This window comes from Vicia villosa, unplaced genomic scaffold (genome assembly GCF_029867415.1).
Source record: "Vicia villosa cultivar HV-30 ecotype Madison, WI unplaced genomic scaffold, Vvil1.0 ctg.000044F_1_1, whole genome shotgun sequence".
Lineage (NCBI taxonomy): Eukaryota > Viridiplantae > Streptophyta > Magnoliopsida > Fabales > Fabaceae > Vicia > Vicia villosa.
Window position 1 is genome coordinate 874,973 of NW_026704976.1, and position 72,089 is coordinate 947,061.

The window sequence follows — 72,089 nt, forward strand, 5'->3', positions numbered from 1 at the left end:
AGCCATGGTCCTTCCATTAGGGAAACATACCGATATTCTTCACTTGTGAATGTAACAAGAAAGTATTCTTGACCTAGATCCACAATGTGCAATATACCACTTCTCGCCCGCAATTATTGGAGTCTATTTTTTGGAGCTTTGTAACTGATTCTTTTACCAAGCATTTTAACGATGCTCCATTTTCCATGGCTTCACTATCCTCTTTTCTTCCTTCTCTAATAAGATGATATTAGGGCATTCATAATCTACTACTTTGACTTCCTCTATTCTCAGGCCACCGAACTCTTCAGTATCTTCAGCAGTTTCTTCATCGAGGTCTTCCCCTCCTACTGAGTCCATCTCCTTACTCATAGAAGATCTCCTCTAACTGCATTCTTGTACAACACATTGTTCTCTGTTTCATTATTGGATCCAACTTCTTTCATTCTCTTCGTACTCCTATCCTTCAGATCATCATCTTCCACTTGATTTGCACGGTTTCCATTCTTGACTTCCGCCAACCCTAGCACAACACTCATGATATCAAGTCTAAGGCCCACGGAACACATAACTTCTTATCTTTGTCTTTACTCTAATATTAGATACAAAGTTACAAGAAACAAAAATTTTAATTGCAATAATTGAAAAGTACATGTTGTAATTTATAAAGATTAATTACAAAAGTATGTTCTAAAATGACAAAATAGTGAAAGTGAGTAAATGCTAATAAATGCATGAGATATAGTCCCACATAGAATGATTTACTCACATTGAAAGCTTTTATAAAGAGTTAATGTCATTAACTCAACAAAAGAACAAAAGAGAATAAAGTGCCACATGGACAAGTGTGTTGGTCTCAAGCATGATGCCACTTGTCTCATCCATACAACCCATCGCCGGTGACACCGGCTCCGGCTTCGGGACCGGATCCGAGGGCGTGGGCATAGAGGCGCTACCTTGTAAAATAATACTAATGTGGCCTATAAGTATCTCATTCTGGATTCAGAAATTTCCAACAACAAAACACATATCCTCTAGAATAAATTGCATACACTCTTTGCTGCATTCGAGTTTTCTTTTGTTTTGTCCAAACTTGAGAAAGATGAATTATCTTGGATATTTACGCATCAAAACTCTAAGATATTTGAGAATAATTAAAATACTATAAAAAAAATGTTTCGTTCACGATTTAAGTCTGAATCTATTCACTTTCGAAGCGCTATCTAACCGTATATACTACTAGTATAATTTTTTATTAATATTAAAATATGGAATAAAGAGAATACTGGTGATTTTATCCCTTAGTTCGTATGTGGGCATAATAAATGCCAAGAAGCCTATAGAAAAACATGCTAAGCAGAAAGGACTATTATGATGAGCATTTAATACAACAAAGCAATAATTGAGTTTGGTGTTCGCTGAAATATATGATGAAATATACACAGACATTTATTGTGCACGATGTAGATAAGATTATTGGCTTGAATTATGATAAGGGGTTATCATTTGGTCATATACTAAAGTCCATAATTTTAAGAAGGGTCATGCTAACATGTGCCCTAAGAGCACATGTTAAGGATACTATAATCAGAAAGAGTTAAATGTAATTAAATGTAATAAATTCATATTTAAAGTTTCGATAGATTAAATGCACGCGTTTTAAGAAAATATTTCTATAAATATCTCATTAACTTGTGCCCATGGGGCACATGTTAGCTTTTCCCTTTTAAGAATTGTTTATCTTTAAATAAAAGTAAAATCTATTATGTTTTTTTAGAATTTATTTTTATTTTGTAATATAAAATCCTCTAGAAATTCTTACATATTTATTATATTATTAGTTTTTTATAATAGAAAATATGTCACTAATCCTACATATAAAGATAGAAATTAAATTGAAATACACCGACGGTGTAAATTATTTTTACATCGACAAATAAATTATAATTGTCAGATCTTAAAAGTACATAACAATTCCTAAACTAAACAGAGCTTAAATTTAGTTTCTGTAATAAACAAATCTTGTGGCATTTGTTTAAAAATTTTTATTTAATTTAAATAAATTAAATGATATTCAACTATAATAATCTTTTTTTTTAAATCATACAATATTTTATTTGATATTTTTTACTATTTAGAAATTGTAATAAATTAGAATTTTATGAAATTTTGTTTTTTTTATAAAATTAATGTTTTATAATAAAGCAAAATATTTATTTTGGTCCTGATGTTAATCTTTGGGTTTATTTTGGTCTCACATCTTCAAAAGGTACTATTTTAGTACTTTTAACATATTAGCGGCTGATTTAGTGATTGATTTTTGAGTTTTTTCATCGTTAACTAGACGAAAATGACCAACAAGATACGTTTTGAGAGTTAAAAGACCAATATAAAATTTTTTAAAGTTAAGGGACTAAAATGAACCTTAAAGTTAACTCACGGGACCAAAAAGATATTTTGCCTTTATAATAAATATAGTAGAAAATACATTCAAATTAATATTTATCTTCAACATTTAAGAGAGAAAATAATTAAAAAATAAAAATATATAAAAATTTCAATGATTTTTTATAATGAAAACTTTTATGTTTTTTTTTAAATTGTTAATTTATAAATATCAAACAACTTGATTACATTAATATATAAATATAAATAAGAAAGGCAAATGAACATGTTCATTCTTTTTTAATTTGTTTAGTAAAAACTCACAATAAAATGGAATATGACGAGATGAGAATAATTGAGTGCAAGTCAAAAATTTAATACGTCTCCAAAAAAATAAGGGTGTAACAGTGCAAACCTGCAAACATCTTATTAATACTTAAAATTTCAAATTTTATATTAATATTAGAAAAAACCCGAAGAAAATTGGACGGTATATTAGAAGTTGCATATTTAAAGTTTTGCTCAGCTTGAAAAAACCTACAAGAACAAACAAAAATACCAGAGGATCGAACCACGGTCCTTTATAACAAGTTAGGCACCAATCATCACTGAATCAATTAACAATTGGTTGTCTTATATTTATGTATTAACATAAACATGTTGATATTTATAAAATTTAACAATTTACAAAAAAAAAAAAAAATTTGGTTGCATTTCTTATATTATATTGCAAAAAAAAGTAACTGATATTTATTTTTAAATAAAAATAATATAAATGCATTCTAATTAAACTTCATATACAACCGGTAAGAAAATTTGTAATGATAAAAAATCAAAACTTATATAAATATATTTTTGTTTTTAGGTGTTATTTGATCTAAATATTTATAGGGTTTATATCATAAAATAAGCACCCAAACGATGGGAAGGTGTCGAATTATCAATGGTTGATTCCCAAATTTTGTCTTATTAAAGGGCCTTACCAAACTTTGCCAAATATAAAAAGGTTTTAAGTCAAACATTTATTTAATCTTGTGCTGAGATTTCCTTATTGGATTTGTTTCCCTTTAATATATTCTTCTTCTTCTTGGCCACCATTTATAAACCTAGCTATCTCTAATCTTATTTTACTATATATAGACTTGCTACCTTCCTCTTGCTTCTATCACCTTCTACCCATATTTAGATATGATTGAATAGACAATTGTTGTTAAATTTATAATTATAAATCAATTTAATTTAATGGCCCAGTTGTCATTAAATTTAATTTATAGTGCATCAACAAATTTTATAACTTTATTAATTTTAAATCTTATTTATTCATCAAATAATGAGCACACTACAACACGTGTGGGCTTTAAAAGCGCTTTTTTTGGGCTTTAAAAGCGCTGTGAAAGCCAGCGCTGGCGTAGGTAACAAAAGCGCTTTTGAAAGCGCTCTGGTAGACTCCCCCTATAAGAGCGCTTTTCTGAAAAAAGCGCTCTGGTAGACCCCCCTATAAGAGCGCTTTCCTGGAAAAAGCGCTCTCGTAGGGTGGCCTATGAGAGCGCTTTTTCTGGAAAAGCGCTTTTGTAGGTGTCTATTATTTTTATAATTTTTTTATTATTTCTAAACCTGCACTTTTGGCAGCAATATTTCAGAACCTGTAATTTACTATTTTTTGGCAGTATTTTTTCATGAACCTATAATTTATCATTTCTAATCGATATATACCATTATAATCGATATCGATTATATACAAAAAAAGTATTATATTATATACCATTAATGTAAATCAAAATACATATATACATATTTCTAAACTAAAACAACTAAACCAATTCACATATTTCTAAACCAAAACAACTAAATGGGAAACAACTTCCGAGTTCTTATGCAACCAATGTACGCTTCCTGTATTATCTGGAGCTATGTTGTATTGATGCTTTAGTGGAGAACCAGTAGTCACCTGAGCTATGTTGTATTGTGTCACAGAATATGAATCAAGTAACTGTACCCCGAAGGATCCTGCCACAGAAGATTTCGGGCTACAATTACTTGATTCATATTCTGTGGAACATAATCGGCAGGGGCACATTGTGTTCTATCCTTTACCAGTCCATCCACTGTTTGAAGCTCAACCTACAATAGAAAAACGTGATTATTACTAACTACATATAGAAAATCTTGAATCATGTAAAAGTTGATGAAACAGATATAGCAGAAAAGAAAATTAAACCTGCAAATGCTGCTCTGTAGCTCTGGTTGTGCCTCTTAGCACACCCAGTTCATGTTTCAGCACGTGAATTGCTTCACTTACATGGAGCCCTTGTAGGTCTATCATTCTCGCATGCCCTCTACCATTAACTTGCATCTTTGGACCAACTGGATTCCTGAAAAATCATAGAGTTGTACAGTGCTGGAGAAGATTATAACTCCTACATCAACATCACACAAAATTCCAAGCTGCTTCGCCTTCTTCAACAAACTGTTTCTCCGCTTCGAAAACGTAACTTGCCTACTCATAGAATTATCAATCATCCTTATCACGATATTTCCTCTCCCCATTCAAATAAACCCTAACGAACCAGAAAAACACAGATCAAACGAATCAGAACTTCAATTTCATCACCAAAACCAAAAAGCACGAAAATCAAAAGTATAAACATGAAAAACGTAGATCCTGAAAAACTGTAATGAATATTGCAGTTTCATTGTTGCGGTTCAATATAGATATGAGAGAAGACGAATATGGAGGAAAATTGGATCAAGTTTCGGAGAGAGAAAGAAAATCTAGAGAGAGTGAGAGAGAGAAGCGCTTACTGGTTAAACCCTAACCTGAACAGAGAAGAGACGGTTGAAGGCTGGAGATGGAGTGAGGAAGGCGGCGGCGGAGTCGGTTGAAGGCTGGAGAGGGAGTGAGGACGGCGGCAGTGAGGGAGTCACGACGGAGAGGAGACGGTTGCTGGAGGGAGGGAGTTTGAAGACGGAGCAACGAAAGGAAGAAGAAGGTTCGCGTGTTTTGGATCTGAAACAAAACGCGTGTGTTTGTAAAATATAATTTTTTAAATGGGCTACCAGAGCGCTTTTCAAAAGCGCTTTAATAACACCCCCTACCAGAGCGCTTTTATCCCAAAAACGCTTTCGTAGCACCCACCCTATAAGAGCGCTTTTAAAAGCGCTCTCATACCCCCCTACCAGAGCGCTTTTTAAAAGCGCTCTCATACCCCCCCTACCAGAGCGCTTTTTGAAAGCGCTCTCATACCCCCCCTACCAGAGCGCTTTTTTTGCATCATTTTCCCTTGTTTATTAATTTTGTTTTTAGCGAACCATACGAGAGCGCTTTTGCTAAAAGCGCTTTAGTAGCTGCGCTGCTACAACTTATATTTGGCGTAGTGGTACCAAATCATCTATGAATTTTTTAAAGAATTAATTAAAATTGTGCAATTTTTTAAAATAAAAACTATGTATTAAAAAGTCGAGTGCAACTCTTAAAATAAAAACTATGTATTAAAAAGTCGAGTGCAACTGTTTATCAACTAAAATGTATTCGAATTAATGTAGTATAATGTTTTTTAAAGTTTTTAAAAATATTACAAACAGTTTAAGATATAAACACAATTCGTCAAAGTCTTCTTCTCCAAAAAGCAACTCTTAAACAACCTCTTAAGATTCAAATAATTAAATATGGTAAAATAAAACAATATTAATGTCTTTGATTTCTATTTTTTTCCAGATATATCAGCATTTGCAGATTTTAAGGTGCTTGGATCCCTTTTCTTCAACCTAGCTACCAAGCTTTCTTTTTTCCATCAAAATCCAAATATTTTGTGTTACCGTGTAGCTTCCCTTCTTTGTGGTGCGATGAGTTTCTTCCTCCGCACCACTCTTTTGCTCTGTTAGAGGTTTTTCTCCATTCTTCCTCCGACACTGCCGCACAAATTTGAGGTGTTTCTCCCATGGACTGTTGTTCGTTGTTTTCATTTGGGTGGTTCTCTGGTGGACTGTTTGGTCTACTCTTGAAGAATTTATAAAACTTTTATTGGTGATGGTGTGACTTGCCTCTGATCTCTTATTCTTTTCAAATTTGTTGAGATCTGTAGTTTTCAATGTGTTTGGTTGACGCCATCACAACTACGGTTGAAATAGGTTTCATGGCATTGTCACCACCACGCGGTGCCTATGATTTCTAAATTATGCTTCGCTTCGATTTAAGTTTGTTTAACTAGAAAGAGTTTTTATACTTGTTATTTCTTGCAGAGAGTTGTTGTTGGTTTATAAATTTGTTCGTGTTGGCAGTAGTTCATTCATCATTACTTAAGATTATGAAGACTCACACAATACTTTTTGTTTCTGGTTTCGTCTATGTATGCAAGTTCACTTATTAGTACATGTGTTGTGTGTGCTTTTAATTCTTTCTTTTAGACCATTATTATTGTAGTTGTAATTTTTTTGGTATGCTTACTACTTTTTTATATGGTTTGACCGAGTCAGATTTTTTTGCTCTCTCAGTATTTTGTAATCTCTTTTATTTTTAATTAATCTACTTGTGCATCAAATTCTAATTAAATGATTTTCTAATTCCGTTTTATAAATTTGAAATGCATTAAAAACATCATCTTTAAACTTTAAAATATGTGTGAATCTAGAGCAATCATCAATGAAGGTAATGAAATAGCTATTTTCCCCTCAGGTTAACATGCCATTAATTTCATCACAACTACGGTTGAGACATGTTTCATGGCATTGTCACCACCACGCGGTGCCTATGATTTCTAAATTATGCTTCGCTTCGATTTAAGTTTGTTTAACTAGAAAGAGTTTTTATACTTGTTATTTCTTGCAGAGAGTTGTTGTTGGTTTATAAATTTGTTCGTGTTGGCAGTCAGTTCATTCATCATTACTTAAGACTGTAAAGACTCACACAACACTTTTTTTGTTTCTGGTTTCGTCCATGTACGCAAGTTCACTTATTAGTACATGTGTTGTGTGTGATTTTAATTCTTTCTTGTAGACCACTATTATTGTAATTGTAATTTTTTTGGTATGCTTACTACTTTTTGATATGGTTTGACCGAGTCAGATTTTTTTGCTCTCTCAGTATTTTGTAATCTCTTTTATTTTTAATTAATCTACTTGTGCATCAAATTCTACTTAATTGATTTTCTAATTCCGTTTTATAAATTCGAAATGCATTAAAAACATCATCTTTAAGCTTTAAAATATGTGTGAATCTAGAGCAATCATCAATGAAGGTAATGAAATAGCTATTTTTCGCTCAAGTTAACATGCCATTAATTTCACACAAATTTGAATGCACACGATTAAGAAAGTTGGTCTTTCTTTCTACATTATGGAAATGTTTCTTAATCATCTTTGATTTAACACATATTTCACATTTTCAAAATTATTTACTTCGTATGAAATTAAACCATGTTTAATTAATCTTTTCATAGTGCTAATACAAATATGGGCTAATCTACTATTCCATAAATAAACAGATTCAATTATATAAGAAAAAATAAAAACTTTATTGATAATATTGTTTGTAATACAAAGCTTAACCATTCCTTCAACAAAATAACATTTTCCCATAAATACACCATTAAGAGTCAATATTAATTTGCCCTATTCATACACAGATTTAATGCCCGGTTTTTCCAAAAGATCCCTACTAACAATATTCCTATTCATGTCGGGAACATGAAGTACATTAATAAGAGTAATTTTCTTCCCATAAGTGAAGTTGAGTTCCATGGTGCCCATTCTAACTACCCTCGAATGTCCTTCATTTCTTATTTGAACCTCTGGTCCAACGGCGACTTTTAAATAGATTTTGAATGTTGTTTTGTCATAGGAAACATGGACAGTAGCACGAGTATCATACCCCCATTCTTGTACCTTGCTTTTGATCGTCATAATTTTGCTCACATTAGAAATTATGTAATCATCTGCTTGAAATCTTGAGCTTGCAATCTTGAGCATAATGACCGTGTTTGCCAAACACATAACAACCACCTTTGGGGCCCTTTGATCCTCTAGAATTATTGAACTTATTTTGTTCCTCCTTAGAGATAGTTCTTCTTATTATCTTGTTTCTTCTTGCCTTTTGCGCTCATTGCATTTGCTTTAGAATATCCAACAACCTCATATTTGTCTCTATCTTTTAATTCCTCCTCAATTTGAAGATATTTTTGGATTTGCTTTAGCGAGAAGTCCTCGAAATTGTGAAGCAATTTCTTCTTATAGCTTTTCCATAAAGATGGAAATTTTGCAATAATTGCACCAACTTAAAAAGCTTCAGGAATACCAACCTTCACAACCTTTAATTTATTTACAAGGACATGTAACTCGTACTCTTGCGCAAGAATGGGAGTTAAATCCAACATTTTAAAATCAAAATATTTAGAAATCAGAAATTTTTCAATAACTTCCTCTTAAGCGCAGGATTTAGACTCGAGTATTTTCCAAATTTCCGTTATCGATTGGTTGTTTATGTATAGATCATAGTGGCGATCACATAGTATGTTCAGAACGTTTCCACGACATATCATTTCATCCTTCTTTCGTTTCTTACATTCTTTCTTAAGTTCCTTGGTATCATCTTCCTACAGTTCTGAAATTGGTGCTAAATCAGGATCTATGACATAAAAGATCTTCAATGCAGTCAGGAGAAAGATCATCTTATCTTTCCTGTTGGTGAAGTTTGTTCCATTGAAATGATATAACTTTACAAGGTCATGGTTCATCATTTTGATGCTTGAAACTAAAGTCTCGATAGCATTATTTGAGATACTATTAGCCTGTTAGATAAAAATTGTAAGTTAAATGGATCCAGGCTAGAATCGTGCATGTAATCACTTTTCCAATAGTATTTCAAACACTTTGTATATGTCTTAGAGTCTACGCACTGAATACCTAAGATAATTCAGCCTATAATCAAGTTTGCACAAGACAAATGAAAACTCCAAAGTAGGGAAGATGGAAATATAGAATTTATACTAAAGAGGAGAGTTATATATGATATGTTTTTCTGAAAATGAAATGCCTTGTTTATAGGCTAAATGGTGTTGTTTCACAAGGATGCGACTCTTGATGAAACACACCCTTTTAACAAATCCGCCTATAAGCCGTCGCTAGCGCCTCTCCGCCCATGTCCCTAGTCTCGGTTCCAAGTTGACAAGTTGCATAACACTTAAGATTAACACACTTATCCATGTGACACTTTCTCTTCTTTAACTCATTGAATTAATAAAGACAACTCAATATAAAGAACATTAAAATGGGTTAAATTTTCTATAGTCTCATGCATTGAGTGTTCATTTATTCACTTCTATTTTTTTTTAATAAGAAAAATGGAATTAAGAGAATTAGGGGTGTTCATTGGTTTGGAAAAATCCAAACCAAACCGGAATCGAAATTAAACTTTAGTGTTTGGTTCGGGTATTTTTTAGTTCGGACAAAAATCGAACCAAACCAACGAAATCTGATGTTAATTGGTTCGGGCATCGGATTTTCAAAATTCTACCCGCGGGCCCGTCTACTTGAACCAACCTGGAGTGGTTCCTTACTCTAACTAATTTGTATAATTTATATAATCATCCTAGAAACTAGTATAAAATATTCAGCTTCAAGAAGAAAAAATGAATGTCCATTTCTGACATTCACAATCTATATTGAAAAACGAAAAAATAAGGAATTTTATATTATTATTGAAAATTAGTTGATGTAAATTAGATATTTTAAAAAAATATTTGTTCAAATTTTATTGGCCAAATATCCTTTTTGGTCCCTTAAGTTTACCTCGGGGTACATTCTGGTCCCTTATCTTTAAAAAGTTTCAAAGTGGTCCTTTAATTGTTCAAAAAGGTCCATGTTAGTCCTTTCCGTCCAATTTTTACTAACGGCGTCAACTTTTGCTTGTGTGGCATCTGATGTGGCGTATGATAATTATACTATTAATTAAAACTCAATAAAACCTCAAAAAATTTGTTTTAGACCTGGATTCGAACCTAATACATTGTGGTCACCATAGATATTATCTTACCACTGAGGCAATTTTCTTTTGTGATCAAATTTACTAACAAAATTTATTAATTTTTTTTTTTTGGGTTTCTTCAAAGTTCTTCATCCTGTTCCTCAATCTTGCTTTCAAGATCAACTCAGTTTCGTGTTTCTTGTATTTTAAGATTTTCCAATTAGTGAGTATTGCACCATTTTCTGTTATTGCACCATTCTGGTAATCGTTTGCTACATTTTCATAGTAAAGTCTTGATTGAAATAAATTTACACAGACTGTTATTAGCATCTTCACCATTAGTTTTATAACATAAGCTTCCTCAATAGATTTAGATTCTCTCAATAAACATTCATTACAATAATCCAAATTGACATTATAATAAGGCAAATCTAAATTATAACCAAGAGTAGAAGACGCACAAGAATTAAGGAACCAAAATAATAAGGCAAAATCATGGTGAACATGACGGAATGGAGGCAGTGGCTTTAAATTTAGGGTTCGTGATTTTTAATTGAAGAAACCCAGTAAATTTGAAGAAATCCAAGAACGAGACTGTTTCCTTAAATCTTTGTCTTCTTCAACTGAATCATCTTCATCATCATTCCCCAATTAACGAAACCTTCAAAATAATGGAGAAACCGAAACCCAGAAACTAAAACCGACATTAAATCTGAAATCGAAAAACGAAACTGAAATCAAAATTGAAAAACTATAATAAAAAATCGAAATTATTTTGGATCTGAAATCGAAATCAAAAAACTAAAATAAAAAATAGTACACGTATTATTTTGGATCTGGAAACCCTTAACCCTTTGCATCCATATTCATCCTCCATGAAGCTTTCATCTTTCTACTTCAAACCAATGTGAACGAATTATCCATTTTCATCTTTCTGCATATCCATAATACTTTTTACCCAATTAAAGAAAACTTTGATGCAGGTTTCTGCAGATTTATGGATTGAATAAAAAAAGAGAAGAAAAAATAGATCTAGAAATAAAAGCATTAATGAATACCATAAAGAAGGTTTCTTATTTGAGAATCAGAATTAAATTTAATCCAACTCAATAAAATATTTGAGAATCTGAAATTAAAGCATTAATGAATACCTTAAAGAAGGTGAAGATGGTGATGGGTCTTTCAGAAAGAAGAAGACGATAAATAAAAAGATTTTTTCAGATTTCCTAACTTTTATTATTTTGTATTCTTTTTTAATTAAATTTTTTTGAAAAACGAATTTATATTAAATGAGTAATGAAAAATATAAATGTGCCACGTCAATGCCAATGTGCTAACTAAGTGACACGTATATGCCATCTGGACCATAATTTTGACTTTGACTAACGGATGTGACGGAAAGGACTACGTGGACCTTTTTGAATAATTAAAGGACCATTTTGGAACTTTTTAAAGATAAGGGACCAGAATGGACCCCGAGGTAAATTTAATGGACAAAAAAGAGTATTTAACCAATTTTATTTTAGTGTATACGATGAATCCAACTCAAATTAACCGTTGATTCTCAGTTTGGTTTGGTTTGAGCTTTATCGCAAAAATGTGCAAATTCAATCCAAACCAGTTCATATATTTTTGATCAGTTTGAACATTAGATTCCCTCTAAACCTAACCAAATACTGATCCGCAAACATCCCTAAAGAGAATACACATGGTAGTTAACCTATTTACAACGGAATACTATCAAATGAGAGACAGAGAAACGGATTGGAATTCCAAGAATTTAGGGAACAACCGTTAAATTCTTTGGAATTAACAACCAGTCAATTTCCAAATTATTGAAACAAACCAATAGTTATGTATTTTTTTTTTTTTTTGTTAATCACCAATAGTTATGTATTAATATCTTGATTAATCACAAAATCGACTACGTTAATAAGGAACAATTACAACTAATTGTTGAAGATTTGTTTAAATTTTATAGCTTTCTTCCTTTTCGGATAGTATGAGAAACATTGTAATTAAACAATTAATTAATCATATGTTTAGTCACTCAAACCCAACTTTCTCCTTAATCAACAAAAATAAAACCATGATACGTGGATTTTGCATCGTGTTTGATACCTAGAGACAACGTGATATCATGTAACGTAGATTCACTTGTCCCCTAATTACAAGTCATAGACTAGTGATTAATTTTAATCCACTTTTTTAAGCTTATAATCATTAATCAACCATATGAAATTATCCACGTGTAGTCAACATGCATTGTGTGTACACAAATTTGGTATACTGTTTTGTCATTTGCTAATGTTTGTGATGAGCTGTTCAATAGCTACAACAAACTTTGAAAAAAATAAATTATCCTTACTTAATTATTTTTATATAAGCACATTTTTTTAACTTTGTTTGTCATTATTTCAAAGATACGAGATCTCATGCTTGTGCTAATAGAAAATTAGAGCTACTATTTAGGGTAATCAAACATGATTTTAAATTAATTATGTCATCTTTTGTTACTTCTATGGGTAAGTACTACATTCCAGTCTACAATAATTGATTATTTTGATTTGGGGTACTATTGTATAAATTGATTATAGTAAGATTATAAGATTAATAAAATTATCTGAGTTGAGACGTGTTTGGGAATATTTATAAAGAATTCATTGAACTGGAGAACTTTCATGCATGAATTAGGGTTTTTATAAAAACTTATCCTATTGTTGTTGGTCACAATCTAATGAACTATTAAAAATTCATAATTTTGACTCAAGTGAGTTTTCTATACATCATACAATTCAGTCAGAAAATTATCTAATTGATCTATAACAAAAATTCAAGAAAATCTAACAAAGAACAAAATCAATTAAGTTTTGAAACCGTTTCGGTTTTTTCAAGATTAAATTGAACAAAATTAAGTCAAATTAGTTGTATCAATCGTTAGTTAGTTTAGTGGTGATTGACGCTGAACTTGGTAGCGAGGATCACCGTTGTGAAGGACATATTGGAAAATTCCAATAATTATGCTACTTAACCAAAACAGAATTATTAATTTGGTATATCAGTTTTACATTTTAAATTAAATGGAACTATTAGTTAATGATTTTTTTTAAAAAAAATTTATTACAATGAACTGGATTGTTTAACTTCCCTTTGATTTTATTTTCTTAAAAAAAAATGATTATATTTTTCATCAACTATTTTATATAAAGAGTGTTTAAATTCAAACTCATTAAAAATCAAAATCACAAATTAATAAAAAAATTTAAAAATATTATACAAAATTAAATATTATTGAAGGTCCTATTGTTCAGATTGATTTTTGAATTAATTTTTAAAAATCAAACCTATAATTTGATTTAATTCAAATGCCTACCGTTTTATTCAGTTTTATTCGATTATTGAATTATTTGAAAAATACTAATTTGGTTCATTAGTTATTTGAAAAGTCCAAAGAGCTAATATGTGTCATGATTTACTAGTTATTTATTGGTTAACAAATAAAGAGTAAATATTATACAATGTGCATAACAAATCATGAATATATTAAAGTATTGATATTTGAATTCTTCACTTTATTCTCTACTCATTTTAAAGGAGTCAAAATCCTTTAAAACTACTAGAAAAATAGTTGAAAAGAATTATATAGCATATGTTGTCTTAAATGTAACAGATTTATACAAATAAGCTATCAAACAGTACAATAATTTTTCCAAATAATGTATGAATGAATGATTTCCAACAACATCAAACTACTGCAGCCTGATCAGAGATAAGCTGTACAATCTGATCATGTAATTTGCCGTTGGTAGCAAGGATGCCGCCTTGGGGGAATATGCTCCGCCTGCTAGTTTCATCTGCTGCAAGATCCATTTCTGTGCCTTCCCAGTCACTTACCTGATCAAATTTACACATTATCCATGAAACAATTTTAAAATTAGAAAACTTGCTAGGGTTAGATTTCATCGACCTGTTCTCATGTATGACCGTCATCAGTAATATACAATTCTAACAAAACTATTGAAGTAAAAGGTTCGAATGCAGACAATACACAATAATACAATGGCATGTTATCGTGTAGAAAAATGCGTACCTTTCCACCTGCCTCGTGAACACAGAGCATGCCAACGGCATGGTCCCAAGCCTGCAAAAGAATCAAATTAAAAGAAGGGAAAAAAAGTATATTCATCCAATAAGAAAGTAAAAAATTGATAGCTACTACCATGATAGTCTTCTCTTTTTTACGTTGAATGAAAACGGATGCTCTACCAGACGCCACCATGAAATGCTTGATTAAACTACATTGATCACCAACGATGTTCGTGTCAAGAAAGAAGGAAATGCAAGGAAGAAAGATGAAAAATCTATATAGTAGAAAACCTATACACGTAATAATTCTTTCGTACCTTCCACAACATACCACCAGGAGAAGAACTTGGTTGCTCCCTACATCATTTGCATTGCTTGTTGCATCAAGGGTAGCAGACAATGGCAGAAAATCCCATGTTTGACTATCTATAAGACAAAAGCGTGATTTAGGTAACAAGTTAAACCCGTCAACAAAACATCTGGTCCATACAACAGATGATTCGGGCTTGATATTCAACGTTTTGGTCCACGTTCCATGGCCTTTATGAGCAATCATCATAATTCCTGATCGAGGAAGAGCTTCGCTATCCTCCTCCACCTCAGCAGGGGCTTTTCCAGATACCCCCTCTTGCCAGTTAGGGCAGCCCATAATACCAATTTGAGTCTCTCCTTCAACCACAAGAGCCAAACCCACCTGTAGTTTTTGGAAATCTCTAGGAGAATATTAGTGTTTAGTGTCAGAATACAATCGAATGTAGTTGTAATTGTAATTGTGTCTAACAAATGTAGAATGTTTAGCTTGTGTTTATTATAAACATTTCTCAAGAGGAAAAGGCATCATAAACCCAAGCACTAATGCATTATGACAGGCAAAGGTTACTCTATAAACTGCAATGGAAAGATCTTCTAGATGGAAGCTTTAGGAAATGTCAATGTTGTATACAAATATATGAAATAAATCTAAAAAATGTCAATAGAAACTCGAAGCAGTCTTCATTATAACTTACCACATATAATGCTGAGTTATCTTTCAGAAATCCACGAGTTCCATCAATTGGATCGAGCAACTGTATTTAATCAATAGACTTAATAGAAGTTTTGTAGGGAATAAAACAAACAGAAGTCAATGCATGAGTTCTTGACATAAACCTACAAATAGTAGAAATATATAGTTTTCACAAAAAACAGGAGACTTAACAGAAAGTAAATTCTAGCTAATAATAAAAGTTACTAAAGAGAAACTGTAATAGAGTCTATTACGCATAAGAAACCCAACACACATTATCTAGCATATCATGGTATAGGCTTATGTTTTGATATGTTTTGATGCATCCATGAACATGCAAACTAGCTTAATTATGGTATGATCGTGGCATACATGTCCAGACCTGCATAGGTGATTAGAATGCACATAGATATTTGAAAGACACTCCATATAAAGTCTAAGATGCATGATCATATTGAGAGTAATTTGGATCATAAAGTGTGTAAACCAAAACCCGCCTAAAGTGCTGTCAAAGATTCCTGAACTAATTCATGCATTAAGGAGTCAATTCCTACTAAAGAATGGATCCATGCCTTCAAAGAATCAATCCATAGAAGTGTCTTGACTTCAGCGCTAATGCCTTGATAGAAATGTGGGATTTTAATTTGAGCCATCATCCATTTTTTTTGGATACCATAAAAATAACATTTCTAGCCAAAATAAGATTTACAAATTCATAACTCAGAAAATCAATCAATCTCGTCTCTCATTCTCTATAGTTCATCTTTGGGAGAGATTCTTGAGCTATCTTCTTGTAGTATCTAATCGGTTTTATTCTTGATCTTTTGATCATGATTTTAGGGTCTAACCCATCTTGTGGTAGTATTATGAGTGGGACATATCCTAAGACACCTTGCTTGTGATAGATTAGAGTGGGTTTCCCTAATTATGTTGAAGGAAGTCGTTCAATATTGGGTATCCGTGAAGCGCAACCTTTGATCCCATAATTATGTCATCGGTGAGTATAGTAGAAATCTCAGCCACAACTTGGGGACTAAACGTAGGCCCCAATGGAAAAGGGAAAAGATTTGGAACAATTACATAAGGCCCCATTCACCCCCCTCTAGGGTTCATACCGACTTTGAGACTACAAGGACCAACAAGAGTGACTATGACTGAGAACTACTAAACATTCTGAATTAGTCGTGAAGACTACAAAATTGAAGTTTAGACAATGGCTTTGTCAGGACATCTGCAATGTGATCTTAGGCTTGTATGTGAGGCACAAGTGAAAGTTCGGCACCATTTATTAAACAGTGATATTCAGCACCATGTGTTTCGTCTATGAGTATAAAATTGAGCTGTCAGTCAAAGGACAGAGTTATTATACTGAGACTGATGGGATTCAGAAGTGTTAGCAGACAGCAATCGAGGAATCAGTATGAGAAGCATTCTGACTTACTGATATATGCTGCAGATATTGTTGAAATGCAGATGTGTGAACCCAGCATTAGTGGTGAGTGGTGACACACAGCTGAGAAGACTGTAGGCCTAAGGTTCTAGATTTCTGTTGCCGAAGAGATGGGACTGATGAAATTGAGGCTGCTGCTCATAATCTGGATTTGTATCAATGATGGCATAAAGAGGAAGCATGGCCAAATTTGTAACAAATTTGGCATTGAACTACACCACAACATCCTCTAGCCCCAGACCTGCCAATTCTGCCACTTTTTCATATAAAAAAAAGTCCAAAAGAACCACCAAAATAAGATTGAAACTGAGATTAACAGGATAGAGCGTGTAGTTGCACAGAATCAAATGAGTGAGTAACATGAATTTGAGGAGAGGAATCCTATGTGATTCTATTGAACTTGGAACCAAAAGCGAGGTTACAAGATGCATTTTTCCTTAAAGAAACTTGAATGTACTTAATACAGGCTTTTTTACCAAGAGCAGTTCCTCGGTATTCTCTTATGTCATAGAGGTAAACCTTGTATCTTATAAAAGTCGCCAATGCCTAACACTCTTGATGCGGTCCTTCTAGAATCACATCCATCTGTTCTTGAAGAGAAACCAGTCCACCTATGAAGATTAGAATATTGACAAGTCCTGTGATTCTGATTAAAACTCTGATGTGATTGACTTCTTTTCTTGGTATTGCGCATGTCTATTTGAAGCTGACTTGCTATGGCTTTAGTACAATCAGTGGGGACTGTAACCAGGACAGTCGAAGTTGATTCTGACCTTTTCAGGCTGTATAAGCCACTGTTCCCCTTCCAGTATCACAGCCAACTTGTGAGAAACCCAGGAGGAGTGTTGAATTGACCATAAATATGTAAAGACAGTGTCTTTGCAGATCTAGAAACGGAAGTCATTGGAGCGGAAACTGATGTCTTCGAAGAAAAACAAGAATGTGGTTGTATGTGCAACTCCAAGGCATAAATTGCGCCGGTGGGCACGAATCAAGTGGAAAAAATCCACACCGGTGCTGGCAAAGAAGGTAAAGGCCATGTTGGCAGAGGCTAACATCAGAAGCCATGATTATGGTCCAAAGCGAGCTCTGACTACCATGATAAAGGGAGAGGTTTGAGAGAGAAATCGGGAATCTCTTAGTCTTATTTTTATTCCTTATGTTTGTGACTTGTGAGTTTACATTAGTATTTGTACACCCAAGCTTTTCTTGTTTGCTACACCAAGACTTAACAGGACAGTAACTTCAAATTATCTGCGCTAATTACTAAATAAAAACCATGTTAGAGTCCAACAACTTGCAGAATATTCTAGATATTCCAGAAAGCCTGCACGTACAGACACATGCAATGTAATGCTCTACCGATCTCCAAGAATGAAATATGAACAAAATTTTCATGCAACACGGAAAATGGAGCTACGATTCAAATTTCTAAAAAGCTATACTGCATCACTTTATAGCATTTAATTAAACTGCTTAATATGCCCACCCAATATGTGGCTGGCTTCGGTCCAAATACAAAAGCATCCTTGCCCCCTCTATCAATTGCGTTGAGTACATCGTCTTGCGTCAATGTTTTAGAAGTGGAGCTAACTTCAGCACTTACTGCCTCAAACACGGTACCTGCTAAATTTCTTGATCGGACGAACGCAGAGTCCTCCTCAGCCACCAATGGGATAGAAGGGAACAACTTACTTAACTCTGTTTTGAATAAGATAAGATATAAATCAAACCTTTCAATCCCATGAAAAGAACAACAGCTTCTGATAAATCATATTCAAGGCTATAAGCTAACCGTAATAATAGGTCAATTAACATAACCATAAACCAATAACATAAGGAAACTAAGCTGCACACCATACTAGTATTTGTGCTTTTAGATGAATCACATAGGCAAAAAGTTAATATCTAATCAATCTCCAATGGCATTTCCAAAATTCCACTTAGTGTACGTTTGATTTAGCTTTTGGAAGAGCCAAAAGCAATTTTAGAGGTGTAGAATTTATTTTGGAATGGTTTTGAGGTGTTTGGTTCTTCTAAAGTATAATTGATTCTGTCTCCAGAATTAATTCCACTTGAAGCTAGAATTTATAGCTTCTGAGCTTAAACGTGATTTTTACAATGAAATCTATTGTCCACTCAATTTTACATAAAGTTATTCAAATAACATCACTTCACAGTCAACTCACTTTTAACCAGAATCAATTTTACATAATCATTTCACTCAAAATCATTTTTTTTCCACCGCAGAACCATACATGCCCTTAGTTTTTGTTGCAAATTTTGCTCATCACATTTTGTTATACTCCTAGATAGAGCTACTCAGGCAGAACCACTATTCAAATTCACTGTAACACATTAATTTCATCCATAAACATATAAGACAAATCAGAATTCAGAACCTGGTCCAGCTATTTTACATTTGAGATGGAATTAATACCTAAACTTATGAGAGCCTGAACTCCAAAATCAGCCACAGTCACTGGAGTCTGATCAATTTTCTCAACAATCTTCCCCTCAGTAGAGAATAAAGACGATTTCACCTACACATTGAGTACAATACAACATTATTCTTCGAACTCGAAGAAACAAAAAAAAATGTACAAAAAAAAAAATAAATAAAACAAAAATTGGGGAAAGAAGATTCATTACCTGAACACATAAACGGCAAGCACTGTGAACAACTTCAATGGCAGCTTCAAGTTCTTTATGATACTTCGCATTTTCCTTCGGAAATGGAAGGTTTGCCCTAAAGGAATGAATAATGAATGAAAATTGGAATGAGTAGTGAGAGGAAATGGAAGAGTTTGATTTCGAGAAGAACGAGTGAAGGGAAGAGACCTTATGCTGAAGCGTCGGGTGGTGAGGCTGCGGCATCGAGTTCCTCCGCCGTGGGAAAAACGGACGGCGGAGACGTGAGAAGAGCGCAGGATATCAATGGAAAATGCCATCAGCGACTTACGTGCGTTGAAGAAGATAGAAAGAGCTTATAGTTTATCCTTCATATTTTATTCTTTTTATCGATTATAGTTTATTTTTCATATTTTATTCTTTTTATAGATTATAGTTTATTTTTCATTTTTTATTATTTTTATATCTTTATTTAAATATAAAATAATTTTTATTTATTGTGTGGGCCAGTCCATACAGAACAAAGTTCTGGCTTTAAACGGGGGCCCCGCTAGTGGACGGTGGGATTGGTCCCTCTTGGATTAGTCGGTCGCAAGGCCGGATACCAAGATTTCCAAAAAAAAAAAAAAATTATTTATTGTGATTGCATGCTTTCGGAGTCGTGATTGTTATAGGTGTTGAAAGAATGAAAGACATGGAAGTTTGTAATAGAAGAATGGACTAAAGTTAGTTTTAGATCATAAATAACTTTCCTTTTATAGTAAGTTAAATTCAAATTTTAGTTAGAAAATCTTCTATTTTAGTAAAGTTGTTATTTTCATAGAGGTTTATATTTTGTTCTTGGTCATTTAATTTATATTAAAATTGATTCCTAGAATAAATAAAATATTTGATTTCAGTCCTTACATCACTAATATTAAAGCAAATATTTTATATATTATGATCTGTACTAGAATTAGAATTTTGATTAGTCTGTGAAGATGAACTCCTAACAGGGCCGACCCAATGAATTAGGAGGCTCTGTTCTAACTTTAAAAATAGTCTAAATTTAAAGCTAAAATTGACGCACTAAAAATAAAATTATATATTATTGTTTGAACTTTAAACTAATAATATCATTTCATAGATTTTAAATTTTTTTAGTTACTTTAAAAAGTCTTTCACCAAACACTTATAAAATCAAATTAGATTTTTATATTTTATTGTCTTCAAAATATCATTTTAAACTCTTATAAATATCAATTCATTAAATATTTTTATCAAAAAATTCAGTCTCATTGTAAAATTGTGTTTCTATATCAAATTATTATATTAATAAAAAAATGAATTGAGAAAATTAAGAATTATAATTTTACGAATAAAATTGAACTGAATAAAAATATAACTTAATACATTGACTCAAGAGTATAAAAAACAAAACATTAAATTAATTATTCTAATATAATATCCACACTGTATTTTCAATATATAATACTGTATATTTTGAAATATGTACATGTAGCAAATTTTGTTAAAGGCATAAAGATAAATTCTAAAAGCATCGTGGGTAAGGTTTCCATGACTTTATGGCGGCAAAGTCACGGTGACTTTGTCTCTTTCTCTCTCCTGTTTTACCTTTTTTCTATTTGTTTGTTATTTATTATTTATTTCTTTTCCTGCCAAAACACCACAGCTTACACTAAAGTTACGGTAACTTTGGCGGAATAAAGTTACCTAATTCAATTCCATGTGAACACCACCGCATGCCATTCTCTCTGTGTGTGCCTATGGCTCTATTAAGTAGCTTATATAAAATATTATTTTACTTCTACAAATGGTAAATAAAATTGCACAAACTCTCTCATATATATTTTTTTAAATATTTTTTATTTGATAATAATAATAATAAAATTGGGGCCCCTGGAATTTTGGGGCCCAGTTCCATAGCACAGGTTGCACCGGTAAAAGACCGGGCCTGACTCCTAATACGGTGATATCGATCTCCGACATTGCAGCACGAGGGTGCATCTACAAAATTTAACACTCCAACATCCAAATCAGCTATAGAGTTTAAAATGAGTGAAGTGTATGTTTGAAAATAGTGTGTATCTTGTCTCATACATCTGTCAGATAAAAGATAGTGTGTATGATGGATAATTTTATTGGGCTTTAAGGTTTATCACTTGGATCTTATCAGTATTGGGCATTTGGTCGGTGCAGAACAATTTCCCCAAAGGCGTGTCGGGTGTTTTATCAGTCGGGGAGCCTTTCAAAGTAGAGGCCAATATCTCATCCTCAAGGCGGTCATAAGGAGAAGTGGGAATATCATGATGCAGTTGCAAAAGTAGTGGGAAATAAGTGCATCAAATGAACTTCTCATCATTGAGATATTTCGCCGATTTTTAAGACATGTGGCCTTAGGCTCATATATTAAGGCATGATGTTCATCTTTAGGGCATTCGAGTGTACTTAAGGTTGCTTGTATTTCCACAATAAAATCCCGCCATTAGTTTTGACTTTGCATCTTCTTTTTATCTAACCTAATGTCCATTTTTTCTATATAAAGGTTTCCTTGTTCTTTTTATTATATTTTTGCTATTTCTTCAAGCTGAAAGCCTTCTTAACCCATGTGAGAGAAAAATTTCCTTTCCCTTCAAAAATGTTTGCTTGATGCGTTTACTTTCTCTTCGAAATATGATATTCTTCAGTGTGCATTTAACCTCCACTTTCTTCATTTTCTCTCATTCTTTCCAAGTACCCTTCTCACCTTAAACTCATTTTTCTATTTTTAGTTTGTACGTTCGCCATGACTCATGTAAACGGTCACCCTGTAAGCATGTCTAGTGATTCTGGAGTCAATGGTTGCTCTCCCCTCGTAAGGGAAGAAACCCCTACTAGCTCAGACGTCATCCTCTCGATTATGATCTGTATGGCTCTTGTTATAGTAAATGTTTTTTATAATTGTGGATCGAAAGAGGTTTTTAGCGATTCTCTTGACAGGGGAGCTTATTTTGATGAATCTTCTTTCGACGAGCTTTATCTCTAAAGAAGGTGTCAGAGGGTTTTCTGAAGGTGACCGTATGGTTGGCTTTACATCTGTTTCCCCAATGGTCGTTGGGAATTCCCCCTTCTTGCTCCAACTCCATTGGAGATGGAGATGGTTGCTTTGAATAAGGAAAATTTCGCTCATTTACTAGAACTTATAGGTCCGCCTTTGGTTGAGACCTAAATGATGCAAAGATGAAGGATCATCTTAGACTTGGGACCCAATCTGCTATTATCAATTAGCTCTAGTCTTCAAATATTATCGAGTCGTCAATGTGCCTTGAAGGCTTACCTATCTTTTGGAGCCGAATGATGCAAGCAGATATAGCTGGGTAGATTTTGTAATATTGGGAACTTCTTCCTCCAATTGGTTGGTTCTTCCTACGGAACCGGGAAAAGGATTTGTAGCAACTTCAGGGATTGTTTTATCCATTTCTACGAGTTTTTGTTCACTCAGATAAAGTTATGGTTGACCGATATTCTATTCGAAGATGTGGTGTTGAGGTTCTTAAATGTCGTTCCTTCGTAGCTCCATCCAAGTGTCTTTGGGGGTTAACTAAAGGTGTTTCAGTTATGGGTTAGGTTTGGTTTATAAGAACGGAGTTCTTGAATTCCTTGAATACGCTGATCAAAATCTTCTCGATAATAATGGTATCTTTTATTATCCTTGTATTAATTGTGTGAATACAGATAAAGGTCCAAAGAATGAAATATCCCATCACCTATGTTGTGATGGTATATGTCAAAATTATACAATATAGACGAGGCATGGTGATGTGGATAAAGAGGAACGTCGGGCGCCACAAAGTCAAAATATGGATGAAGATGAATATATGGATGATCAACTAGAGGACATGTTTTGTGATATTGGATAATATTCTTTTAAGAATGCTCATATTTATGATACTTTATGAAGTGATAAAGACACACCTTTATATAAGGGATGCACAAGTTTTATACGATTTTCTACGGTGTTAATGTTGTTTAATCTTAAGACAAAAAATGGATGGTCAGATAAAAATGATACCAGAAGATAAAAATTTGTCGGATCATTTTTATGAGGCCAAGAAGATATTGTGTCCCATGGGTTTGGAGTATATCAAAACACATGAATGCCCTAATGATTGTATATTATACATAAAAGAGTATGAAGACTTGTATCAATGTCCGAAATATGGTGTGTCGCGTTACTAGCTGAAGGCCAAAAATTGCGATGACAATGATTATGACAATGTTAGTAGAAAGCATCCTCCTACTAAAGTGTTACTATACTTGCCAATAATTTCATGATTTAAGAGAATTTTTACTAATTCGAATTATGCAAAGAACATTAGATGGTATGCTAATGCTCAATGTAGCTGATTCGTTGCAATGGAAGAAAACTGATTCGTTGTTTCCATATTTTGGAATTGAGCCAAGAAAGCTTAGGCTTGGGCTTTTCACTGATGGAATGAAACTCTTTGGTAATCTGAGCACTAATCATTCTTCTTGACCTGTTCTTCTCACTATTTACAACCTATCTTCTTGGTTATGTATGAAATGCAAGCATATGTTGTTAAGTATGATGATTTCTGGACCACGACAACTTGGAAACGAAGTAGATGTTTATCTAAGTCCATTAATTGAAAAATTACGACTTTTGTGGGATGAAGGCATTGAAGTTGATGATGCATATTCTAGCGAAAAGTTTAAGATGTGTGCAATGTTATTTTGCACAATCAATGACTTTCCTGCTTATGGTAATTTGGCTGGATATATTGTCAAAGTTCATAAAGCATGTCCTATATGTGAATATAATACTTGTTATCACCAACTTGAGTTTGGAAAAAATACTATTTACTTTGGGCATCCAAAATTTCTAAAACTCGGTCATCCCTATCGTAAATTGTATAAGGATTTTAATGGAGAGCAAAAGTTTAATATGGCTCTTAAACCTTTAACCAGGGATAAAGTTTATCAACGAAAGGAACACATTAATGTTGTCTTTAGAAAGAAATAAAAATAAAAATGGTCAATTGAGAAAAATATTTGAAAAAAGAGGTTTGTGTTCTTTGATCTTCCATATTGGTCAAGTCTTGATGTTAGACATTGTCTTGGTGTGATGTACATGGAGAAAAAAATGTGTGTGATAGTTTGATTGGAACACTTCTAAACATGCTAAGCAAGACTAAAGATAGTAAGACTTTCCATTTCTATATGGAGGCGATGGGTATACGAAAACAGTTGGCTCTAATAGAGAGAGGAAAAATAAGTTATCTGCCTCATACATGTCACACTCTATCTAAAAAAGAAACAAAAAAATTTCTGCGAGTGTTTGCATGGTATCAAAGTTTCCCAAGGTTACTCATCAAACATCAAAAAACTTATATCAATGAAATTACTCAAGTAATTGGTTTAAAATATCGTGATTGTCACGTATTGATGCAACAACTTCTACCAGAGGCTATCTGTGGGATTTTACCAAAAAATGTGATAGTAATTATAACCAGATTGTGCTTATTCTTCAATGCCATATGTAATAAAGTTCTTGATTTCAAAAAATGCGATGAATTAGAAGATGAGACTGCCATAATCTTGTGTCAATTGGAGATGTATTTTTCTCCCTCATTTTTTGACATTATGTTTCACTTACTTGTTCATCTAGTTAGAGAAATCAGATTTTATGGTCCAGTTTATTTAAGGAGGATGTATCCAATAGAGTTATATATGAAGATATTTAAAGGATATACGAAGAATCATCACCGACCGAAAGTTTTGATTGTTGAAAGGTACTTCACAGAAGAAGTTGTTGAGTTTTGTACAACTATTTTTCATAAGCACATTCTATAGGAATTCCAAAGTCTCGTCATGCTGACACAGACAAAAGAGGTATTCAAGGTCTAAATGTTAAGTTAATGGCTCGGGATATAGTTATTCAAGCACACTTTTATATATTGAATAATATTGATGGAGTTGAACCTTACATAGATACTCACAAAAGACTTTTGAAGAAAAATAACCCCGAATGAGTGACAAGTTGTTGTTGAGAGAGCATAACAAGATATTCATAGATTGGGTTAATAAAAGGGTATCTAATGATCGTAGCGCATTCGAGATAGTTAAATGGTTGTCGTACGTAATGTCATAACTTGGACTGCATACGACATTGGTCATTATACCTTTTATACAAAATCAAAATATGATTGTAGTACAATACAAAATAGTGGGTTTATGGTTTAAACTCAATCGATCGATTTCTCTAGTTCGAAAGATAAGAATCCTGTATTGGCAACTACCACATTTTATGGTGTCATTGAGGAGATTTAGGAGATTGATTATGTTATTTTCAAAGTGCCTTTATTTAAATGCAAGTGGATTTTCAATAATAGTAATGGTGCATAGATTGATGACTTAGGATTCACTCGGGTTGAACTTGGCAAGGTATCTTTTATGACCGAACCATTCATCGTGGCTTCTCAAGCAAAATAAGTTTCTATGTGACAGACTCTTCGGACATATTGAGGAAATGATCAATCGTTCTCCAGGGAAAACACATTCCTCGTAGTGATGAAAGTCTTGATATTCCGTCCACTCCTTTTTACACAACACAAATTCCTACCTCATATGATAAAGTTGATGGAAATGGTGTGCATGCTATTTGACTCGATCATGAAGATGGAATATGAGAAATTAACAAGTAAGCATTTTATTATTTATTTATAATATATTAATTGTATTTTATAATTTCTAAGTATTTTTACTAACAAGTATGATTATTTGAAATCATAGATATTTAGAGTCAAAACACCAAGAGACAGGACACCAAGACACAAGAAACAAAGAGACAAGAAACCAAAACACCAAGATACAATTATGTGATATTATATAATGTGTAAATTGCAGGTTGTTTTTGGGACATTTTGGTTTTGATGTAATATACAATTTTTTATTCTTAATCCAATAATAATAATAATAATAATAATAATAATTATTATTATTATTATTATGATACAATTATTATTATAAAGATATCTTTATCATAAATGCGAGTTATGTTGTTCTGCTGTGATATGGTTCACAAAAATACAGGTTAAAAAATTGGAAAAATTATAAAAGTAGGATTATATATATTAATTGTGCAAAAAAATTCACAACGGTTATATATCACAACCATTGTAATATCTCGCGTGCTGTCCATAATAATATAAATACCAAAATGGCGCTGCTGAGGAACAAACCTAGAATATTTATGTATATCACAACGGCTGTTTGAACAACTATTGTGATAGGAAGCGCGCTTTCCAGTTTACTACAACGGTTACTTGACTGTGATTATAAGTAACACATATACAACCACACGTTACATAACAACGCATGGTGCAACGTGATTATATATCTTTCCCAACCATTGTTGTAGTTTACTACAACAGTTACTTGACTGTGATTATAAGTAACACATATACAACCACACGTTACATAACAACGCATGGTGCAGCGTGATTATATATCTTTCCCAACCATTGTTGTAAGTCTTTTCCCTAGTAGTGACACTAGGTGTTTGGTGGATAGAACCATACTCTTGATGTCAAATGTTAAAATATTCAATCACAAGATTGGTAAATGAGGGTTTAAGTGTGTGGAGAAAGAGAGAGTGATAGAGATGAGAGCTAGAGAGAGAGAGAATTAGATAATTGACAGTGAGAATTTTCTATATTATTCATCGTCAAATACAAACATACCTCTAAGGTATATATACAAGTGATTAGGATACAAAAACGTCAAGTCAAAAACTAAAAAAAGCTAAAAGTAGGACTTGTATCTGGTTACACAAAATCTGTAACATGTTACAGCTGACAAATACTAGAAAAATACAATCAGGTTTAATCGGTTACTGTGAATGCGGAATCGATTACGTCAACTCTAAAAGTGTTTTTTCTTTAGTTCAGAAGTGATTTTCTCTTGTATGTAACTGATTACACCCCCTTGTTAACCGGTTACAACATTTGAATTAGTGTTTTTCACAAAATGTTTTGTACCTTGTACGTGTATTTTAAAGATTTTTATTATTATTATTATTATTATTATTATTATTATTATTATTATTATTATTATTATTTATTATAAATTAATTGTGAAAATTTTTTATGAAACATCTGTAGGATTATAATTTAGTAGGGGTGTTCACGGTGCAGTTTGGGCGGTTTTTACGAAAAAAAATCATCCGAACCGTAAGAGAAAAAAATCGTGCGATTTGGTTTGGTTCGGTTGGCTTTTAGAAAAAAACCGAACCAAACCAAATCAATGCGGTTTGGTTGGTTCTTTTTTTTACAAATATTTTATTGAGAAATACATACACATATAGATGACAACATAACTTTGTATTTAGACATTCATACACTGTTAAATAACAACGAAACACGTCATATTTTGACAATAACTTTCCATTTAATATGTAAAAATAAAATTAGATAAAAGTGAAATAATAAACATAAAATAATAGCATAAAACAATATAAAATTATTATAATGAAACAAAAAAATAGAAGAGACGAGAGATTAGTGAAGATGAAAAAGAAAAAAAATAAAAGAGTTGAGAGATTAGAGAAGAAGATGTGTGATAAAAACGAAACTGAAATATGAAACATATGCATAAAAATGGGAAGGTGAAAAAGAAAGAATATAAGTGAGTAGAGATTAGAGAAGAAGAGGGAAGATGTATGTGACAAAGAATGAGCGATAATGCTATTAGAGATTTGAGAAGATCGGGACTGAAATCATATGTGTAAGGATGAAAAAATTGTTCGTAATCATAAGGCTAAGGTATAATAGGTTTAAGTTTGGGTTGGATGTGAGTTAAGTAAAAGTTGGGTTGTAACATAATGCGGTTTGATTCAGTTTGGTTTGGTTTACAAAATACAAACCGCAAACCGAATCGTGCAGTTTTGTTAAAAGATGACCCAAACAAATCCAAATCAAATGCGTTTTTTTGCGGTTTCGATTTAGTTTGGTTTAACTTGTGATTTTTTATTTGGTTGGTTTGTTTTGAACACCCCTATAATTTAGTATGATAAGTCAATTTTGCAATAACAAAAAGCAAAATATATATATATATATATATATATATATATATATATATATATATATATATATATATATATATATATATATTTTAAAAATGAGTTTGAGAAATTATATTTTCTTAATGTTTAAGTATTAATGGTTCAAATGTTTAAAATTAAACTGTAAATAATTTTTTTTATGGTTTTACATGTTATTTCATATAATTCATAAAATTAACTTGCACCTTTTTTTTATAAAAAAAATTAATGAAAAAATTGAATATTTAATTTTTTTATGATATTTGTGAACTAATAAAATGATATTTGAATTTTTTATGATATTAATATAATTTATAATATTACAAAATACATAATGTTAGGATATATCAAACTAAGAAAATAAAGAGAGGAGAAAGAAAAATGATATATCTTATATTTCTCTAAAAATAGTACACATATTAAAGAGAGTATTTATACTATTATAAATATTATTGTTACATTCAATGTTTTAAAAATCAGATTAAACCGGACAGTTCAATCGGTTGGACCGTGAATCGGAGATGAATCCGGTTGAGTCAATCTTTCAAAATTGCTAATGGGTTAAAACTGGAGTAAAATTGAGAAAACCAAATTGAACCGTCCAAAATCATTCCAACCATAGAATCGGAGCAGGTTTTGTAAAATCGCCCGGTTCAAAAAATGCATCAAATTATTTTTTATTTTAAAAAAAGTTTAATACAATATGTAAATAGCAAAACTTAACATGCATTCTCCAATCACCAAAAAAAATTATGTGTGTTTATTACAGATATACAAGTTTCTAAGTTTTGTCACCCCGCTATAGTTTTTTTTTTGCTTATGTGTTCTGGTTTCTAGGGGAATGAGGCCCTAGTAATTCAGAGTTCATGCAAAGAGGTCATGGCTCTGGCCAATCATTATTCCCACCAAGAATCGAACTTGATATTCTCCGAACCTTTGTCCTTAGGAGGAGCTCGCTATAGTTTTTCTTTCAACCACACTCCATCATATCATATGTTTGTCATAATTCAACTCGAATTTTATTTTTGTTATTTAATTAAGTGTATTGTATTGTTTATTTTTTGTATTCTATATTTTAATTTAGGTATTCTTAATTATTTAAACTTTATTTTAATTATTATGTTCTATTATTTTACTTTTGGTTCACTACAACACGGAAGGCCTATGAAAGCGCTTATTTTGGGCTTTAAAAGCGCTTTAAAGCGCTGTGAAAGCCAGCGCTGGCGTAGGTAACAAAAGCGCTTCTAAAAGCGCTCTGGTAGACCCCCCCTATAAGAGCGCTTTTCTGGAAAAAGCGCTCTGGTATCCCCCCCTATTAGAGCGTTTTTTCTGGAAAAAGCGCTATGATAGCCCCCCCTATAAGAGCGCTTTTCCAAAAGCGCTTTCGTAGGTTGCGTTTTTTATTTTATTTTTTATGCTTTTTTTTATAAACCTATTATTTTTATAATTTCTAAACCTGCATTTATGGCAGCATTCTTTCATGAACCTGTAATTTACCATTGTTATCCCATAAACCTATAATTTACAATCGTAATCCCATTATTTCAGTAATCTCATTATTTCAACAAAGAAGCGATTTCGATTATATACTAAACATGCATTATAATTATACCATTGTAATTAATCCAAAATATATATACACCGATTCACATATTTCTAACATGAAAACAACTAAACCAATTCACATGACATTATAACAATAAGAAAATCATCCCTAAACAACTAAATCAACTAAATCGGTCCTAGTCCTGCAAAGTCTGAACATCTTCAAATGACTGAAAATCTTCACAATCTGCAAAATAAAAATAATATAATCAAAATAAGATTATTATTATATAAAGGCTCTAAAATAAGAAGGTAAAGAGTAGAACGAGTATATATATATATATATATATATATATATATATATATATATATATATATATATATATATATATATATATATATATATATATATATATATATATATATATATATATATATATATATATATATATATATATATATATATATATGTCGTGTAAAAAGAATAATCAAATTAAATATATCAATAAATACAAATTAATTTATTAATATTTAGGACTTTATATATCTAACTTGAATACATGGAATGGAATATCATTTATTGTAAATTAGTTCAACAAATTTTGTACATAAAGTTTACCTTAAATTTAACACAGCCACGTCATATAGCCCAGAGGGATAAAGCAATATAGATCACTAACAATAATCCTGTCACAGACACCCTCAAGAACAACATTAGCTACATGTTATTGATAGGAACACTATTAGAAACTCAACCAACAGCATGTCAAACAATTACATAATTTGAGAAGTTGTTACCAAATTGATCAAAAGAGCCCAGTATCCTTGTGAGCTTTCTACTATCTCTTAGCAATATAAGAAGTTTCTCTGCAACAACAATTAATGTAAAGTTCACAACCAATTGACAGGAAAAATTAGACACAAATAAAAGTTGAATATTAATTTCTATGACAAATAATACATGACAACTAGTTACTACTACTTACCCTTCAGCGTTTTCCTTCATCTTTGAGCTATGCTATATCTACACTTATTTTCCTACACTTGTATATTACACCGTATATTTTAACACAGATAGATACTTGTGCACAGAAATTAAGATAGAATAAATTAATAAAAAATGAATTGTATACCTTGTATGTAGAAAATTACGGTGTTGGTGTAAGCTAAGGGTGTATGTTTACTCAATCAATAAATGTTGCAATAATGAGAAGGGGTTGTTGGACTAGAAATTTGAAGGTTTTGTTGGACTTAACCTGCATCGCCTCATTTCTATCCAAGTTGTATTGTGTCACAGAATATGAATCAAATAACTGTACCCCGAAGGATCCTGCCACAGAAGACTTCGGGGTACAATTACTTGACTCATATTCTGTGGAACATAATCGGCAGGGGCACATTGTGTTCTATCCTTTACCAGTTCATCCACTGTTTGAAGCTCAACCTACAATAGAAAAACGTGATTATTACTAACTACATATAGAAAATCTTGAATCATGTAAAAGTTGATGAAACAGATATCCCTTGTAGGTCTCATTATCAATAACATCTTCTACTTACTTGATACATGTCTTCAATACTCTAAATCACTGATAAAAACCTAACAAAAGCGCTTTATAAAAGTTTAATAGCTCAGATTGTCATTTAAAATGATTAGTTTGTCATTTATAAAAGTTTAATAGCTCAGTTTATTTTATGATTGTCATCTATGGCTAGTTAAAAGTAGAATGTTAATTTCCATATACATTATATTGAAAAAAAATTAGAATGTGAAAGCTAAAAGAGTTCAAAAGTTCCCTAGAAATGAATGTTCTCAACACGTTCCACATTGGAACTCGTAATAGTGGCTAATAAAACAAAAAGTCCTATGCTTTATGTCCAGAAAAGATCATGTAAAAAGCGATCAATCCTGGAGGCCCTTTAAATCAATTCATACTAAATTAAAAAGTGTATAAAACTATAGATAATACATCTATAGATGTAAATACTAACTTCACGGATCTAATGAAACTTTTATTCCAAAAACAAATTACTTGAGTTTTTTTTTCTGCATAAAAACCTAACAAACTTTGTCTTCAATACTCTAAATCACACTAATAAATATAATCCCTTGTAGGTCTCATTATCAATAACATCTTCTACTTACTTGATACATGTCTTCAATACTCTAAATCACTGATAAAAACCTAACAAACTTTGTCTTCAATACTCTAAATCACACTGATAAAACCTAAATCACTGATAAATTAAAAAAGCCCCAATAATATTAACTATAACCCTAAATAAAATTTTGTATTTTTGAAAGCAAACAATGAAAAAAAGGAAAATTTCTGGCACAAAACCCTAACCTGAACAGAGAAGAGACGGTTGAAGGGTGGCGATGGAGTGAGGAAGGCGGCGGCGGAGTCGGTTGAAGGCTGGAGAGGGAGTGAGGACGGCGGAGCAACGAAAGGAAGAAGAAGGTTCGCGTGTTTTGGATCTGAAACAAAACGCGTGTGTTTGTAAAATATATAATTTTTTAAATGGGCTACCAGAGCGCTTTTCAAAAGCGCTTTAATAACACCCCCTACCAGAGCGCTTTTATCCCAAAAGCGCTTTCGTAGCACCAACCCTATAAGAGCGCTTTTAAAAGCGCTTTCATAACCCCCCTACCAGAGCGCTTTTTAAAAGCGCTCTCATACCCCCCTACCAGAGCGCTTTTTGAAAGCGCTCTCATAACCCCCCTACCAGAGTGCTTTTTTTGCATCATTTTCCCTTGTTTATTAATTTTGTTTTTAGCGAGCCCTACGAGAGCGCTTTTGCTAAAAGCGCTTTAGTAGCTGCGCTGCTACAGCTTAAATTTGGCGTAGTGGTTTGAATTAGTTTAACTTATTTTATTATAATTTTTTTAATTTGTTCAAATTATTCTTAAATGAAGGTTAAAATAAAGTGTACAACTATATTATGTTATTATATGTACTATTGCTATTGTTGTATTAAGTTTGTAATTGATTTTTGAAATATTTATTTTATTAAGTTGTGAGTATATGATTATGTGTCACATATCTATAAAAAAATTAGTTTTATATTATTAGTTTATTTAATCAACGGATCGACCATAGATTTAACCGGTTGAATTAATTAAACCTTATATCGAAAGCTTCACCAATTTGATCTCTGGTCCAATTTTTAAAACATTGATTACATGAAAGTAACCAAGATTGTCTCAAACACTTTGGAGCTCATGTTCCAATTTTAAAAATCAACCTCTCAAAAAAGGAACATCGAGAATTCATGAAGAGTCATTTTTTATTAATTTATATAATTATATATTAACAAGAATTATACATAAAAACCAGGCGTACAATAAGCTGCGTTGATACCCTTTTGTAATAAATCATCTTAAAAATGAAGCATATAGTTCTAAGAGACACAACATTGATATCCATAGGTCTTTGAATTTAGGGTTTAGGATTTACAATAAATAATCATCGAAAACGAATCTTGACTTGAGCGTCCATTGTAAATTTCAAAAAATTATATAAAAGTCAATTGTCATTCAAAATATAAAATAAAATTAATGCATAAATTTTTTTTTAAATTATAAAATCAAAATGCAAAAATGTTTTGACTCGAGGGCCCATTATAAATTTTATAATATTATATTATAAAAATTATTTGTCAAAATATATAATAAAATTAATGTATTTTGTAAAATTATAAAAATGTCAACTAGTAGGGGTTGAAGGTCGAACGGGCACCCTTTTGCACATTAGGTCATACTTAGCCACTAGGTTACATATTATAATTGTTATTTATTTAGCAAATATTATTTATATTAGTTATTAATTATCTTAAAATTTTAACCCTTCTCTCAATTTCGAAGTCTCCGATTTTTTTAGGTCATGTACAAAGGGCCAGGTTGCACAGATCCATATTCGGCCTTAAATGTAATAATTTACATTACTATTCTAAGTTGACATTTGATAGATAATTTTCATTACTATTTTAAAGTTAACATTATATATATATATATATATATATATATATATATATATATATATATATATATATATATATATATATATATATATATATATATATATATATATATATATATAGTAAGACATGTGTTTCATATAATTTTAGATGATATATCTTATCTCTGGTGCCTGTCGATTAACATAGAAAGACAATTTAGGTGATATCTATACTGCTCAGGATGGTTATGTCTGTCTCAACAGACTGTAATTTGTTCATAATACAATAAATAATAACTCTTGAATGTGGGCATGACATATTCTTGCTCATAAGAAGGTAAAATTTTTCTTTTGGACGGTTTTACTAAGTCATTTCATACGAGATTGATGTTGTGTCATTGTAGTATGCTCAAGACGAATTTTTGTCCTAGATGCATTCAGGATGTTGAGACGACTCTACACTTCTTGAGAGATTGTGAGTTTGCTACTCACTTTTGGAAATTTATTGGCTTCATTGACTCCTTATTCTTCCAAGAGGATAGTTTACATGATTGAATTAAACTTGTCATCAATGGAGGCTCTATCTTTTTTACTGCTTGTCGGTGGTTGATGCGTGCTAAGAAGAAACCGTGTCTTGGAAATGAAGTGGAATCTTCATATACTTTGAAACTCATCACTGTTAACTATGCTAATCTATTAGCTAAATATTTTCCCACACATAGTCTATCTCATCCAACAAGAACGATTATATGGAATGCACACAAATGTAGTAACATGATTTTGAATGTTGATGGCAGTAGCCTTGGTAATTTTGGTGTCTTGGGTTTTGGTGGATTGATTCGAAATGTTGATGGTGCTTAGGTTCACAGTTTTGCGGGCAATATTGGTTATGTCAATATCTTTCATGCTGAGTTGATGGCGCTATATCATGATTAGGGGTGTATGTGGGTTGGTTTGGATTGGGTTTGGCCAAATTTAATATCAAATTCATATAGGACACTCTGGCTTGGGTGAAGTTAAATAATCACCCGCTACATCAATGAGTCGGTTTGAGCAAATCCACTAATTTTTGTGTTGGGTTGGGTGGTGATTTGCCCAAATAACTTTTTTAGTTTTACTAATATTAAATGACCAAATGATAAGTCGTCATATTTTTTTCATAAAAATTACTCAACTTTTTATTTAAAAAAGTTAGATAAAATAGTAGAAACAAACTAAACCTGCATGACATAAAATTATTTAAGCATAAAAAATAACTAAAGAGTGAAATATTTAAAACAAGTTACAATTATGGTTCACTAAAATAATAAATATTAAGAGATTAAAATTTAATAACTAAGTTAATACCAATCAAAATCATTAAAATTGTAATAATAAATGTTTGATTAGAGAGTTAGGGAGTTTTTTGGATCTGAGTCCGATTTTATCCGAACTCAATTTTTTTTAATGATTTTTATGTTTTTAAACTCATATGCATCCAATTATCCAATCCAATCCAACCCACTTTTTTAGATATTTTTGAGTGGATTTGACCGAATTTTATTATTTAACTCAGCTGTACACCTTTAATCATGATTTCAGATAACTTGTAAACTTGACATTAAATACCTGATGTGTTATTCTGACTCAAACTCTGTTACTCCCTCCGTATCATAATAAGTGTCTCATATGCATTTTTTATATGTCTCAAAATAAATGTCTCTTTAGAATACCAATATAATATTTATATTTTTCCACTACTATACTCCTATTTATTAATTTTCACGTTTTTCAACTACTCTACTACCTATAATAAATAAGGATATTTTAGTAAATGATGTTAATTTTATCATTAAAATCATCACATCTAATCATTTTATTAAGAACCGCGCAGAATTTAAATAAAACACTTAATATGAGACGGATTTAATATCAAATTTATTTAAGAGTTTGTTATCATTCTTCACAATATTAAAAAGTTTATCTCTAAAAAATGACGAGTTCAACTATTTTATATTTTAAAGGAAAAAAATGTTTGTGCTGACTATTTAGTCAAACATGAGTTAATGATGCACCAAACAGGTCATTTGCGAAATCTCCGACTAAGCTAGGAGTAATTGTTATGAATAATCTGCCTCGTCAGAAATAGGATAAAAACCGTGAGCTGTATACTTGCATAAAAGGAAACATTCGTATCCATCTACGTCTACATGTACGTGGGTCATCATATATCAATCAAATCCAAATATATCTGTTCGATTTTAGTCCAATCATTCCCAACCAAAACCGATAAACAAACATAACTGCATCATTACACACGTAAATTTCGCACATCCAACGTGCTATCAAATTCAACCGACACGTGTCCTTCCTCAGCCCACAGATTTATGCTATGCCCGTTGTTCTCAGCCGGTTGTTTCAACCTCTTCCAACAGGTAGCCCCATGTTTTTCCTTTTTATAAAACAAAACAAAAACAATAACCTATTCATCCACTTTGTCACATTCTTATAATTCTCAAACACCGATTTTTCAGCAACAAAATCATCAAAACAGAAAGATTCTTCTTCTTCTTTTTCACTTTTCATTTCATATATAAAAAGAAATTGTGATGAGCTTGAGGTACACAGGAAGAGTGTTGTACAATACTGCAATGAGAACACTTCAGGTTATGAAAGATCAAACCTCAAAGTGTGGCGATTCAACTATCAAATCTATAAGGGATTCGTCTTCTTCTAAGCAAGCTAAAGCCAGGCTCTTCTCTAATTCTTCTTCTTTTGATAATTCATCAGCTGCTTTCAAAGGTGACAAGATTAAACGTGCTGAAGAGTCTCTTAGGACTGTTATGTATTTGAGCTGTTGGGGTCCCAATTGATCTAACATATGCATGCTGCATGCATCTATATGTTTCAATTAATATCTATTTTGTAGCTACCCAATCTGTCTTGTAAATCTATCTATCTATTTGTATCTATGTATAAAACTTTGCAGATTATTGCATCACTCTATTCTATGATTATGAATACATGTTTTCTCTTTTATTTTGTAGCAAAAGGTTTTAAAAATGGCCTTACCAATCCTGATATTCATAGTTTTTATGTTAAAAATTAATCGTGGTTAATTCACACCGCTGCGGCCGTAATTAGTATTGTGACAGTTATAATGACCAAAATTGTGAAAGTCTTTGCGTGACTCGACCGCGGCTGTTTTTTAAAATCTTAACAAAAAGCAAGACTATAAAAATGGTCCGCAACCGCAAAAACATTAAACCGTTTTTCACCGATTCTTTTTACTCGCTGTTTTTATATTAAAGTCTTTTTATATTAAAGAATAAATTGTAGTTAATTCATTCGGAAAAAAATTATAGTTAATTCACATTAGTGCGGCTGAAATTGCGATTTGTTCTTTAATAATGCATTTATGGGCTTTCTTAACTTATTGATGAAGGTGTTAAAGGCCCATATAATATAATGGGCCAAATTTGGTCGAAGTTAGTCCAAATATTGGTGGCCCAATTGTTTGAAATTCCCATCATCCTCCTCCTCCACACAAAGAATAACAGATAATCCCCATAAAGCATTCCAATCTTTTAGATTAAATTAAATAAAAAGAAACAAATAGATAAGTCCCAACTGCATTCATATATTTTCCTCAGCAAGGAAACTATGATTTCTCTACAACCTTATAAATTTTGTCTTCAAACACCAATTTTGTGCAACCCTTCAAATGTTAGTATAAATCAACGTAGACAAACACAAACAAGTGTGATAGCACAGAGGAAGATTAAAGTACATAGAAGAGAAGTCAAATGCAGTGCAGGAGAAAAGAAGAGTGAGAAGAGAACGTTTTTGACACTTGAAGAAGCTGGTTTGGTTGAGATGTCAGGGTTGAGCACTCATGAGCGCTTTCTATGCCGTTTAACAGTATTTACCTTAACTCTGTTGTCTTGTCATATGATATTTCCTAGGATTGTGTTTTTTCATTGAATTTTCATATTGTTTATGTTTGTAGATATCTTCATTGAATTTACTAAAAGTGATATCAGAACAAGAAGGTTGTCCAATACAAGAGCTCAATGCTGGAAAGATATGTGATTGGTTCCTTAAAGACAGGCTCAAAAGGGAACAGAACATTGATTCTGCTGTTCTTCAATGGGATGATTCCGATTTCCAATTTTAATTCTTGTGTGGCTCTTTTCTTGCAATTTGTGCAAAATGTGACTCAAAAAATGCTACTCCTACTCCTTTGTTTATAGTAACAAGAGAATAAGCTTCCATCAATTGCACTTTCTCTCATGAATTGGATTATTTGTCTTTCAAACTTCAATGAAAAATGGCTAAATTTATATTCCATGATCTTCATATTTTTTCTCTTCACAATATATTCTTTTGTAGTAAAAGAAAAGTGAGAGCATGTCTTGGAATAAGTATTTCATTTGTTTTACTGGTTAAAAAAAACTGAAGTGTGAGAAAAATGCAATAAACATGATGTGTAAATATAGTTTCGTATTTAAAATGTACTTTACAAAGTTTCAGTAATTTTAGTGACAAGATTGAACATTGAGGAAATAACTAGAGAATAACTATAACATCAAAATTGCGTAAAAGAAACTAAATCATCAATACTTGGATTGAATCTGGTATGCTGGTGAAGAAATCTCGTCCGTGCCTTGCTCAACAAGGCAACAAGGAGTGCGCTTGTGTAAAGAATTGGTGGAGTTTTTTTGCTCAAGAAAAGAAATAATGGAATTGAAACTAAACTTTTTCCTATTTCAAAAGAAATTCAAAACTAACGACCTTCTTCGTGATGATGCCAATGAAAACACCGGAAAATGCTAAACCTCTTCAGATGCGGCTTGAGTCTCTCCCAAAAATAAAACGTCTTGTCCAGTCTGTAACTACTAACGCCCTAGTACGCCAGCTTACTTGTTTGCTGTTCAAAAGATTGAATGAGAATCAGTAACTTGATGAGAAGAATGTCTCAAAATTCAAACAATTTTGTGAGTGTATATATAAACAATACCTTGCATAGACAGAATACCATAACCATTGACTGCTGTGACCAATTGAAACCCAATCCCCAGGAAGCTGGGCAGCTGTCTGTTCTCCTCCCAAAGGAGCGAACTGACCTAAGTGCTTGTACCTTAAGGAGCAAGCAACGATGAACAACAATGAGTATATCATTGATCTAACTTATGAAAAAGCTTGAAATTTGTATAGTGTTAATGAAATTGGGTTAAATATGAGAGCTTCTAAGAGTTATTGTACCGGAAGGGATTGAAGCGATGGCGACCTTCTCCCCTGAATCTGAGAGGACCCTCTGGATTTTTCTCACACTCTTCCATTCGGTTAAAACATTTTGCTAGGTAAATTCCTTGCTGAGATGCAACCTGACATAGAATTCAAATCAATGAGAAACATGCTTAATTTAAGTACTATTCGATGGAATGCCACAAGCAAATAAGATAAAATTCACCTGCGCTGTTGCAGGGAGAAATTTCATCTGAGAATCCACTTTGGAAAGAGCTGTTTTGAGTTCTTCGATATTCAGTTCAACTGTTTCTTTTTTAACATCTCCCTTGGCTTCCTTCAATAAATCAGCAATGTTGCACATCTGTTTACTTTTCAGATACAGCTCAACTTGAGGATATCGTACGCAAATGTCCTTCATGACATCTTGAAATTCTTTGACTGTAAGTGTTCCTGAATTGCCTTTGTCAGCTTTCTTAAAGATCGCCGAAATATCTTCCTGAAATGCCAAAGTCAAGCCAATAAAAAATCTACAGTAAAAAAGAGCACATTTGAATTGAAATACAGGTCAAATAATACATCATATATTAATAGGAAACCAAGCAAATGTGCATGTTAAGGAATCATAGATACTCCTATTTCTCCAAAGTTATATGCATGCCTTCCATGAAAAACACAACAAAGAAACTCATGTAACAGAAGGTTTGGTGACGAAATAGTTTTTACCATGACTTTTCGCTGATTTATCGTAGCACAATCACCGAGTGCATATACATTGTTGCATCCTTCAACTCTCAACCATTCATCGGTAGCTAGAGCACGCCGGCTAGCCTGTTTAGAAGAGAGAATGCTTAAAGAAAAGTAAATAAAATGGAATTATGAAATGTTTAAAGACAAATTTCTCAACAATTTGTGAAGATAAATCCATCAGTAGCTAGAACGCACCTGACCAATTTGTGACATGAAATCTTTAATAAACGGACGAGTGCCGATACCAGTTGACCAGACAGCCATTCCATATGGAATTGTAGTAATATTTCCTCCATTTTTCAGCTCTTTAGTGGAAATTTCTTTCTCAGATACTTTCACAACCATGGATCCTGTTTTCACATCAATCCCAGTTCTATGAAACTTGTCTTCAGCAAAAGCAGTTATCCTTTTGTCAAACCTTTGAAAATTGTAAAGAAAACACCAAATGTCACAAACTATTTGACAAAGTATCATCAGAAGATCAAATAATCACAAAGTGTGGTTAATGTTTCATATTCTTACATGCTCAAGATATGATCTCCAGCTTCCAGAAGTGTAATTTTTACTAAATCTTTTATCCCGGGATATAAACGGACTAAATCCTCGTTGACAAAGTCATGAAGTGAGGCTGCAAACTCTACTCCAGTTGGCCCACCTCCAACAATAGCAAAATGAAGAATTCTTTTCTTCTCTTCCTCGCTTACTTCAGGCAAGTTCGCTCTCTCAAAGCAGTCGATAACTGTTCTTCTAATCTTCTGCGCATCTTCAACTTCCTACAATTTACGAGAACAAACAGAATCCGGTTAATGTCTTTAGTCACCATAGTAACTACGGATAAAGGACATGATGGTGATACCTTCAGAAAATGACAATTCTCCACCACTCCTGGTGTGTTAAATGTGTTGACCTTAGCGCCAACGCCGATGATTAGGTAATCATAGTCCAAAACAAATTCTTCTTTCCCGTTCAAACTATTGTTTGCATTAGATCGACAATAAACTTTTTTATTTTCAGCATCGATCTTGAAACATTCTGCTTCACTGAATTGCACGTCCACCTTTTTCTGCTCAGATGAAAACAGGTAAAAAGGAACTAATTATATAACCATCATCTGCAGAATCTTTATGTTCTTCAACTAGTTTTACTAATTTTATGCCAATGTTTTCCACTATCATCTGCTAATTATTTGACTATATTATTTTTACACCCTATTCGTTTCCTCAATATTAAAATTCCTACATAATTTTGGCAGAATTGATTTATGTTTGGATATGTAAAAGTGAAAAACTAAATGTTGAAATAAATTTTTAAAATGTCAATAATCCTTACAAATTACAATGCATGAATGAAGAAAATGTGATATTTTTTTATATGGGGAAATCCAAATCCAACCTTTAAAACCTACCAAATAAAAGAAATTTTGCTCATACAAATTTGAGACAAATTTTACTACATTTAGCTGTCATTATTCTATTTTTAAGTTGGTCATCCTTTGATTGTAAAACTAAAATAAAACAGACACATGATTTCTTTAAATTATGCAAAATAAAATAGAGACAAATTTTACAACATTTAATGTCATAATTCCATTTTTAGGGTGGACATACTTTTTTTTCAACGGCCCAATCAAAGGATGACCAACTAATAGTATTTTTTACTTTTTCTTGACTAAAGGTTGGCCACAAATGCTTATTGACTATAATGATTAACATTAGTTCTTATTTTAATATACTATTAGTAGTTCTTTATTTTATTATTTTATTGTTGTTTCTATTAAATTAATAATAATTCATAAATTTCTTTTACATTCTATTTTATAAAAAAAAAGTATATTTTAGATCGTTCATGCACGTGTAGCATATTTATGTCAACGTATAATATACATAAGGTAATTACAAAACAATTAATATAAATTTTCTGAAATTTCATGCACATATTCATTTAAAATAATTAAATATGGGATATAAATAATTGGTAAAGGACTTAAATATAGTATAAAACAGACAAATGCATATGATATATAGATATTTATAGAGATGTTTGAAGTCCATTTTCAAATTTTTGAGAGATTATGTGTTAGAATTAAAATTAATAGTAAAAAACTTGTATGGATATGTCTGTTTTGCTATAGTTTAATCATGAAAAAATGTTACTATACTATTATACACTCTCAAAGATGACTTTGATGAAGTGATCAAACAAAGTGACATCATAGTGACATTTTATTAAATGTATATGTAAAAAATTTAGACTATAATACATTGCAATTAATTTCACTGTAAGAGTTATATTTTAGAAATATTATTAATTAATCATGTTAATTATTAATAATATTTAATATACATATGTTAATATGTCTATATGAATGAGCTTGGATGGCCAAAAAATATGTCAAATATACATACACATTTAAATATATTTATTACTTATCAGAGGAATTCCAACAAAAGTTTTATTTTGTATTTATTGCGTGGTTAATAATTTTGTTATTAAAATAAAATGTAAAATATAATCTTTTTATTAATCTTTTTTTTTTAAGTAAAAAAAGAGACTTAAATTTTAAGTATTAGAAAATCATGTACGAGCTACCGTAAAAATCTAATTCAAGATTCAAATTTTGATGTTTACATTCAACCTAATAAATTTTCAATTATATTAGGATTTTCTAGCAACCCTATTACATTATTTCTATTAGTGTGTGATTCACTTTAAATTTAGATCCAATGAACAAATTCTTGTTAAACGTTAGATTGTTGGTATGATATTAATTCATAATATAATTTTTTTTGGTTATAACTAATATTTTTAAAAATGTAATTTGAAAAAGCAATAGTCAGTTAATAAAACGAAATTGAGCTGCATTTAAACCTTTTACCTTCCTAAAAATATTGCGAACAGGTTCAACAATGCTGCGCGCTTCAACTGTCCCGCACGTCACGCTAGGCAGCAAAGGAGTGAATGCAAAATAATTCCGAGGCGAAATAACTTGAACTTCATACTTCGGATTATCCAAATTCTTCATAAAACTCGTAGCCGCCCAACCAGTTCCGAGCACCACCACTTTTTTCTTATCGGTAACCGCTTCCGACGGAGCCAACTCACCATATGCCACAATTCCACCACCACTGCATATCAACCAACACAAAATCCATCACATATCACAGATCTACAATTCTATATCCATCAAGGTTTAAAAAACTAACTCAATCACATATCACAGATCTACAATTCTATATTCATCAAGGTTTAAAAAACTGTCCATTACAGCGAAAATGTGCCGATACATGCACAGACCAAAATCGCATTGTTGCAATACACCGTGACGAAAGCGCATTGTCACAACACATATATTTACCGAAATCGCAAAGCTACCGCGACAGTTATTGTTGCAATACATGTACGGACCAAAATCGCGAAAACTTTTACACGATCTACTGCGATCCGTTATTTAAAACTATGATCTACACAATGTATTCAAAATTACTTGCATATGAAACGCATAAATTCATGAACTAAAACAATTTTAACATAAAAAATTTATTGCTAAATAAATGCATAGATCTAACTTTATTTTTTTGCTTTGATGATAACTGTAACATTAACCGGAATGTGAATTCAAAATTGAAGCAAACACGATCGTGTTAGTTAACAGATTAATATGCGTGAAAAACAAACAATGATAATGATAAATAAATCAATGAAACGGTGAAGAATGAAGTTGAAGATATTGAACTATACTAGTACACTACCTTACAGCGGTGCAGAGAAGAACAAGCTTAACGGTTCTGTGATTGTCACGGAAAGTTCTAGAAAGACGTTGGAAGAAAGATAAACTCGCCATTTTTTTCTCTGTTTTCTCTGTGAATCCAAGTTTGTGGGAGAAGAAAACAGAGAGAAATGTAAGAGAAAAGAGGAACGCGTGAAAATTGGAAAAGCAGGGTGAGGGTTTTAGGGTAGTCGTAAATAACGGTTGCAGGGTTTATGAGTTGATTTGACGAATTTGACCTTTCTTGACTTGGGGGTTAAGTCAGGATTTTATCAGATCTACAATTATGTATCTATATACTATAATGTATTCTATATTTAGAAGAAAAAATTTAAATAACCATATTTAAAAAAAAAATTATATAAAAAAAACCATGTTTTCAGATTATTTATCAAAATGTTCAGGTTTGGGACACCGGAAAGGTGTATGCGCCAAATGAAATGGCGCATTAATGTGCTGCAAGTCAAATGGTTTGGCGCAAACACTAAAATTTTAGGGCAAAAAATTTCTTGCCAAATGAATTGGCGCATGAGTTCATGATCCAACACATAGGCGCCATTTCATTTGGCTCCTATGTGTTGGGGTATTTTTTTTAAAAAAAAAATAATCCCTTTCGGGTATTTTCGCGCAAAGTTTTTTATTCCGGTCTTTTATTTTCGTAAAAACGTCTGATAAATCGAGTTCGTAAAATTCTTATTAACCCTAAATAATGTTTGCGTTGTCGATTTCGGTTTTTTACTAAAGCACACTTTATTGGTGAAAGACTAAGGAAAGGTTGCAAGAGGTGGTAAAGAAATTGATACTTTGTCGTTAAAAAAAATACAAAGTAGATTAAACTTGCGACGAGGTCGAGCCACGACTAGGACATCTTTTTTTATTGTGTCCCATCTGACGATAAATGTTGCATTTTCTTTCCATTTTGTCGTGGACGTCCATTTCGGTTCTAATCTGCGTACTATTAGGGCGATCCTTTTTCTTTCGCCGCATTACGTGATTATGCCAAACTACCTCCCCATCATACTCAGGCCAGTAATCCTCCTTGGCCACCACTGGAAACGCAGGACTGTAAACTCGGAGTAATGTCTGAGCCTTGTAAATTGGAGACAATAGTGATATTGTGTCGCGGTGCGCAAATGCACATACTGCTATGACATGTGAGCAAGGCATACGAAAAGCTTGAAACTTTCCACAGTCGCACCAATGTTCTTCTAGTAGAACCCGATATTGTTGTCTTGGCAAACCCTCATTGTGGTCAATTATTTCGCGAACACTGAAGGTGCGGTTGAATCGGTCGAAAGCAGTTACTTGATGAGTGTTTGCTTTTGCCGATTGCTCTTGCATAAATTTCATGCAACTATCACTAAACAATTGACCCGATTGTCTAACATCACTCCACTTCTTGCCTCTCGTTGAGAATAGCGAAACCATCCTAAAGTAGGTTGCCTTCATTAGTGCAGTGATAGGAAGGTTACGAATGCCTTTGAAAACTCCATTCATGGATTCTACCAGATTTGTCGTCATGTGGCCCTATCGCACGCCTTTGTCATAAGCCCTTGTCCATTTTTCCCTAGAAAGATTATCTATCCAAGTTCCCGCATCTGGATTTGTCAGTACAATCTCACTCCGATAATGCTGGAATGTAGGTTGGGTTAATGCATAATCAGCATTGACCAGGGCCTTCCTGAGCTGCCTATCCTTGATCTCCCGCATGAAGTTCTGGATTGTTGATGGTGGGTCATGCCATCCATTTGTCGGATTGTTATAAGCACTTTCAATGGAAGCGTGCCTATCAGATATTAAACAGAGGTCAGGCTGAGGAGCAACATGTTCTCGGAGATTTCTTAGAAAGAAACTCCAAGCCGCGGGGGTTTCACCTTCAACAATTGCAAACGCCACTGGAAATATATTGATGTTCCCATCGTGTGCAACCTCCATAAGCATGGTTCCCTTGTATTTTCCGTATAACCATGTTCCGTCAATTTGAAGTATGGGTTTACAAAATGCAAACCCTCGTACGCAAGGTTTGAACGCCCAAAAAAGGCGATGGAATATTCCGTTACTTGGACAGGGTTTCCATCCAGGGCATGCGCGGGCAGTGTCTCTAGAATAGAAATAGTGTCAGGTGCGTAAGTTTGTAGCGCAGTAAGGTAGTGGGGAAGATTTTTGTATGACTCCTCCCAATTGCCGTAGACTTTTTCAATTGCCTTTGTTTTTGCAACCCACGCCTTTCTATAAGATGGAGTGTAGTTGTAGATTGTAATGATATGCGAGATAATATTTTTGACCTTCAAAGACGAATCAGAGCTTATGAGAAGCAAGATATCCTGATAGATAAGATCGCCACTGAGTTTCGTATGATCCTAGGAAGTGTTTGGGTTAACACATGTGTGTTGTTGCATAATCGACCCTATGACCCATGCATTACTTCTCTTCCTATAAGAAGCCAACAGTCTGAAGCCACACTCTAGATTTTTACAAGTGATTACATACCGTTCCAAGTTTGAACGATCTACTTCAAAATCAACGTTGTGCGCCATGTGCCATTTTTTTATTGTTCTAAGACATGCCTCCTTAGAAGGAAACTTGTCTCCTTCCTTTAACTCATCGTCACTTTGGATGTACGGGGTGAAGAAGATGTCGGATGATGGTTCGTCACCTTGCAGGTTCAAGTTACTCATATGTGCTGGAGGTGCGTACACACGAACTAGAGGCACCGACATGTGTTGTTCGTCTTCGGATTCCTCGTTGACCATGTCGTCAAATTCAGTTTCCAGATCTTCTTCTTCCTCGTCTATGACATCAACCTCTTCTTGCTCGTTGACTGGTGGGTCAATAACTTGCGAATGAACAATATGAGGTTCTTGTGTCTCAACCTGGTGGGTCAATAACTTGCGAATGAACAATATTTGTGGTTAGCAAGTATATCCTGGAGGTCTTCGTCATTTGCAATCTCCATCTCATAAAACTTGACGGTGTTGTTGTTATTGAAAGAAGGACACTGGTAGACAATGTTTGCAATAGGACCCATTGCAATCTTAGCCTAAAGTCTCTGAATGAAGGATGTAAAGGTGGCTCTTTTGCTAACAAAAATGGCACAATTTGAGTGTTTCTCATCGGAAAACCAGTTGTTTCATATGAGTAAGTCTCACTGTTTATATGGGCATTTAGTGACTACCTTCCTCAAAAAACACTACAACCCAAACTGAATCCATTTATAACTATTGAAAGTAAGAAAAAAGGATTTGATACTTCAACCTCCACACACACACACCTCTATTTATAGAAGAGCCTACCACTTCTACCAATTATTTTTTAGCGGGAAAATATTGTACAATATTTTATTATTTGGAGGTAAATATTGTTGTTAATTATTAATAACTTAAATATTTATTGGCGACGTTGTAACGATAAAATATCAATTCATTGAAATATGCGTTGAGCATTTGATTGAACAGTAAAGATGTTACAAAAATCAAAGAAACTGCGGCACCTAAGATATTACAACGGTTAAAACAATGTCTTCTATGTCCTCCATCATCCGAGTGCATTGGATGTTGTCCTCCATAGTCTCCCACCAACGCTGCCTTTCAAGAACAACACCACCCCTTGTTCTAAGCCTCTTGATACTTTTGATTTCTTCGCCAGGATTGTACTCCCCATCCAAAAAACTCAGGATGGTCCTCTTGGGTTGGTCCATGGAATGGATATTCCAAAACATAACAGGTATAGGAGGTTTGACGGGAGAGAATATGACATGCCCGTTCCTTCAACGATACTCCGGTTGATAGTCGAACCGCTTCACAGGTGGTGGAGGCTCTGATCTCCGGTGCGTGTTATCTGGCCTTATACAAGATCTCATCCTTAATTCGTGTGTGTAGTCTTTTGCACATAAAAAACCCTAATTTATAGAGGGTCGCACGCCTATCTTATTGTCCATAACACAAACAGTATGGGACATCTTCGCTACAGGACAAAACTACCATATATATATATATGTGTGTGTGTGTGTGTGTGTGTGTGTGTGTGTGTGTGTGTGTGTGTGTGTGTGTGTGTGTGTGTGTGTGTGTGTGTGTGTTTATTTTCATTTTTCTTGGTTAACAAAGACACATAGGTAAAAACAAAATATCAAAGCCAAGAAATGTGTTATTAATAATTAAAGACAAATCAAAGGACAAAACTATTATATCTATATATGTGTGCCATTGACTTAGATTTTCTTGGTTAACAAAGACACATAGGTAAAAACAAAATATCAAAGCCAAGAAATGTGTTATTAATAATAAAAGACAAATCAAAGGACAAAACTATTATATCTATATATGTGTGCCATTGACTTAGATTTTCTTGGTTAACAAAGACACATAGGTAAAAACAAAATATCAAAGCCAAGAAATGCGTTATTAATAATAAAAGACAAATCAAAGGACAAAACTATTTTATATATATATATATATATATATATATATATATATATATATATATATATATATATATATATATATATATATATATATATATATATATATATATATGTGTGTGTGCCATTGACTTAGATTTTCTTGGTTAACAAAGACACATAGGTAAAAACAAAATATCAAAGCCAAGAAATGTGTTATTAATAATAAAAGACAAATCAAAGGACAAAACTATTATATCTATATATGTGTCCCATTGACTTAGATTTTCTTGATTAACAAAGACACATAGGTAAAAGCAAAATATCAAAGCCAAGAAATATATTATTAATAATAAAAGACAAATCATAAGACAAAACTATCATATATATATATATATATATATATATATATATATATATATATATATATATATATATATATATATATATATATATATATATATATATATATATATATATATATATATAATTATATATATAAACTTACATTTATGATGAAGGCGCCATTTTAATTTGCGCATTAGTATATGGGCCATGTGGTCCCCACCTGGTCCCGAGGCCAGTCCCGACTTTTTAGAGGCCCAGGGCAAAAATAAAATTGGACCCCTAATAAAAAATATGAAGTTTTGGTTGTTTCTAACGACAAAAAGAATTTTAATTTGATCAGAAAAATAATAAATCAAGGCACAAATGATAATAAATTTGTTTTCATCATAAATATTTGATAATAAATAAGTTAATTGTATGGTAAATTTTTAAATATTTAATTATAGCATATAAATAGTCTCCAAAGTTTATACTAAAATAAATTAAATAAAATTATAAGGGTTAGAATAAATAATTATTAAAAATAAAATTTAATTTAAAATCTCATTATAAAATTTAATTGATCATATACAAATTATTTTATGATTAAAATTTAAAAAATTCTAATTGTCACAATAATTACATCAAAAATTTATTGAAAAATACTAACTATTAGGTATAATTAACTAAGTTTACCTCTCCATATTCTTTCTAAATCAACCACAATTTAATGTCATATTTATTTATTTACTTTACTACAGTTATATTCTTTCTAAAATGAAATCTCTATTTACTGCAGTTATTTATATTCTCTAAAAAAATTGATAATTGAATATTTAGAAGCCAGTAAGAATCGAATAGGTTACATAAAGCTCACACATCAATTATTACGCCGCTGGGTTACAGGCAACAAGATGTATACAGATTTCGCTAAAATGTTAATATTATATTTTTTCTGTATTATGTTTTTTAACTATAGTCCCAAAATATGAGGCCCCCCATTTTTAGAGGCCCTGGGTTGTGGGCCTGCTTGCCCGGGCCCAGGGCCGGCCCTGCCTGGTCCCCACCTCTTTGCGTCTTAATAATTTTTGTGTGTTGCATGCGTCTGGAACGATTCCTGCAAGTTCGCATGCGTCTGAAATGATTCCTGAAACGATTCCTGAAATGATTCCTGAAACGATTCCTCATACTATTACATGCATGCAACCCTATCTGTCACCTATTTCTGCTCTGCATGCATGTCACCATGTCCTGTCACCGAAAGCTATGTTGCATGCATGCCAACCACTTCTGCACAAGCAACACCTAACAACATTGAATGTGTTGACATGTCCAACATGCAGCATGTTACCGTTTCAGCATTCTCACTATATATACTACCTTGGCCTTTGTAGATTTCTCATCACCATCACTTATTTACTCTCACCAAAATCTTTTTGTTTTCAAATTCCAGATTTCCAATCTTCAACCATGTCTCTCCTAACCATGGGTGATACGCACCGTGGAACCGTGGAAAACATTGCAACATTAGTAAGTATTTTACTATTATGTTAATAACTGCATGTCTCTTTATGTTATAACTGCATATTATTACATACATAATTATTTTCAGGATGCTTCCCGATTCCACATTTGTAGTCACTCGATCGTCGCTCCGGACGAACGCATAAAACCATACTTAGAAGTTGTTGGTTTCGGGCCCATTAGCAGCATCGCTGAGGCTTCCATAGATCACAAATTTGTTCTGGCCTTGTTAGAACGCTGGAGGCCAGAGACCCACACATTCCATCTTTCAACAGGGGAGTGCACCATAACCCTGGAGGATGTACACATGCTGCTAGGCCTTCTAGTAGACGGTAAGGCAATTAATGGTTGTGTAATGCAAGCAAATTCCCTTTGCCATCAGGCATTGGGTATAGATTTGATAGAGGGACAAGAAGGTGCTAGGGGACAGGGTGTTAACCTTAAGAGGTTAAAGGACCATTATTCAACATTTCATTTGGATGATGATTCTTTCCAAGAAACTATACTTCAGAAAACCAGGTGTTACCTGATCTTGCTCTTTGGAAACGTTTTGTTTCCAGATAGTACCGGTAACACTGTAAATTTTATGTATTTACGTTTGTTAATGGATTTTACTAGAGTGAGTCTATATAGTTGGGGGTCTGCTGTCCTGGCTATGTTGTACCAATCCCTGTGCAAGAACGCAAAAAATGATTCTTGTATATTCTATGGATGCGCTCTGTTGGTGCAAGTGTGGGGGTGGTGGAGAATGCCTATAATGGCCCCGATTAACAGAACCAGCTGGACCTTCCCATATGCAATGAGGTAACTTTTTAATTCATATTTTTCATTCAAAATAAATTGATTATGATTTACTCTAACTGACACATTTAATTTGCGTTTTAGATTCTGCGTGAAAAAGATGGATTTCACGAAAAATCCACGGTCAAATATCACGATGTACCGCGAGCTGATTGATCACTTACGACTCGAGGATGCATTATCTCTAATCTTTTCCTCTTTTATAAGTGTATTTTTTATAAATATTTGACCGAAATAATATATAACTCTTATGCATGCAGTTTATCTGGAGACCGTATCTGGAATGCGACCATGAGCCAAGAGGTGCAGATGCAGCTATTTGGTCAGCAAGAACTTGCCCGATCCGGTACTACATCATCGAAATGCATCATAGTGACCGGGTCAAATTCCAGTTCCGAATGCATCAAGGTATACCTGATCCTCCAATTGACTTGGGAGTGTGGCACCTCAGACGAGTAAACCACCTGTGGAATCATCAAAACTGGAAGGATTTCGCACCCGAATGGCGCCAGATGTGGAAAGAGCATCGCCAATATGTCCTAGACTTCCCCGTGAGTGATCGTGGGATGAAATCGTCTGCACAATACATGATTTGGTACCGTACTGTTACCACCCCTAATTTATTTATTGCAGATCCGTTCTACTTGATAGACCCCCGTGTTCACAACTATATCCTACCACAACAACAACCTGAAGAGGAACAACAACAACCACAACAACGACTACAACAACAACGACGACAACAACTACAGCAACAACAACTACAACAACGAGAACAAGAACAAAATCAGTACACCCACCAACAACAAAATCTGTTCCAGACTCCGTCCCGTTCCAATCGCAACTACCGCCAACAAAATCTCTTCCAAACACAGTCTCAACCTTTCCAGGAAGCTGAAAATCAACACCATTTCGCTAGCCAATATCAGACCTAATCACAACCACTTGGATTTGCAGCGTACACAGGGTCCACAAGGTTGTTCGGCCAAAACATTGAGACTGGTTCGTCAAGCCTCCATCTAAGTCCCAACGATGGTCCATATGCTGAATCATCTCACCGTGGCACCCCTTTTGGCTATGCAACACCGTCGAACCAATTTGGATTTTATCAAGGTAGTTCTAGTGCTGCTGGGTGCTACGTACCGGAAGTCGTATTCCAACCCACTCCCCTACCACCATTTAACACTTTTGAGGGCTTGGGTAACCGACACTACGACAGTCGGTTTCCGGGAAATTATGGTGGCATTGACGAATTCATAGACAACAACCAGCAGAACAACCCACTTCCAGGCCCAGCTACACAGACACAGCAAGAAGCACGAAGGGGTAGGGGTGGTGCTAGGCTTCGCGGCGGCGTCAACGCCCGCGCTAGACGTCCGATAACAAGACCTTCGTGCGGAACAGATGATTATCTTGGCGATAGAAACCATTAGGCATTTTGTTATGTTTTTTTTAATCAGTTGTTGTCGATGTATCGTTTCCCTAAAATTATTGAAATCTGTTATTTCCGATTTTTTTATATAGATTCGTTGTTCCCTAATAGGTGTTTCTAAATGATAATTATAAAAACTAAAAAAAATATAAAAAAAAGCCCTGGCCTTAGGCACCAAATGGTTTGGCTTAAAGGGAAAAAATAACCCTAATGAGCCATTTCATTTGGCGCAAACATTTAGAAAATTAGGGCTAGCCAATTGATTTGGCGCATACACCCCAGAAATACACTTATGCGCCATTTATTTGGCACATACACCTTTCCGGTGTCCCAAACCTAGACACTTTGGTAAATAATCTAAAAACATGATTTTTTTTATTTTAAACATGGTTATTTAAATTTTTCCCTATATTTACATTTAATTCTAATTTAGCTTTGTGTCACTTTTTGATTGTCATGATAAGTTGATAACCCGCTTGATGTATATTTTATATTCAAGTTTATAAATAAATAATATGGTTTATATTTAAATAAATTAAAAAATTAATGTATATGAAATATTAAGTTCTATTTTGAATTTTAACTAAACATTAACAAAATATGACTTTATATGAGAATTTATTTTAATTAATTTATAATTTTAACTATAATTTTAGTTTATGTCATTAGTGAGTTTCTAAGCTTTAGTTTTAGTAAGTTTTTGTCAAGATTCAATTCTTACACGTTTCTAAAAAAATTCTGGTCTTTTTACTATGGGTTCGTTTGATTTAGCTTAAAAAAATAATATATTTTTTTTTATTTTTAAAAATTCTTACATATTTATATAAACTGTTTTTTAAAATATTAGAATTCTTTAAATTCATTTTTCTAAATTGAACGATTTTTTATGCAAAAGAATCTGATTGAAATTTTGTGTACATGCACAACACATGTTAACACACACAGGTGTCTTACATGATGTCAAGACAGATTTTATGACATCTAGAAACAGACCAGACACATCAGACTGAAATTTTGATACTTAATTAAAATTGCAGAATGATAAACAACACAGAAAAGTGTTAATTCAGTTTCGTGCAACAACACCTAATTTGGAAGCTACCAAGCCATGAAGGAAATCTACCATCAGTAGTATGAATTCAAAGTTAAACAGTCTCAGTTTACAACTTCTCACTTAATCACTATTCAGTACAATTTCTACCTAGAAATCGACATCTAAACTTGGGAAATCACCATCTCACTTCATAAATTACCTTAGTGGTGTCTAACAGTCCCAATAATTGTATCAAGAACAACCCAATTTAAAAGATTATGCTTCAAATACAAAATACTTAGTATTGCTTAAAAACTTCAACCAAGAACAATACTCAACTCAATGCTTAAAAGCTTTAAGAGTGAGAACAACAACTTGACAAACAGTCAGGTAACAAACAGTCTACCATATTTTATCAAAATATACGTGGTTAACTTGAAACACAACATACTCTCAAAACCTAAGACTTCTAACCTTCTCCTAATTTTACAATTATGAAAGACTTGGTTACATTAAGTCTAGGGATCTCTTTAAATAGTCTTCAGCAGTCCACGGGCTTGAAAACACTTTACTTGATCCACAAGCTAAGAGTTGCAACAAATCTACAGAGAAATCTTTTTTTGAATATTGAAACAAATATTGTCTTAATCATCCAATTTTAGAAACTTTAATTCTGGCGGCATTTTTTTTTTTGAAATCTTGGTATCCGACCTTGCGACCGACTAATCCAAGAGGGACCAATCCCACCGTCCACTAACGGAGACCCCATTTAAATCCAGAACAAAGTTATGTATGGACGGGCCCAACACAAGGATTGATAACACCTAGCAGAATTCGAACCCAGGACTTGGCATTGGTCCCTCTGGTGGCGATTTGATTCTCTTATTCCAGATTAAATCTTCTTGACCTGCGAAAATCACTAAGATATATCCAAAAGAAATATCACGTAATCAATTTAAAACAAATCAAATTTGTTAAGATTCCAAACAGCAGCAGAAGCAAAAACATACAAACTAAACAAACAAAGACAGACTCAAGACTCACTCCCTATAAATTATGGCATTCCTCAATTTAGATACTAGACTCAATGACATTTTCCCTCCCTTTTTAGCCAAAACTTGACCCAAAAATGAGTAGAAAGAAACCGACACAAAAAAAAACAAGCGTTGATTCAAGACAAACAACAAAAAGAAATTGACTCAATAACTAGATGCTTGACCCAACTGACTCAAACAAAAAGGACTCACCCAACCTGAACTGACAAAAACAGAAAATGATGAAAATAATGGAAACAAAAAAACAAACTTGACCCAAATAGACAAAAATTAACGAGGGAAATAAAAGACTCTAAACAGAAAGAAAAAAATAGCAGAAAAACAAACCATCTCTTTTTTTAATATTTTTTCTTTTCCCTATTTTTGTATTTTTTTTTAACAAATAGCATATAACAACTATCCAAGTCTCCCTTCTGAGTAAATGAAATTAACTCAGTCTTCATCAGCATCTGAGTCTGAATCATGTAGATGAACTTGATTCTTCTTTAGGGATTTCATCTTTGTCACATATGTCTTCCCTGTCCTGGATGCTCTAGTAGATGTTCCAACATCTATTTCAATGTTGAAACCAACCTTATTTCATCGGACCTCGGCAGATGAACCTTCTTAGCACCAGAATATTTGGAAGGTTTGCTCATTGCTAAAACACAATTTGCACATATCACAAGATGAAGGCATATAGTTGGCAAATCGACAAGATAATTACTATTATAATTCTTCAGCGGTGCAATTATAAAATTACCCCTCATGTTCTCATTGTAATTGGCACTTCAAGTTATGATGAAAATACTTCCTACAGCTACTCAGACATACCAATCTTAGAAATGTCAATATTTCCCTATAGCAAGACTTCTAACACCAGGGCAACTTTAAATTAAAGACATGTTTCTGTATACAGAGTTAAATCCTTGAGTACCTTGATTGCAGTAGCTTGTCACACAACAATGTCATGACATTCAGTTTGACATTATACACGTAGTAGTCATCCCAATAGAGAATAAATTATGATCCACGAGATACAATTATTTCTCAACCAGAACATCCTCTTTTCATACCATCTTCATTAGATTTGTCCAAAGGCTTTTACTCCAAGATTCATCATTATTACTCATTTCATCTAAGAAACTACTAATGATTTTAGACTAAAATAAACTCCAAATAATGAACTCCCTATTTGACAAAAGTCTTGTTTACTTGCGGGTCTTATTACTTAGCGCATGTTAGCCTTTTAACAATTTTTAGAGTAACCCCTTGCTGAGATGATGCTTCAAGATCTGGTTGAACATCACTAATAGTAGTTTTCTTAGAATAAGTCAAAAGCATACATTGTTCTCCACAACTTCGTTGATCATGGTTCTGGCTATTTCTTGTAGAGTCCTATTCTTTTGTTCTACAACTCCATTTTGTTGAGGAGTTCTAGGACAAGAGAAATCATGGGCAATACCATTTTCTTTGAAGAACTCCTCAAAGAATTTGTTCTCAAATTCACCACCATGATCACTTCTGACCTTTATGATTTTACACTCCTTCTCAGTTTGGGTCTGAGTGCAGAATTCAAAGAACACTGAATGAGACTCATCCTTGTGTTTCAAGAACTTTACCCATGTCCAGCGGCTATAATCATCAACGATGACTAATCCATATTTCTTCCCTTTGACAGATGCTGTTTTGACTGGGCCAAACAGATCAATGTGCAAAAGTTCTAACGGCCTTGAGGAAGAGACAACACTCTTAGACTTGAATGCAGGTTTGGAGAACTTGCCCTTCTGACATGCTTCACAAAGAGCATCTGATTTGTATTTCAGATTAGGGAGTCCTCTGACAAGATTTAGTTTGTTAATCTGAGAAATCTTTCTCAAACTAGCATGTCCTAATCTTCTGTGCCAGACCCATTGCTCTTCAGAAACAGACATAAGACAAGTCACCTTCTGATTCTTAAGATCCTGAAGATCTGTCTTATAAGTGTTGTTCTTTCTCTTGCCTGTAAATAGGATTGAGCCATCCTTCTGACTTACAGCCTTGCAAGACTTTTGATTAAAGATTATGTCATAACCATTGTCACTTAATTGACTTATGGACAATAAGTTATGAGCTAATCCATCTACTAGAAGAACATTAGAAATAGAAGGAGAGTTACCAGACTTTATAGTTCCTGAGCCAATAATTTTGCCCTTCTGATCTCCTCCAAACTTCACTTCTCCAGCAGATTTAAGCACCGGGTCTTGGAACATAGACCTTCTTCCTGTCATGTGTCGCGAGCATCCAGAGTCCAGGTACCATGACATGTTGTGCTTTTCCTTCTTTGCAGCCAAGGATATCTGTAATAGGAATAATCTTTTCCTTAGGTACCCACATCTTCTTGGGTCCTTTCTTGTTAGTTTTCCTCAAGTTCTGATTGAACTTGGGTTTAGCATTATATGAAATAGGAGGAACAGAATGATAGTTTATGTTCTGAGTTCCATGATATTTCTTAGGTTTTGTCACATGCTTCTTGGTGTGTGTTATGTGAAAGCTTTGAGCATGTGATGTGTGCCTAATATCATGGGAGTGGCCAAATTTAAATTGGTTATACAGAGGCTTGTATGATATTTTCATATCATCCACAGATTCAAGCTTGTATGGGATTTCACCCTCATAACCAATGCCAACTCTTTTGTTTCCTGACACAGCATATATCATAGAAGCAAGTTGACTTCTGCCAATACTTCTAGATAAAAACTTTCTGAAACTTAAGTCATATTCTTTCAGAATATTGTTCAGACTTGGAGTAGATTTTTCAGAGACAGAAGGAGATCCAGTATTTTTGGATAAATTTAAAACTTTTTCCTTCAGTTCAGAATTCTCCACTTCAAGCTTCTTAGTTTCAAATTCAAATAGCTTTTTCAGCTTCTTGTATTTGATACTAATCTGAGACTTGAGTTCCAGAAGTTCTGTTAGACTGGAAACTAACTCTTCTCTAGATAGTTCAGAAAATACCTCTTCAGAATCTGATTCTGATGTAGATTCTGATCCGTCATCCATTGTGGCCATTAGTGCCAGATTTGCCTGCTCATCTTCAGAGTCTGATTCTGATTCTGAATCATCCCATGTTGCCATAAGACCTTTCTTCTTATGAAATTTCTTCTTGGGATTTTCCTTCTGAAGTTTTGGGCACTCACTTTTGAAGTGTCCTGGCTCATTGCATTCATAGCACACGACCTTTTTCTTGTCATTTCTTCTACCTCCAGAAGATTCTCCTCTTTCGGGCTTCTTTGAGCTTTTGAAGCTCCTGAACCTCCTTTGCTTGCTTTTCCAGAGTTGATTGACTCTTCTGGAAATCATGGACAGTTCATCTTCTTCTTCTTCTGATTCTGATTCTTCAGAATCTTCTTCTTCAGCCTGAAAAGCGTTAGTGCATTTTTTAACATTAGATTTTAATGCAATAGACTTACCTTTCTTCTGAGGCTCGTTTGCATCCAGCTCTATTTCATGGCTTCTCAAGGCACTGATAAACTCTTCCAAAGAAACTTCATTCAGATTCTTCGCAATCTTGAATGCAGTCACCATTGGGCCCTATCTTCTGGGCAAGCTTCTGATGATCTTCTTTACATGATCAGCCTTGGTGTAGCCTTTGTCCAGAACTCTTAATCCAGCAGTCAGAGTTTGAAATCTTGAAAACATCTTCTCAATGTCTTCATCATCCTCCATCTTGAAGGCTTCATATTTCTGGATTAGAGCAAGACCTTTAGTCTCCTTGACTTGAGCATTTCCCTCATGGGTCATTTTCAATGACTCATATATATCATGGGCAGTTTCCCTGTTAGATATCTTCTCATACTCAGCATCAGAGATAGCATTCAGCAAAACAGTCCTACATTTATGATGATTCTTGAAAAGCTTCTTCTGATCATCATCCATTTCTTGCCTTGTAAGCCTTATGCCACTGGCTTTCACTGGATGTTTGTAACCATCCATCAGAAGATCCCATAATTCACCATCTAGACCAAGAAAGTAACTTTCCAGTTTATCTTTCCAGTATTCAAAGTTTTTACCATCAAATACTGGTGGTCTAGTATAACCATTGTTACCATTGTATTGCTCAGCAGAGCCAGATGTAGATGCAGATGTATTTGTTGGAATTTCACCAGCCATCTTTTACTGAAGCGTTTTTCTCTTCCTGAATCTTTTCTAAACACGGTTAAGTGCTTGCACCTTAGAACCGGCGCTCTGATGCCAATTGAAGGATAGAAAAACACTTAGAAAGGGGGGGTTTGAATAAGTGTAGTTTCAAAAACTCGTAAGATAAAAATAATTTGCACAAGTATTTTTATCCTGGTTCGTTGTTAACTAGACTACTCCAGTCCACCCTATACAAGGTGATTTACCTCAACCGAGGATTTAATCCACTAATCACACGAGATTACAATGGTTTTCCACTTAGACAACTTCTAAGTCTTCTAGAGTCTTCTGATCACAACTTGATCACTCTAGGAACAACTGCTTAGAGACCTTCTAAGACTTCTCTAGAGTATACTGATCACAACCCGATCACTCTAGTCCCTTACAATTTAATGTAAACAAATTCTAAGAGTATTACAATTGCTTCTTAAAAGCGATAATCACAAACTGTGATATTTCTCTTACAGATTTAAGCTTAGACTCACTAAGGTGTTACAACAGTAATGTAGTGAGGTTTAAGATGAAGTTTGATAGCTTTTGAAGTGAACAGCAAGGTAGTATCAGAGATAGTTCATAATTCGTTCAAAGTGCGTCCAAAATTTCGTAACCTTGCTTCTCATCAGAACTTCATATTTATAGGCGTTTTGAGAAGATGACCGTTGGGAGCATTTAATGCTTTGCGTATTCCGTACAGCATTACATTTAATGTTTCACTCTTTTGTCAACTACCTCGAGCCTTGCGTTTGCTGTGACTACTGACGTTGCAGTTAATAGCTTCTAACGTTCCTTTTGTCAGTCAGCGTAGCTTGCCACCTAGTACTTGATTCTGATTTGTTCTTTGTAAATACTACGTTGAATATCATCAGAGTACAAACAGCTTGGTGCAGAGCATCTTCTGATCTTCTGATCTTGATATGCTTCTGAGCGTGATTCCATGACTTCAGTGCTTCTGCTTCTGAACTCAAGTTCTTCTGATGCTTCTAATAGACCATGTTCTGATTCTGCTTGACCATCTTCTGATGTCTTGCCAGACCATGTGCTGAAGTTGCATACTGAACCTTCTGAGTCAAAGCTTCTTAGCGCTGATTTGTGCATACTCTTTATATATTTCCTGAAAAGGAAATTGCATAGGATTAGAGTACCACATTATCTTGAGCAAGATTCATATACATTGTTATCATCAAAACTAAGATTATTGATCAGAACAATTCTTGTTCTAACAATCTCCCCCTTTTTGATGATGACAAAAACATATATAAATGATATGAATTTGCAATCAGAATAACAGACGGCAAAAGACAATTACACAGTTATAGCATAAGCATATAAACATAATGTGAATGTGTCTCCCCCTGAGATTAACAATCTCCCCCTGAAATTAATACTAGAAGAATTTTATAAATAAAAGACTTCCCTTAGTATTTCAGTAGAGACAATCACATATGCTTGAACTTTAGAACATTCACTGCTTCAGATTTCTGCTTCCATAGGACAGCTTCAGAACATTGAATTTCTTTAGATCCTCAGAACATTCACAGCTTCTGATTCCTGCTTCCATCGGACAGCTTCAGAACTTGAATTTCTTTGATCCTCGGAACATTCACAGCTTCTGATTCTTGCTTCCAGCGGACAGCTTCAGAGCTTGAATTTCTTCTTGAATTAATCCATGCTAGATTGTATCAGAACATTGTTGAATGTACTTGAGCATCATCAGAGCATCTTCTACATTCTGAAATGTTACAGAACAAACTCCACAACAAAAGTTGTAGCATGAATAAATCATAACTTATCACATATATATATATATATATATATATATATATATATATATATATATATCAGAACATACACAATGCATCAGATTATATATGATAAGATATAGGATTATCAGAACATGTTAAGGACAGAAAATAAGTTAATGCATATTCTATCAGAATATCATCACACTTCTTTCTTCCTGCTTCTGATTCTGAAGCTTCATAGCACTCAGCTTGCTTCAGTTTCCATGAGCATATTCCTTTTACAGAATTTGCGATTCCTCATGATTTTGCTTTTAATGTTGTGCTTTCAATCCTGCAAAACAACTTAGAAACATATGAAGCTTGCAGCTTCTGTTAGTAATGTGGGGGCTTTCTTCCCAGCAACTGCTAATATAAATCAAATCATTTATCACTATTTCTCCCCCTTTTTGTCATAACATCAAAAAGAATGTAAAAGATTCAGATGTAACCACAGGACAAATGGAAAGAGAAACAAATAGTCATTGATAAAATAAGCAGAAGTACAAGAGTTATGCAGAAAAAGCTTTTCATTGATTAAACCAACAGAATTACAAAAGATGTATGCTGAATACACAAGTGCAATAAGCAAAGAAAACTACAAGGACACAAAGACTACAACCCTAGCCTAGTCATAAGCCTATTCAGACTAGAACCTCCACTGTAGGAGAGATGCATGAATTCAAGGAGGAAGTGAGAGACAGTTCACAGAAAGAGAGCTAATGTCGCAAACGGGGCTTTCTCTTAACATAAAAGTCAAGAACATGATCCTTAACTTCATCCAGTATCTCAAGAAAGTATTCTTCCTTTGGATAAATGTTGATAACAGCATCACAGAAGAGATCTGACTTGAGACTTCTTGGAATCTTGAAAGATCTGTCTTGAAATCAAAGTCAGCGATCCCCGATATTTGGGGAAGGAAACGTGGGGAAGGAAACGTTCTAGGGAAGGGAAACGTTTGACAAGATATAAAACGAAAAAGAAAGTAAAGGAAATGATGAATGGCATTTAATGTTACGTGATAAGAGGAGAGAGAAACTATGACAAATGAAGTGATAGAACAATTACCTAGGAAAGGCGCCTCCTCAACTGCACGCATGCTTGTCCAAATAGGGTAGACACGTGTTACCATCTGGAAAGCTAGATACAGCTGCATTTACTTTAAAAGATATTCTGAATCAACTTTAGACAATGAAACGTTAGTAATAAACGAGTCACTACTTCTAATTGATTTAAGATCAGAACTTCTTATAAAACATTAATCCAATCTCATTTCAGAAGATAGCCATACACAAGATCTTCTCATCATCTCATTCTGGGCATAAATCCATACTGATATTCTTCAGAATGAACTTAAACCTATCTTCAGCCAGGTGTTTTGTAAAGATATCAGCCCACTGATGGTCTGTATCCACAAAGTTTAAAGATAAAACACCCTTCTGAACATAGTCCCTTATGAAATGATGTTTAATCTCAATGTGTTTAGCTTTTGAATGTAAGATAGGATTCTTAGATAAACATATAGCAGAAGTATTATCACAGAAGATAGGAATGTTATTCTCAAATATTTGATATTCTTCTAACTGACTTTTCATCCAGAGCATTTGTGTGCTACAACCAGCAGCAGCAACATATTCTGCTTCTGTTGTTGAAAGAGCAATGGTTGCTTGCTTCTTGCTGTACCAAGAGATTAAGTGACTTCCAAGAAATTGACAACTTCCAGAAGTACTCTTCCTTTCAATTCTATCTCCAGCATAGTCAGCATCACAGAATCCTACTAAGTTGTATTCTTCAGATATTCTGTAGACTAAACCAACATTAGTAGTACCTTTCAAATACCTTAGAATTCTCTTAACAGCAGTTAAGTGAGATTCTCTAGGATCTGATTGGAATCTAGCACACAAACAAACACTGAACAGAATGTCAGGTCTAGAAGCAGTTAAATATAGAAGAGATCCAATCATACCTCTGTACAACTTCTGATCTACCTTCTTACTTACCTCATCCTTACCTAGTATGCATGTTGGATGCATAGGAGTTTTGGCTTCTTTGCAGTCAGAAAGATTAAACTTCTTCAGAAGTTCTTTCACATACTTGGTTTGATGAACATACGTTCCTTCTGATGTTTGATTGATTTGAATCCCAAGGAAATACTTGAGTTCACCCATCATGCTCATCTCAAACTCAGCCTGCATAGACTCAGCAAACTCCTTTCCAAGTGTAGCATTAGATGTTCCAAAGATAATATCATCAACATATATTTGACAAATTAAAATATCCTTTTTAAATGTTTTACAGAAGAGAGTAGTGTCCACTTTTCCTCTAGTGAAACCATTTTCCAGAAGGAAAGAACTCAAACGTTCATACCAAGCTCTAAGAGCTTGTTTCAATCCGTATAATGATTTCTTTAATTTAAAAACATGATTTGGAGACATGGAGTCTTCAAAACCAGGAGGTTGATGGACATAAACTTCTTCATCTATGTAACCATTTAAGAAGGCACTCTTAACATCCATCTGATAAAGAGTGATGTTGTGTTGAGTGGCAAAAGAAATTAATAGACGAATAGATTCTAACCTGGCCACTGGTGCAAAGGTTTCTGTATAGTTAATCCCTTCTTGCTGAATATAACCCTGAGCCACTAGTCTGGCTTTGTTTCTTACCACTTCACCTTTCTCACTCAGCTTGTTTCTGAAAACCCATTTTGTTCCTATAATATTGAATCCTTTAGGTCTTAGAACAAGATCCCAAACATCATTCCTTGTAAACTGATTTAACTCTTCTTGCATGGCAATTATCCAGTCTGTATCTTCTAGAGCTTGATCAACAGAAGTTGGCTCGATCAGAGAAACCAGACCTAATTGACATTCAACATTGTTCTTGAGGAATGCTCTTGTTCTGATAGGATCATCTTTCTTTCCAATAATGACATCTTCTGAGTGAGCATATGTGAGTCTAGATGATCTTCTGATAGTTGGTTCTTCAGAACTTCTCAGATTTTCCAAGGATGCAGCAATTTGATCTTCTGATTCTTTGCTGCTTTGGTTTTCAGCTTCTGAAACTTTTCTTCTTGGTTCTTCAACTTCTGAGATATCAATATCAATATCTGCAAAATTTTCAAACTGCTTTGGCTTTTCAAGACCAAGCTTATCATCAAACCTGATATTAATTGATTCTTCTACAACCAATGTTTCAGTATTGTATACTCTGTAGCCTTTAGAGTGTTCAGAATATCCAAGAAGGAAACACTTTTGTGTCTTAGAATCAAACTTACCAAGATGAACTTTAGTGTTCAGAATAAAACTAACACATCCAAAAGGATGAAAATATGAAATGTTGGGCTTTCTGTTCTTCCACAATTCATAAGGAATCTTTTTTAGAATAGGTCTTATAGAGATTCTATTCTGAATATAACATGCAGTGTTTATTGCTTCTGCCCAGAAGTGCTTAGCCATATTGGTTTCGTTGATCATGGTTCTGGCCATTTCTTGTAGAGTCCTATTCTTTCGTTCTACAACTCCATTTTGTTGTGGAGTTCTAGGACAAGAGAAATCATGGGCAATACCATTTTCTTTGAAGAACTCCTCAAAGAATTTGTTCTCAAATTCACCACCATGATCACTTCTGACCTTTATGATTTTACACTCCTTCTCAGTTTGGGTCTGAGTGCAGAATTCAAAGAACACTGAATGAGACTCATCCTTGTGTTTCAAGAACTTTACCCATGTCCAGCGGCTATAATCATCAACGATGACTAATCCATATTTCTTCCTTTAGACAGATGCTGTTTTGACTGGGCCAAACAGATCAATGTGCAAAAGTTCTAACGGCCTTGAGGAAGAGACAACATTCTTAGACTTGAATGCAGGTTTGGAGAACTTGCCCTTCTAACATGCTTCACAAAGAGCATCTGATTTGTATTTCAGATTAGGGAGTCCTCTGACAAGATTTAGTTTGTTAATATGAGAAATCTTTCTCAAACTAGCATGTCCTAATCTTCTGTGCCAGACCCATTGCTCTTCAGAAACAGACATAAGACAAGTCACCTTCTGATTCTTAAGATCCTGAAGATCTGTCTTATAAGTGTTGTTCTTTCTCTTGCCTGTAAATAGGATTGAGCCATCCTTCTGACTTACAGCCTTGCAAGACTTTTGATTAAAGATTATGTCATAACCATTGTCACTTAATTGACTTATGGACAATAAGTTATGAGCTAATCCATCTACTAGAAGAACATTAGAAATAGAAGGAGAGTTACCAGACTTTATAGTTCCTGAGCCAATAATTTTGCCCTTCTGATCTCCTCCAAACTTCACTTCTCCAGCAGATTTAAGCACCAGGTCTTGGAACATAGACCTTCTTCCTGTCATGTGTCGTGAGCATCCAGAGTCCAGGTACCATGACATGTTGTGATTTTCCTTCTTTGCAGCCAAGGATATCTGTAATAGGAATAATCTTTTCCTTAGGTACCCACATCTTCTTGGGTCCTTTCTTGTTAGTTTTCCTCAAGTTCTGATTGAACTTGGGTTTAGCATTATATGAAATAGGAGGAACAGAATGATAGTTTATGTTCTGAGTTCCATGATATTTCTTAGGTTTTGTCACATGCTTCTTGGTGTGTGTTATGTGAAAGCTTTGAGCATGTGATGTGTGCCTAATATCATGGGAGTGGCCAAATTTAAATTGGTTATACAGAGGCTTGTATGATATTTTCATATCATCCACAGATTCAAGCTTGTATGGGATTTCACCCTCATAACCAATGCCAGCTCTTTTGTTTCCTGACACAGCATATATCATAGAAGCAAGTTGACTTCTGCCAATACTTCTAGATAAAAACTTTCTGAAACTTAAGTCATATTCTTTCAGAATATTGTTCAGACTTGGAGTAGATTTTCCAGAGACAGAAGGAGATCCAGTATTTTTGGATAAATTTAAAACTTTTTCCTTCAGTTCAGAATTCTCCACTTCAAGCTTCTTAGTTTCAAATTCAAATAGCTTTTTCAGCTTCTTGTATTTGATACTAATCTGAGACTTGAGTTCCAGAAGTTCTGTTAGACTGGAAACTAACTCTTCTCTAGATAGTTCAGAAAATACCTCTTCAGAATCTGATTCTGATGTAGATTCTGATCCGTCATCCATTGTGGCCATTAGTGCCAGATTTGCCTGCTCATCTTCAGAGTCTGATTCTGATTCTGAATCATCCCATGTTGCCATAAGACCTTTCTTCTTATGAAATTTCTTCTTGGGATTTTCCTTCTGAAGTTTTGGGCACTCACTTTTGAAGTGTCCTGGCTCATTGCATTCATAGCACACGACCTTTTTCTTGTCATTTCTTCTACCTCCAGAAGATTCTCCTCTTTCGGGCTTCTTTGAGCTTTTGAAGCTCCTGAACCTCCTTTGCTTGCTTTTCCAGAGTTGATTGACTCTTCTGGAAATCATGGACAGTTCATCTTCTTCTTCTTCTGATTCTGATTCTTCAGAATCTTCTTCTTCAGCCTGAAAAGCGTTAGTGCATTTTTTAACATTAGATTTTAATGCAATAGACTTACCTTTCTTCTAAGGCTCGTTTGCATCCAGCTCTATTTCATGGCTTCTCAAGGCACTGATCAACTCTTCCAAAGAAACTTCATTCAGATTCTTCGCAATCTTGAATGCAGTCACCATTGGGCCCCATCTTCTGGGCAAGCTTCTGATGATCTTCTTTACATGATCAGCCTTGGTGTAGCCTTTGTCCAGAACTCTTAATCCAGCAGTCAGAGTTTGAAATCTTGAAAACATCTTCTCAATGTCTTCATCATCCTCCATCTTGAAGGCTTCATATTTTTGGATTAGAGCAAGAGCTTTAGTCTCCTTGACTTGAGCATTTCCCTCATGGGTCATTTTCAATGACTCATATATATCATGGGCAGTTTCCCTGTTAGATATCTTCTCATACTCAGCATCAGAGATAGCATTCAGCAAAACAGTCCTACATTTATGATGATTCTTGAAAAGCTTCTTCTGATCATCATCCATTTCTTGCCTTGTAAGCCTTACGCCACTGGCTTTCACTGGATGTATGTAACCATCCATCAGAAGATCCCATAATTCACCATCTAGACCAAGAAAGTAACTTTCCAGTTTATCTTTCCAGTATTCAAAGTTTTTACCATCAAACACTGGTGGTCTAGTATAACCATTGTTACCATTGTATTGCTCAGCAGAGTCAGATGTAGATGCAGATGTATTTGTTGGAATTTCACCAGCCATCTTTTACTGAAGCGTTTTTCTCTTCCTGAATCTTTTCTAAACACGGTTAAGTGCTTACACCTTAGAACCGGCGCTCTGATGCCAATTGAAGGATAGAAAAACACTTAGAAAGGGGGGGGTTTGAATAAGTGTAGTTTCAAAAACTCGTAAGATAAAAATAATTTGCACAAGTATTTTTATCCTGGTTCGTTGTTAACTAGACTACTCCAGTCCACCCTATACAAGGTGATATACCTCAACCGAGGATTTAATCCACTAATCACACGAGATTACAATGGTTTTCCACTTAGACAACTTCTAAGTCTTCTAGAGTCTTCTGATCACAACTTGATCACTCTAGGAACAACTGCTTAGAGACCTTCTAAGACTTCTCTAGAGTATACTGATCACAACCCGATCACTCTAGTCCTTTACAATTTAATGTAAACAAATTCTAAGAGTATTACAATTGCTTCTTAAAAGCGATAATCACAAAATGTGATATTTCTCTTACAGATTTAAGCTTAGACTCACTAAGGTATTACAACAGTAATGTAGTGAGGTTGAAGATGAAGTTTGATAGCTTTTGAAGTGAACAGCAAGGTAGTATCAGAGATAGTTCAGAATTCGTTCATAGTGCGTCCAAAATTTCGTAACCTTGCTTCTCATCAGAACTTCATATTTATAGGCATTTTGAGAAGATGACCGTTGGGAGCATTTAATGCTTTGCGTATTCCGTACAGCATTGCATTTAATGTTTCACTCTTTTGTCAACTACCTCGAGCCTTGCGTTTGCTGTGACTACTGACGTTGCAGTTAATAGCTTCTAATGTTCCTTTTGTCAGTCAGCGTAGCTTGCCATCTAGTACTTGATTCTGATTTGTTCTTTGTAAATACTACGTTGAATATCATTATAGTACAAACAGCTTGGTGCAGAGCATCTTCTGATCTTCTGATCTTGATATGCTTCTGAGCGTGATTCCATGACTTCAGTGCTTCTGCTTCTGAACTCAAGTTCTTCTGATGCTTCTAATAGACCATGTTCTGATTCTGCTTGACCATCTTCTGATGTCTTGCTAGACCATGTGCTGAAGTTGCATACTGAACCTTCTGAGTCAAAGCTTCTTAGCGCTGATTTGTGCATACTCTTTATATATTTCCTGAAAAGGAAATTGCATAGGATTAGAGTACCACATTATCTTGAGCAAGATTCATATACATTGTTATCATCAAAACTAAGATTATTGATCAGAACAATTCTTGTTCTAACATCCTTGATTGAGGCCAAATGTCTAGCAACTATGAGTGAAGACTCATGGCTTTGGCATAGACGTTTAGCTCACGTCAACTTTGATTTGCTCAATAAAATTGTCTTAAAAGATCTAGTATTAGGCCTACCTAAAATAAAGTTTTTCAAAGATCACTTATGTGATGCGTGCCAAATGGGGAAGCAAACAAGGATCTCTTTTAAATCTAAAAACGTTGTTTCAACTACGAGACCCCTTGAACTTCTTCATATGGACCTCTTTGGACCATCTAGAATAAAAAGTCTAGGTGGAAACTATTATGGGTTTGTCATAGTTGATGATTTCTCTAGGTATTGTTGGACGATTTTCTTAGCAAGCAAAAGTGACACCTTCTCCACGTTTGAGAAATTTGCCAAGTTATTCCAAAATAAATTGAATACTAACATAGTATCCATCCGAAGTGATCATGGGGGTGAATTTGAAAATCATCTTTTTGAAGAGTTTTGTGGTAATCATGGCATTAATCATAATTTCTCCGCACCACGAACTCCCCAATAAAATGGAGTAGTGGAACGTAAAAATCATGTGTTGGAAGAACTTGGGAGAACTATGATTAATGAACATGGGCTTCCAAAATACTTTTGGGCCGATGCCATAAATACGGCTTGTTATGTTTTAAATAGGATCTTGATACGACCTATTCTAAACAAAACACCGTATGAACTCTTGAAAGGAAGAAAACCAAACATTTCCCACCTTCATGTATTTGGATGTAAGTGCTTTGTTCTAAATAATGGAAAGGAGAATCTTGGTAAGTTTGATGCAAAAGCGGATGAGGGTATCTTTCTAGGATACGCTAAATCTAGTAAAGCTTATAGAGTATACAACAAAAGGTTACATATTGTTGAAGAGTCCGTACATGTCTCTTTTGATGAGTCTTGTCCGAAAGTTGTCGGAAAAGGTAGTGTTCTTAATGGTGCAGGTATCTCAACTGAGAGTTTACTTAAAGATCCGGATGCCAAGCTTGAGAAAGATAAAGAATCCCTCTTACCCGAGAATAATGAAGAGGAAGTGGATCAAACACCTAAGGAGAAAGTGGAGGACCAACCAAGTGAGAAGAGTGATCTTCCCCTTGCATGGAAATCCTCTAAGGACCATCCTATGGAGAACATTCTAGGAGACATATCAAAAGGGGTGACAACACGGTCAAGGATAAGTAACTTTTGTTTTTATTATTCTTTCGTCTCTCAAATTGAGCCTAAAAACTCCAAAGATGCATTATTCGATGAGCATTGGTATTTAGCTATGCAAGAAGAGCTAAACCAATTTAAGAGAAATAAGGTTTGGGACCTTGTCCCTCCTCCGCGAGACCATCGAGTAATTGGCACTAAATGGGTGTTTAGGAACAAACTAGACGAAAACGGTATCATCACTCGCAACAAGGCCCGTCTTGTTGCTTAAGGGTATAGCCAAGAGGAAGGGATCGACTATGAGGAGACCTATGCTCCGGTCTCCCGACTTGAGGGAATACGCTTGTTAGTTGCATTCGCATGTTTACAAAACTTTAAGCTTTATCAAATGGATGTTAAGAGTGCGTTTCTAAATGGATTCATTAATGAAGAGGTCTATGTATCTCAACCTCCCGGATTTGAAAACGTTGATTATCTTGATTATGTTTATAAACTTAAGCGTGCCTTGTATGGTCTAAAACAAGCTCCTAGAGCTTGGTACGAGCGGCTTAGTAATTTTTTGATTAATCAAGGTTTCTCAAGAGGGAAAGTTGATACCACCCTATTCATTAAGAGACATGAAAAGTATTCCATATTAGTTCAAATGTATGTTGATGATATTATATTTGGGTCTACTAATATGACTCTTGTAAAGGAGTTTTCTAAGCTTATGCAGGGAGAATTTGAGATGAGCATGATGGGTGAACAAAACTACTTCCTTGGACTCCAAATAAAGCAACTAAAAGAAGGCACGTTTGTGAGTCAAACTAAGTACTGTCAAGAGCTCATCAAACTTTTTGACATGGCAAAGTCCAAGGCCATTGACACTCCTATGCCTACCGCGGTAAATCTTGATCGGGATGAACATGGTAAGCCGGTTGATGTAAAAAGGTATAGAGGTATGATCGGTTCCCTACTTTATCTTACCGCTTCTCGTCCCGATATTATGTTTAGTGTCTGTATGTGTGCAAGATACCAATCATGTCCTAAGGAGTCTCACTTAAAAGTCGTTAAGCGCATACTTAGGTATCTTGTCGGTACAACTAAGCATGGCTTATGGTTCTCCAAAGGTAGTGATTACTCTTTGGTTGGATATTCTGATTCCGACTTTGCCGGGTGCAAATTGGATAGGAAAATCACTAGTGAAACATGTCACTTCTTTTCAAATTCCTTGGTTAGTTGGCATAGCAAGAAACAAGTGTCCGTTGCTTTGTCAACCGCCGAGGCGGAATATGTGGCGGCCGGTAATTGTTGTGCTCAAATACTATGGCTCAAGCAACAATTACTTGACTTCAATGTCAAGCTTGATCATATTCCTATCTTTTGTGATAACACAAGTGCTATAAATCTAACCAAAAATCCGGTCTTGCACTCTTGCACTAAACACATAGAAATTCGACACCATTTCCTTAGAGATCATGTTGAGAAGGGTGATGTAGTATTTGAGCACGTTGATAGCAAAAACCAACTTGCCGACATCTTTACAAAACCACTAGCTACCGAGCACTTCTTTCACATCCGTAGGGAACTTGGCGTCCTTGATATATCGGATAGGTTACAACTATGAGTAGTTGCATATGCTTTATTTATTATTATTATCTATGTTCTCACAAATTTATTGAAGTGTTTATTCAAAGATATGTGAGGGCATGTTACTCCATCTCCCATGCGTAAAGGTAATATCGTTTCAACCTTAGATTCACTTCATGCTAATATATCACTATGGTAAAGGTGAAATTTGTTCATAAGTATGTTTGTTTCGTGCATAATTGGGCTGTGACATACATACATTCATTGCATATAGCCAAATTTTGAAATTTGCAAGACATAGGTCGACCTACTCTTTCTGTGAGTCGACCTACTCAAAGAAATTTTTTAAAAATTTGAGGCTAATGCGTCGACGCATCACCTGCATAGGTCGACGCATCGTTCGCAGAATTTCAAAATTAGGTTACATTTAAAAAGGGGGCTCAAAGCAAATCACTCTCTTCTTTCCCTCCTTCCGCCGTCGACCTACTCACAGAAAACCCTAACACCTCCATCAAGTACTCCATCAATCTCCTCCTTCTCACTCATCAATGGCTTCCCACAAATCCTCAAGAAAGAGAGCAAGCAGAGGGGACTCCTCTTCTCAACCACAACCTGAAATTGAGGATGCTCTATCTCTTATTCCCGACGCTCTTGTTGAATCCTACTCAGCCCATTTCAGCAAAAGAAAGGTCATGAACAATTCATGTTATTCACGGGAACCTTGCGAAGACTTCATCTTCAACAGGTAATCGATTTGCTTGATGTTCAAAATTTGGGTGCTTTTCTTGAATTAAATCATGATTACAATGAGGATTTGGTTCGGATTTTCTACAATGGGATGGAAGGACACTTCCAAGGCAGTTCCTTCAATTTTCAGATGGGTACATCCACATACGCCATTACCGACAACACTTGGAGGCATGTCAGTTTATTTGCGCTACGTGAGAATGCTGTCACGGTAACTGATACCAACGTGTAGACTAAGTTTGAGTACAATGTTGCGTTGAACAACGTGTTGAGGCGCCCTCATGCTGACCATATCGTTCAAAGCAATTTGTTCCCTCGGTCGGCTACTACAGGTCTATTGACCATAGTTGATAGAATTCTGCAATGGATTGTGTCACGAATCATCTGACCTAAACAAGGTGGATACTCACGTGTTGATCAACAAGAAGTGTATCTAGTTTGGTTGATCAATAGCAGAATTCCGGTAAATTGGCCTCGTTTTATAGTAAAGCGGATGTTTGAGTTGAAGGAATCAGGAAGAGGCACCGCTATTGGATATGCATCATTCATCCAATGGGTGCTCAATAAGGTAAATATTCCATCTCAACGGCTTCCCAAGAAGTCCGTCTCAATTGACCAAGAATTCACCAAGAAAACTCTAAACATGATGGGATTCTACTACAACAGAGCCACAGGTACCTATGGAGCTGTTCTACGAGGAAACAATCCTGACCTAAACCGAGAAGATGAGGATGACATGAATATTGATGAAGGGGCAGACA

General features: G+C 33.9%; 3 protein-coding genes and 2 long non-coding RNA genes across 5 annotated transcripts; 1 reads left to right on the top strand and 4 right to left on the bottom strand.

Moving 5' to 3' along the window:
- Positions 1-10,687: 10,687 nt before the first annotated feature.
- Positions 10,688-11,547, bottom strand: LOC131622776 (uncharacterized). Its single transcript, XR_009289992.1, has 3 exons — positions 11,473-11,547; positions 11,142-11,255; positions 10,688-11,033 (listed from the first exon to the last, which is right to left on the bottom strand). It is a non-coding gene; the product is annotated as an uncharacterized LOC131622776 (long non-coding RNA).
- A 2,325-nt stretch (positions 11,548-13,872) lies between these two features.
- On the bottom strand, positions 13,873-19,866 carry LOC131622808 (putative PAP-specific phosphatase, mitochondrial). Its single transcript, XM_058893840.1, has 9 exons — positions 19,705-19,866; positions 19,516-19,612; positions 19,304-19,406; positions 18,353-18,564; positions 15,415-15,474; positions 14,725-15,101; positions 14,541-14,616; positions 14,412-14,462; positions 13,873-14,215 (listed from the first exon to the last, which is right to left on the bottom strand). The coding sequence occupies exons 1-9, from the start codon at positions 19,812-19,814 to the stop codon at positions 14,066-14,068; spliced, it is 1,236 nt and encodes a 411-aa protein (XP_058749823.1). The 5' UTR covers positions 19,815-19,866; the 3' UTR covers positions 13,873-14,065.
- Positions 19,867-30,758: 10,892 nt separating this feature from the next.
- Positions 30,759-31,189, bottom strand: LOC131622799 (uncharacterized). Its single transcript, XR_009290014.1, has 3 exons — positions 31,126-31,189; positions 30,938-31,006; positions 30,759-30,826 (listed from the first exon to the last, which is right to left on the bottom strand). It is a non-coding gene; the product is annotated as an uncharacterized LOC131622799 (long non-coding RNA).
- Positions 31,190-37,625: 6,436 nt separating this feature from the next.
- LOC131622809 (uncharacterized) lies at positions 37,626-38,408 on the top strand. Its single transcript, XM_058893841.1, has 2 exons — positions 37,626-37,998; positions 38,087-38,408. Exons 1-2 carry the CDS (start codon positions 37,741-37,743, stop codon positions 38,252-38,254), a joined length of 426 nt encoding a protein of 141 aa, XP_058749824.1. The 5' UTR covers positions 37,626-37,740; the 3' UTR covers positions 38,255-38,408.
- Positions 38,409-38,555: 147 nt separating this feature from the next.
- On the bottom strand, positions 38,556-43,915 carry LOC131622829 (external alternative NAD(P)H-ubiquinone oxidoreductase B2, mitochondrial-like). The gene is made up of 10 exons (XM_058893861.1): positions 43,824-43,915; positions 42,950-43,199; positions 40,931-41,137; positions 40,597-40,847; positions 40,270-40,492; positions 40,051-40,155; positions 39,551-39,823; positions 39,343-39,464; positions 39,098-39,217; positions 38,556-39,007 (listed from the first exon to the last, which is right to left on the bottom strand). Exons 1-10 carry the CDS (start codon positions 43,913-43,915, stop codon positions 38,920-38,922), a joined length of 1,731 nt encoding a protein of 576 aa, XP_058749844.1. The 3' UTR covers positions 38,556-38,919.
- Between the last annotated feature and the right edge of the window lie 28,174 nt (positions 43,916-72,089).

Bases quoted from the DNA above. Each gene is read 5' to 3' on its own strand.
- LOC131622808 (XM_058893840.1), bottom strand. From the start codon at position 19,814: ATGGCATTTTCCATTGATATCCTGCGCTCTTCTCACGTCTCCGCCGTC. The intron at 19,407-19,515 runs GTAATGAATCTT...CTCAATGTGTAG, and splicing joins CTTGCCGTTTATGTGTTCAG to GTGAAATCGTCTTTATTCTC. The intron at 14,216-14,411 runs GTACGCATTTTT...AAATTTGATCAG, and splicing joins TTCACGAGGCAGGTGGAAAG to GTAAGTGACTGGGAAGGCAC.
- LOC131622829 (XM_058893861.1), bottom strand. From the start codon at position 43,915: ATGGCGAGTTTATCTTTCTTCCAACGTCTTTCTAGAACTTTCCGTGAC. The intron at 43,200-43,823 runs GTAGTGTACTAG...GTTGATATGCAG, and splicing joins CTTCTCTGCACCGCTGTAAG to TGGTGGTGGAATTGTGGCAT. The intron at 40,848-40,930 runs GTATCACCATCA...CGTAAATTGTAG, and splicing joins AGAATTGTCATTTTCTGAAG to GAAGTTGAAGATGCGCAGAA.
- LOC131622809 (XM_058893841.1), top strand. From the start codon at position 37,741: ATGATTTCTCTACAACCTTATAAATTTTGTCTTCAAACACCAATTTTG. The intron at 37,999-38,086 runs GTATTTACCTTA...TTATGTTTGTAG, and splicing joins GCTTTCTATGCCGTTTAACA to ATATCTTCATTGAATTTACT.